This window comes from Vigna unguiculata, chromosome 8 (assembly GCF_037176805.1).
Source record: "Vigna unguiculata cultivar grain cowpea cultivar isolate G323 ecotype 2 chromosome 8, ASM3717680v1, whole genome shotgun sequence".
Classification (NCBI taxonomy): domain Eukaryota; kingdom Viridiplantae; phylum Streptophyta; class Magnoliopsida; order Fabales; family Fabaceae; genus Vigna; species Vigna unguiculata.
This window is the reverse complement of record NC_140799.1, coordinates 2,095,574-2,167,662: the sequence shown is the minus strand read 5'-3', so window position 1 is coordinate 2,167,662 and position 72,089 is coordinate 2,095,574. Positions and strand designations below refer to the sequence as shown.

At 28.6% G+C, this 72,089-nt stretch overlaps 4 protein-coding genes across 11 annotated transcripts; 2 read left to right on the top strand and 2 right to left on the bottom strand.

The window, feature by feature from the left end:
• The first annotated feature begins 46,597 nt into the window (after positions 1-46,597).
• LOC114193605 (calmodulin-like protein 5) lies at positions 46,598-47,280 on the top strand. Its single transcript, XM_028083475.2, has one exon. It carries the CDS (start codon positions 46,598-46,600, stop codon positions 46,952-46,954), a length of 357 nt encoding a protein of 118 aa, XP_027939276.1. The 3' UTR covers positions 46,955-47,280.
• Positions 47,281-52,745: 5,465 nt separating this feature from the next.
• Positions 52,746-53,365, top strand: LOC114194466 (uncharacterized). The gene has a single exon (XM_028084707.2). The coding sequence runs from the start codon at positions 52,817-52,819 to the stop codon at positions 53,150-53,152; it is 336 nt and encodes a 111-aa protein (XP_027940508.1). The 5' UTR covers positions 52,746-52,816; the 3' UTR covers positions 53,153-53,365.
• A 225-nt stretch (positions 53,366-53,590) lies between these two features.
• On the bottom strand, positions 53,591-58,593 carry LOC114194465 (phosphatidate phosphatase PAH2). 8 transcript variants are annotated; one of them, XR_014984236.1, is made up of 11 exons: positions 57,163-58,592; positions 56,695-56,991; positions 56,516-56,589; positions 55,962-56,046; positions 55,583-55,669; positions 55,403-55,475; positions 54,986-55,029; positions 54,763-54,891; positions 54,585-54,686; positions 54,299-54,435; positions 53,591-54,195 (listed from the first exon to the last, which is right to left on the bottom strand). XR_014984236.1 is itself a non-coding variant. In XM_028084706.2 (11 exons), the coding sequence occupies exons 1-11, from the start codon at positions 57,988-57,990 to the stop codon at positions 54,376-54,378; spliced, it is 1,653 nt and encodes a 550-aa protein (XP_027940507.1). In that variant the 5' UTR covers positions 57,991-58,593; the 3' UTR covers positions 53,591-54,375. The 8 variants fall into 8 exon arrangements, 2 of the variants coding, with proteins under 2 accessions (XP_027940507.1, XP_027940506.1); XR_003606391.2 differs by having other exon boundaries at positions 53,591-54,088; XR_014984237.1 differs by having other exon boundaries at positions 53,591-53,999.
• Positions 58,594-65,346: 6,753 nt separating this feature from the next.
• LOC114193524 (BRI1 kinase inhibitor 1-like) lies at positions 65,347-66,782 on the bottom strand. The gene has a single exon (XM_028083355.2). It carries the CDS (start codon positions 66,574-66,576, stop codon positions 65,680-65,682), a length of 897 nt encoding a protein of 298 aa, XP_027939156.2. The 5' UTR covers positions 66,577-66,782; the 3' UTR covers positions 65,347-65,679.
• Positions 66,783-72,089: the final 5,307 nt, after the last annotated feature.

The following is a 72,089-nucleotide window of genomic DNA, read 5'->3' as shown; positions in this document are numbered from 1 at the left end:
AGGTATTCCTAATATTTTATTTTTTTTATTTATATATTAGTTATTATTGATAAAATGAACTAATATCTTTTGGAACGTTTGTTTGGATCGAAACATTTTGTGTCTCATTCTTTTATTTATATATTAATTATTATTGATAAAAAAATTAATATCTTTTAGTGCATTTGTTTGGTCGGACGGAAATAAAAATAATAAATCAAGAATTTATCTAGTACATAAAAATAAATAAATAAAATTTCAGAAGTATAAGTTTCACCGGTATTTTCTTGAATAATTTTTTGATCATTTCTATTTACGTTTCTATCTTAATGTTCTTAAGAATTTTATTCAGACACTTTAGTTTCTACCAATAAAACAAAACCCTAAAAATGGATCATCTTGTTTGTGAATATCAACAAAATGTCCTTGTAAATAGAGGGTAGTGAGTATTTTAATACCCACTTATAACTGGATCGGGTGCGGATATCATACTATCCGTACATGTAAGTATCCGTTACTTGCAAAAAATTAAATTAAAATTATATTTATATTTTATTTAATTTAATTTAATTAAAATTAAAATTAACAGTATATTTTATTATATCAAATTTAATTATAATTATAATTTTATTTTATTTTTATTTTATTTTATTTTTATAATTTTATATTAAAAAATTTATAAAATATTTTTTAAATATTTGCGAGTTCGAATATCCACGGATTTTAAAAATATTCGCAAATATTTTTTAAACGGATATTTGACGGGTAAACGAACGGATAATAGACAGATTTTTTTTGACAGGTCAGGTTGCGAGTAAGCACTATTTGTACCCGACCCGACCTGTTGTAATCTTATAAATATATAATTTTGTTCTTAAACCCTAAACACAGTGATAACACCGCACCCACAATACCCTATAAAACATCCTCTTTCTTAATTGCATCTGATGAGACCATAGCCATTCATCTCCTCCTCTCACTCTTTTGAGAAAAATCAAAAGAACCAAAATGTCTAATATTGTTCGTTGTTCCAATTCGCCACTAAAGAAAACACCTATGTCGAGTAGAAACAACTCTCATGAAATGGATTTTCCGATCGATTTAAACAAAAACAAAGGAAACAAAGGTGGTTATTTCAAGAAGGATCAACTGAAGAAGCAAGCCCTAGGTGCCCTCTTTCCTGGGAAAAACATCAATGTTTTGGAAAAATTTCTTGCCAACAACTACGATTAAATCAACGGCGACAAATATCTCCATTCTCGCGGGTTTGGAAAATAGGTTATCTATTATCCAATAATTAATCATCCCTTATATATACTCATATATCCTTATATGTTGTCATATTATGTGTTATACATGATAAAGTTTGTGTTGGTGTTTTCAGATAACATCTATGTCTACATAGTCAAACTTGAAGATGGATTAATGATCGATTTGTAGATAATTTTGTTTTTCAAAGTATCTAAATTAGGGTTTCCATATGAAGAAATTAACACATAATTGGTTAATAACATGACTAATATAAAAAAAAAAAAGGAACAATTAATACGGGGCTTTGTGTATTAGAAAATTTGAGTTCTTTTCCATAAATTACGTACTTTGGGGAATCACTCTTAAAAACATGCATAAAAAAAATCCTTAACTTGTGTAAATAAAGTTTTAGATTATAATTTTATAAATGAAAGAAGTTTAAATTCACTCCTAATCCAACATAAAACCCAAATATATTGAAAAATAAACCACAATCCCACATTTTACTACACTATAATGTGATTGAATCAATCTCTTTTATGTTAAGTCCTTCCTACATCTAATGCTGCATCGTTGCATCCATTGAGGAACTTAAAACACTGTCTCCATAGAAATCATTCATGTCATTAGACAAGGAAATAGAATACACAACAACTATACATAAATAAGAGAGTTAAACAACAAGGAAGTATTGTTCTTCATGTTTGCATGGACTATGGGCAGCAAAACATTCATAATGGAATATATCGAATATACCAAATTGTTGTTCTGAATACACATGGAAATGAGATGAATATGTGGCTGATATGTTTATTGCATCGGAGGAGTGTAGAGTAGTGTGAATGAGGGACTGTTGCAGTCAAAGAGCTGCTCGGAACGCTGGAACCTTTAAAATTAGGATGCTGCTAATGGAATGAAACAAAAAGATTTTGGACTTGTGCTGGTCACGCAGGAATATGCCAGACGTATATTTAAGAAGACATACATACCGCTTTTACTCTTTGTTGGTGAATCACAATGGTGATTCATATGATTTTGATTTAGGTGGAATCTTTTGCTTTGGTGGAGTTAGGATGCTAAATTAGAACATCAATGTGTATAACAATGCTTTTTATATAAGGGTTAAAGTACCTCCTCGAATGCTCTTTTTAATTAAATTTATTTTTTGTTGATAAAAAAAAAAACATAAATCAGAGCCCATGACATCTTACCATTTTTTGACTTGCATATTACAACAACAATATCGAAATTTCTTGTGGGAACCTGCATAAAAATCATGGTAGCTTAACTTTGAATTCTGGGAATCTAGCATTGCTTTATTTTCTTTTATCTGTCCAAAGTGAACTTTTTCTTGGGGGAATAAAAATAAAATTCCATAGTAAGAAACATCAAATTGGATTTTTCCATACTTAACGGACCTCATTCAAACAATTGGTTGTCCAAATTCTAAAGCTAATGTGCATTTTGAGTGTATATATTACGATTCTTTATGCTGTTCACGCGTAGAACAATGAATTTTTTTTTTTCACGTGTTAAGTTGCTTATGAAGATCATTGTGCATTCATGCTACATTGAATCTGAAATTAGCAGAAACCTTGTAGTGGATGACATTATAGCAGAAACCTAGTACTATACCTTTCATTTTTAATAAATAAATAATATATATATTTTTTTTTTAAAAGAGGCATGAGTCCTGAGTGATCCTCCACATCACTCTAGTATTTAAAATGTCATTCGTTTTGTTCAAAATGTTTTCCAGAAGTTGTGACATATATAGATTATTTTCCAAATTCAAAATGAATTTGAATCCTATTTTCAGAAACTTTATTTTAAAATATTTTGACTTAAAAAATAGTAGTGATTAATTTAGAACTCAATTATTAGCCAGATCTTCCTTCTCATATCTACAAATGCTCTATCACCTTTAACTTAAAAAGACTGAAATGATTAAGTTATAATATAGATAAGATTTAAGTGTAAAAGAAATTGTGTGAAAAAATAGAGTTAAATATGTTTTTGGTTCTTCAACTTTTTAATAAAAATTGGAATTAGTCCTTTGGAAACCTTGAATCAATTTAGTTCCTCATTCTTAGAAATGCATAGATTAAGTCCTTAAAATTAATTTTGTTAAGTTTATTTTACGTTTGAAACGCGTTTATCAACTAACATTAAAGAAAAACTACGTCAAACGATGTAAACAAACTAAAATACAATAATGAAATGTATTTGAAAAGTCAAATAAACTTAATGAAATTTTATTAAAATGACTAAATTCACGCATTTACAAAGTTGAGAAACTAAATTGGTTCAAAGTTTGTTGAAAGTCCCACTACGACTAGAGATAAGGCCAATTCACAATATATAAGTGAGGTGCAAACCTCACCTTACAAACTTCTAACATGGTATCAGAGCTAGGTTAAAGCCTATCCTAGCGAACTTTCTTGAACATTCCACCCGATATCAGGCCGCTAACGGACCACCCACTAATTTCTTGTCCCACGCACGAGATGAATACCTCGGCGTGAGGGGGTGTGTTGGAAGTCTCACATCGACTAGAAATAAGACCAATTCACAATATATAAGTGAGGTGCAAACTTCACCTTATAAGCCGGTTTTATAGGGTTGAGTTAGGCATAAAGCCCACTTCTAACAAAATTTTCAAGAAAGATTAATTTCAATTTTCACTAAAAATTAAAGAATTAAAAACATATTTAACTCCAAAAAAAATGCATTTTAAGATGAGATTTGTGTCTGATTTAGTGTAGTGCAAAAATATGGCACTCTCCCTTTTGGTTTTGTTTAGTAGTGGCAATAGTTGGATAAGGGAATAAGGCAAGATTTTTATGCTATATAAATTCATATCTTTAGACTATGTAATTTTTTATGCTCTCTATTCTTGTTTTTTCAGGCAACCATATTAAAAAAGCATCTTATCCTTCAAATAGTGAAGATATTAGAATTTGAGATTTGGATTTTATTCAAAGAACTACTTTGTACAATAATTTTGTATACTAATTATATGTTATAGTTTGTTTGAATTTAATAAGGTTGAAATTTGTCAAAAAAAACTACCGATTTGAAAAAAAAATAATGATGTATACAAACATGATAAAAAAAAAAATCATGATTTAAAATTAGTTTTTGGCATATTATATATGATTCAGTTTGATGTAGATTACAAAAAACAAACATGATGTAAAATAATGTAGTGATCATTTTTAAAAGATTATCAAAAATGTATAAGATAATTAGAATTTATTTGCAGCTTCCCCACGCATATATATAGTTAATTATTTTTAAAATTGAAACAAATTCATTGATTTTTTTTTCTTTTAAGAGAGGTGATTTTTTTTTTTCTTATAAAAAAGTTATAACAACAAGACCAAAATGACATGCATTACCTTAGTCCATTTTTATTGATGTGTAAGTGTAACCGTATTTTATTTCAAAAGAATCTTGTTGATTTAGTGAATATATTAGATTCTATTAGGGATAAGTTTGGTCTTGGATAATGACTTGCACCAAGGGAGGTGCTTTCAATTTTCAAATTCGTGTTCTTGCTTTTTAGAATATTGCATCTCTATGTGTGCTTAGAATTTTATTTTATTTTATTTTTGTTTACTTTTTCTTGATGTATGATTGTATTTGAGTTCGGTCCCTTTGTATCCACTTTAATATAACTATTTTGCCAGTAAAAAAATACGTTTTACATTTTTTTCTACTTTTAATCTCAATATTTAGCTAAAGTATGTATTATATAAATATTGGATATATTTATTTGTTGGGTTTATATATATTTTTACATGGGATTATAGTCTTCGAGAGATTATGATTTTATATATATGACATTAGTTTCACACACATAAGACATGTGACATCATTTTTAACCAAAAATCTTAAGACAATGTCTATTATATCCAATATGAGACTTTAACTCACACTTTGACTATTCCTTACAATCTTTCTTCAAGAGTGAGTACCTTTTTTTTTTCAAATGATATATTTTCATAGTCATATGATAGATTGTGATTATATATATATATATATATATATATATATATATATATATATATATATATATATATATATATATATACACGCACACGACATTAGTCTTATACATATAAGGTATTTAATACCACTTTTAATCCAAAACCTTAAGGGGCAATGAGGTTATAGATATTTCATTTTATATAATGTTTAACTTTGTCTATTTGATCTAATCTGAAACTTTGACTCAGATAAAGACTATTACAAACTTATTTTTAACCACAATAAAATATATTAGTACAACAATAAAAAACTTTTATGCTATGTCTGTGTCTGTATTGATATTTTAGATGATATTGTAATTGTGGTATAAGTACATGAATTCAATACAAAAGTTAGATACCTATCACGTTTTAGTCTGTGTTGCATTTGATCCGCAAAGAGAAGGGTTAGGTCAGTTTGATCTACATAAAAAATATTTATTTTGTAATATATTAGTATGTAAAATTTTAATAATTTTATTTTTATTTAATTAAATTGGTAGCAATAATAAATTTTATAAACCTACTTTTTAAAATAATTAATATTCACAATTTTATAATTTTTAATTTTAAATATAAGTCTGCTGAAAATAAAAACACTTTTAAATTAAATTGACACATAATAAAAAAATATAAATGAAGGATCTACTTTTGAATTGATTAAACATGAACGAGTGAGTCACTTTTTGAATGTCCAGGAGGAAAAAACACAAATAAAAATTGTTTAGAAGAAATACACATAACTTATTGTACTAATGCTGCTGGGTTTTAGAAAAAGCGAATATTTTGACTCAATAACTGGTTGGTAATGAGTATATAAAAAAGTTAAGGTCGAATTATTAATATTACTTTTAATGAATCATATAGGTATTTATTTCTGAAAAAAATCAAAATCAAATTTTAGAAAAAAAAGTATTCTAAAATTGTAAGATATAACAATTTGTCTGTTGGTTGATAAGTTAACTCAATTCATAAGTTTAACTTGAGTGAATCGAACTCTTGAATAAAAATTTAATAGTATTAAAATTTGTAAAATTATTTTAATTTAATCTGATTCAAATCTATTCAAATTTATGATAGATCAGATTGACTTATGAGTTCTGATCCATTTTAGAAATTCTAGAAATATGATTTTCGTTCCTTTTCTTTTAACAAAACAACAAAACACATATTATATTAAGAAATATAATCAATATATCTGTTTATTTAAATTTTTTTTATTTTAACACGAATTTTTACTTGTTTTCATGATATATACTTTTAAAAATAAGGGTTTTGAAAAATATTTATATATTTTTCTTTATTTTTTAAATCAAACGTTTTTTTTTTCCTTTTCTATCAACACAAGTTTATTTAGTTCTATAAAACATAGTAAAAAAGATGTTCCCGTTCAAAGCAAATTATTAGTCCTGTGCTTTCACCTTTTGTCATTTTCCATCTTCAAAAAGCAAACAACATATTCTAAAATATCAATCATGGAAACAAGAATATCTTTTTGGTCACTCTTTTGTGTTCAACATATGCTCCTCTACGTCGGGTCAGAGATTCCATTTAATTTTTTGTGGTTATTTTTTTTATATATACATATTCATTGGGATAACAATTTTCAAACTTTGAATTCTTGAAAAAAAACAACAAAAAGTAACATCCAAATATAATTATATATCCCTATCTAACTACAAATTTATCATTATATAAATATTATATAAATATGTATTTTATCTAAATGGTCCAATCTATAAAATAAACTCTCTTTGCAAATTCGGGACATACAATCAACAACTTATGATGAAATCAATATTGTGATAACAATTTTCAAACTGTATGAAATGAATAAGATTATGATTCAAAATATTAATTCATATGCAAAAGATCTAATACAATCCACACAATAAAAATATGATATCAATAGTGTGTACACAATTGTCGTGAGGATCAACATGATTAAGCCCATATACTCGCCCTTTAATAATGACTCCTTAGTCTCTCCTCCTCAGGGTTTAGGGGAATGCATTATGAGGTACCAACAGAAGATACTCATATAAAGCTTAAGACAATCTATACTTTCAAACTCTTCTTGTTCAAAATATGAATATTTATTATAAAATAGTAACTATAATATACATTTATAATGAACTTGAAAGAAAAGAAACTAACATATGTTGTCTCGATCCATCATCAACAAAATCCCCAATACTCTTTTGTATATGTGTTTCTTAAATATGTTTACTCGTGATCTTTACATATAAAAAATTTAAGGTGAAATATGTTTTTACTCTCTTAATTTTCAATAACAATTAAAATTAGTTTCTCTTCAAAAATTTGACCTAATTTAGTCTCTAATTTTATAAATATATGAATTTAGTCCTTTTAACCAAATTTTATTAAATTTATTTGACGTTTCAAATGTGTTCATGATAGCATTTGAGTTGTTTACACCGTTTGACACATATTAGTTAAGAAAAACGTTTGAAATGTTAACTAAACTTAACAAATGTAGGTAAAATGACTAAATCTAGTTAAGGTACTGAATTAGGTCAAAATTTCAAATAAAAACTAATTCTAATTTTCACTAAAAATTAAGGCACCAAAAATATATTTAACACAACAATTATATATATATATATATATATATATATATATATATATATATATATATATATATATATATATATATATATATATCCAGTGAGTGAAATAAGGAAATGGGGTCCATAAATGCAACATCAAAATTGTCCAAGATTTCAATATTAAACTATGTACTTTTGTTGTATTAGTAATAATGATCAAGTATATAAATTTTGGTCTAAATATGTCACTACAATAATGCTACCAAACATCTTTTATGTCATCTACCTATGTGTCAGTAAATTTAGTGATGTAATTTAGTGATGTAGAATACTATTTTTTTAGGGTAATTTAAATATTATTTAATAAACTAAAAATTATTTATATATAAAATGGTCTCTTATAAATAAAACATTATAATTAGTTTATGAATTAGAGTTTAAATTGATCTCTAATATTAACGACAAAGATTTTAATTACTTCCTATTTTTTATTCTTACTTAGTCTTTAATTTTAAATTAGAGAAAATTTAGACACTAATTCATTGGTAGGATAGTTAAAACCTTAATTGTTAATATTGACTAATTTAAAATTTAATTCAGAAGATCAATTATAATTTTTTATTCATAAGAGAGACTATTTTAGATATCAACAATGTTTTTTGTTTATAAAATGATATTTAAATTAGTTAATATAATAACTAATTATTTTATATTTTTAAAATTAATTACTAATTAATAATTTTTTTGTGTTGATATTTTTATCTTAGTTATTCTTTACCTTCCCTTTCAAAAATAAAAGATAAGCATATATAATATATTATGTAAAAGGGAGATGAATCCCGTCAAGCACAGAATATTTAAGACCTTTGTCTCAAGAATCTGATTTGGACTGGGTGAGTGAGAACAATAATTATTGCATCTTTAGAATAAAAGAACTAATTACATTATGTACAATCATTACATACGATAATGTTAAAAAGTATAACTTTGGAATCATATCTAGCTACAAGTGTCACTATAGTAAATGATAAACCTTCAAGCAAAATTATCTGATAATTTCTTTTCCATCGATAATATTTCTTAACAAAAGTTAACGACTAACTCTTTTTAGTTATATATAGAAACTTAGTTCTTCTCTCCTAAGTTTCAATAAAGTGTTTTTTCATATAATAATAAAAGAGAACAATAACATAATCTTTTATTATCAATTATAGTATTCCTATGAAATATTCATGATAAAATAATAAGAACGTATATGATATAAATGCTTAATTTATATTTTTATGATGATAAATAACATAATCAAAATTATATAGAAACTACCAAATAATAATAAAGATTGATGAGAAGAAGCATGAGACTCTTGTGCTATATATAATCCTTTCATCTTGGGTTTTCCAACATAAACACAATCAAGCTTGAGAAAGAAGAAAAAGAAGATCAAAATGCCTGTGTTCATCCCTACTACGGATCCATACAAGGTTCTGCCTCCAAAGATAATAATGGCAGAAAATCAAATAAGAGAGATTTTGAGAAGAGCAGATCGTAATGGAGATGGTTATCTGAGCAAGGATGAACTGAAGAAAGCTTTCAAGGAATTTGGTTCCAAGTTACCAGGTTGGAGAGCAGGTCGTTTTCTGAAGAAAGTCGACAATGGAGGACAACTCAACATGGAAGAACTCGACATTGTTGTTGATTATGCTCTTTCTAGGTACAACTTTACCAAGTAAAATATAATAACACCATCATGGATCATGGATCATAGATCATCACGCCCATATATGCAAATTTTGGAATTTACTACATCCAAAGGCATTTCATGTGGCGCATATACATATATGTTTATGTGTGTGTATGTAGATATATGAATAATGGTAGAACTATAGTTAGATTAGTTCAACTTTCTGTAATGAACACTAGGATTCGGATGGGAGCATGTTTTTGCTTCTTGTTGGGGTTAATATAACTTAACCCTAATTAGGTTAGGTTAAGTGGAATCATTGTAGTGTCTGTTATTTACTAAGGGTGGGTTTAGAAGTTGGAGAAAGCTTAGTCTGAAATGATCTTATGAGATGTGAGTGTTTGTGTAAGTGTTTGTTTATGATAATTCTAGAAGTTATTTTTCCTTTTATTTCGATAACTTTAAAATAAGGGTTAAATATGTTTTTGATTCATCAACTTCGAGTAAAAATTGGAATTAGTCCCTCCTCAAAACTTTGGTCCAATTTAGTCTCCCAACTTTAAAACTGCGTGAATTAAGTCATCTCAAGCAAATTTTGTAAAGTTTATTTTAACGTTTTAAATGCATTTCATAATAGCATTTGATATGTTTACACCGTTTGACACATATTTTCTTCAATATTAGCTAAAAAACTATGATGAAACGCATTTGAAATGTCAAATAAACTTAACAAAATTTGTTAAAAGGACTAAATCCACACAATTTTGAAGTTGAGGGACTAAATTGGGTCAAAGTTTCGAAGAGGAACTAATTCCAATTTTTTTAAAAATTGAGGAATCAAAAACATATTTAACCCTTAAAATAATTACCTAAAATTTTTAAAACTTGGATTAAAAAGTTAAATATTAATTCCTCCTTCATTATAGGAACAACTTAAGATTAGAATTTGCATGATAAACTTTGTTTTTTTTTTCACTTTCTAAAATTTATTTGATTAAAATGGTCATATTTTAATTATTTCAAGTTTTTTTAAATATTTTTTTCTCGCTCTGTGGTCTTCCAATTCCATATATATATATATTAATGTAAATGAATTTTTTAAATATTTTAGTTATCCTAAGGACCGAATGTAAATGAATAATTAATGTTTTCTAATATGAAAAAAAAACATTAATCCAAACGGATTTCATTCTGGGTTGGAGCAAAGTTCAAAGTAGCTTCAAATAGTAAAATATTCAAAAGGAGATTGACATATCCATTGAAGAAAATAGAGAAAGAAATTAGAGTAAAAGTGTAGCAAAATGAAAAAAAAAATTACGATTTTATCTCAAGTGAACTTTGAAAAAATACGTATCAAAATATTACACTTACCCAAGTTAGCCTACGCTTACGGGCTAGCCCAATTTTGACCTGTTTGGGCCATTAGCCTGTACGGGCCAATCCAAAAAAGCCTAAATGTATGTAGGCTACAATTTCTTGAGTCCGACTTTACCTTAAGTTCATTTTTTCTGGTCGAACATATTTCAACGCCTATACCTTTAATTGATTTAAAATATAAAAAGAGTAATTTTTTAATTTATTTAATTAAAAACATTAATTAATTTATTAAAATTTTCCATAATATTTATATAATTGAATATTATCTTTTAAGTGGAGTGTGTTATAACTTTGAACCTGTTAAATTCTAAAATTTGATTTGTTTTAGCGTTTTGAGTTTCAAATATGTTTAACTACAACTTTTATTACTCTGCTTTAGTTCGTTGAATATTTAAAAGTTTTAGATTTTTTAATTTAATAATTGTGATTTAATTTTTTTGTTAACCGAATGATATACTTATTGTTTTATCCATGATCGTGTTAAACAACTTATTTTCATGAGTTAATGTTGGGTATTGGGCTCCCTTCCTATGTGGAGAAAAGGCCCAAAATTTGAGAAGCCCATGTCTCACTTAAACCTAGTGGAGAGGAGGCTATAAAATAAAGAGAGAGGCAGAACAATAGAGTCAGAATACACTGAAAGCCCTAACACATAGAGGGAGAGGTAGAGGGAAAATTCTGTTCACGTTTTTCATAGAGCTGTCGCAGTAAATTCGGCGCTGCGGATTCGTTCACCGTTGGATCGGGCTGAAATTTTTACAGCAGGTTCGGAACTCATTGCTCTTCATTCTGACCGGTCGGATCTTTGATACGAGGTCTGAGTTGGGAGATATTAATTTCGCACTGCAGCAGTGATTTGTAGAGGTTTTCCTCTCTTGTTCTTCTCTATTTGAAAGCTTTGTTGCTTTGTTATTTGGTTGGGTGTTGGCACTAATTTGTGCTATTGATTAAGACTCTTTTGTACTCTTGTTGATCATAGTGAAGCTATTTCTTTGGTCTGGACGACTCGTGGTTTTTACCCTTGATTTGAGGGGTTTTCCACGTTAAAAATCTTGGTGCCTTTATTTGTGCTTTTGGTGGTTTATTATTGCTGCTCTTTGATTATTGCTCCTCATAGATTCTTGCAAGTTAGGGGAAATTATATCCGCTGCATTCTCTGGTATATTGTTTGTTATTGTTTTCCCCATCAGAGTGGTATCAGAGCTCTTGGTTGGGCTATATTTACTTGCTTGAATGATGGAGGCAAATGCAAAGATGGTTGCTTTGAATGGTACAAATTATCATTTGTGGAAGGGCAAGATGAAAGATTTATTATTTGTCAAGAAATTGCATCTTCCGGTCTTTGCTACACAGAAGCCAGATTCTATGTCTGAAGAAGAATGGGACTTTGAGCACCAACAGGTATGTGGTTTTATTCGGCAATATGTTGAAGATAATGTTTATAATCATATTGCTAATGAGACACATGCCAGAGCTTTGTGGGAGAAGATTGAGTCTTTGTATGCTTCTAAGTCGGGCAATAATAAATTGTATTTGTTAAATTGCTTGATGAATTTGAGGTACATGGAGAATTCTTCTATTTCTGATCACTTAAATGAGTTTCAAGGGCTCCTAGATCAATTGTCAGGAATGGGCATAAAGTTTGATGACGAAGTTATGGGATTATGGTTGCTTAATACTCTACCAGAGTCTTGGGAGGTATTTCGGGTTTCAATTACAAACTCTGCCTCGAATGGTGTTGTTTCTTTTCAGATGGCAAAGAGCGGTGCTCTTAATGAAGAGATGAGAAGGAAGGCACATGGTTCTTCATCTCAGTCTGAGATGCTTGTTACAGAAGCTAGGGGGAGAAGTCAGAAAAAGGAACATAAAGGTGGTAGAGAGAAGAGTAGGAGCAAGTCCAAGTCAAGATACAAGAATTTAGAGTGCCATTTTTGTCATAAAACTGGACACATTCAGAAATACTGTTTTAAGTGGAAAAAGGAGAACAAAGACAAGAAGGGCAAACAGAGAGAGAATGATCATGATGATGATGATCGTGTCACTACTGCTACAGATGGTGATCTTGTTCTTCTTCGTGACTTTGAGTCCGTTAATCTTGTATCTGATGAGAGCATGTGGATTATTGATAGTGGTGCTACACTGCATGTTACATCTAGGAAGGAGTTCTTCACATCTTACACTTCTGGTGATTTTGGAGTGTTGAAGATGGGTAATGATGGTGAGTCTAAAGTGATTGGTGTTGGTGATGTTTGCCTGCAAACCAACATGGGAGTGCAGTTGTTGCTTAAAGGAGTCAAACATGCTCCGGATGTCCGTTTTAATTTAATCTCTGTGCAGTTGCTTGATGATTGTGGTTATGACAATCACTTTGGTTCTAGTAAATGGAAGCTCACCAAAGGTAACTTGGTTATGGCCAGAGGGGAGAAACAATCTAAATTGTATTGGACTAAAGCTTTGGTTGCTAAAGACAGTGTGAATGCTATGTATATGGAGGCATCTTTGTGGCACCGGAGGCTTGGTCATATAAGTGAGAAAGGGCTTAACTGCTTAGCTAAAAAGGATGTGCTTATGGGATTGAGAAATGCAGAATTGGAGAAATGTTCTCATTGCATGGCTGGTAAACAAACCAGAGTATCTTTTAAGAAGCATCCACCCTCAAGGAAGTCAGAATTACTTGAATTGGTGCATTCTGACGTTTGTGGCCCATTAAAGGTAAAGTCATTTAGTGGTGCAGTTTACTTTGTTACTTTTATTGATGATTGTTCCAGGAAGCTATGGGTCTATGCTCTTCAGCGGAAAGGTCAAGTACTTGAAAAGTTCAAGGAATTTCATGCTATGGTTGAGAGGCAATCAGGCAAGAAGCTGAAATGCATCCGTAGTGATAATGGTGGTGAGTACCGTGGACCTTTTGATGTTTATTGCAGGCAGCATGGTATTAGACACGAGAAGACTCCTCCTAAAACTCCTCAGTTGAATGGTCTAGCGGAGAGGATGAACAGGACCTTGGTTGAAAGGGTTACATGTATGCTTTCGGAAGCAAAGTTGCCTAAGCACTTTTGGGGAGAGGCATTGCTTGCAGCTGTGCATGTTATTAATCTCAGTCCCGCAGTTGCTTTGAATACTGAGGTGCCAGACAAAATTTGGTTTGGTAAGAATGTTAGCTATGATCATTTGCGTGTCTTTGGTTGCAGGGCATTTGTTCATGTTCCTAAGGATGAAAGATCCAAGTTAGATAAAAAGACAAGGCAATGTATCTTTATTGGCTATGGTGAGGATGAATTTGGCTACAGGTTTTATGATCCTGTTGAGAAGAAGCTTGTTAGAAGCCGTGATGTACAATTCATGGAAGATCAGACCATTGAAGACATTGATAAGGTGAAGAAGACCACACCCGAGAAAGACAGTAATCTCACTGATGGTAATCCGATGAGGTTGCCCACTCACAATTTGGAGAATGTTGAAACGGAAGCTCAAGACAATGAGCAACATGGTGATGTTGATGATCAACAGTTTGGAAGTGGAGTAGAGGTTCCAATTGATGATGCTCAAGAGGAACATGATGATGATGACGATCTTGGTGATATACCTGAATCACCTCAAGTCCAACTCAGGAGGTCTAATAGACAAAAACAACCTTCTACAAGGTATTCCTGTGATGAGTACATAACCTTGACTGACGGTGGAGAACCTGAGTGTTTTGAAGAGGCTTTGGATAGTGAAGAGAAGAAACAGTGGCTGGATGCAATGCAAGATGAGATGAAATCTTTGCATGATAATCACACTTACGACTTGGTGAAATTGCCTAAGGGCAAAAGGGCATTGGAAACTAGGTGGATTTTCAGGGTGAAACAAGATTCAAATTCTACACTTCCAAGGTACAAGGCCAGATTAGTGGTGAAAGGTTTCAGACAGAAAAAGGGTGTTGATTTCAATGAGATTTTCTCACCTGTGGTGAAAATGTCATCCATCAGAACTGTGCTAAGTTTAGCTGCTACTCTTGATTTGGAGGTTGAGCAGATGGATGTGAAGACAGCTTTCCTTCATGGTAATTTGGAGGAAGAGATATACATGAAGCAACCTGATGGTTTTCTTGTTAAAGGCAAGGAAGAATATGTGTGTAGACTAAGGAAGAGTCTATACGGTTTGAAGCAGGCTCCAAGGCAGTGGTATAAGAAGTTTGAGTCTTTTATGTGTGAGCAGGGTTACATGAAGACTACTTCTGATCATTGTGTCTTTGTTAAAAGTTTTTCTAATGATGACTTTATTATCCTGTTATTATATGTTGATGACATGCTTATTGTTGGAAAAGATATTTCCAAAATTGACAGGTTAAAGAAGACACTTGGCGAGTCTTTTGCCATGAAAGACTTGGGAGCTGCTAAAAGGATTCTTGGCATACATATCTCACGTGATAGGAGAGAAAAGAAGATTTATCTATCACAAGAGCAATACATTAGGAAGGTGTTGCAGAGATTCCAGATGGAAAATGCTAAAGCTGTGAGTACTCCTCTTGCTACTCATTTTAAACTGAGTGTTAAACAGAGTCCTTCAAATGAAGTTGAGAAGACCAATATGAGTAGAGTTCCTTATGCATCTGCGGTGGGCAGTTTGATGTATGCGATGGTGTGTACAAGACCAGATATTGCACATGCTGTTGGTACAGTTAGTCGATTTTTGTCAAACCCAGGTAGAGAGCATTGGAATGCTGTGAAATGGATTTTGAGGTATCTTCATGGTACAGTTGATATGAAGCTTTGTTTTGGAGGTGATAAACCTACTTTGATGGGTTACTCAGACTCAGATTTGGCTGGGGATATTGATTCCAGAAAGTCCACTTCGGGCTATTTGATAAAGTTTGCAGGGGGAGCTGTGGCTTGGCAATCAAGACTACAAAGGTGTGTAGCGTTGTCTACTACAGAAGCAGAGTTCATTGCTATTACTGAAGCATGCAAGGAGGTGTTATGGTTGAAGAAATTCTTGCAGGAGCTTGGTTTTAGGCAAGATAACTATTCATTGTTTGTTGATAGCCAAAGTGCTATCCATCTTGGTAAGAATCCAACTTTTCATTCTAGATCCAAACATATTGATGTGAGGTATCATTGGATACGTGATGCTTTGGATGCTAAGTTGTTGGAGTTGAAAAAGGTTCATACAGATGATAATGGTGCTGATATGATGACTAAAGCATTGCCAAGAGGAAAGTTTGAAGTTTGTTGTGAGATCGCCGGTTTGGCGGTTATCTCCACATAGTTGTGAGGGGGAGATTTGTTGGGTATTGGGCTCCCTTCCTATGTGGAGAAAAGGCCCAAAATTTGAGAAGCCCATGTCTCACTTAAACCTAGTGGAGAGGAGGCTATAAAATAAAGAGAGAGGCAGAACAATAGAGTCAGAATACACTGAAAGCCCTAACACATAGAGGGAGAGGTAGAGGGAAAATTCTGTTCACGTTTTTCATAGAGCTGTCGCAGTAAATTCGGCGCTGCGGATTCGTTCACCGTTGGATCGGGCTGAAATTTTTACAGCAGGTTCGGAACTCATTGCTCTTCATTCTGACCGGTCGGATCTTTGATACGAGGTCTGAGTTGGGAGATATTAATTTCGCACTGCAGCAGTGATTTGTAGAGGTTTTCCTCTCTTGTTCTTCTCTATTTGAAAGCTTTGTTGCTTTGTTATTTGGTTGGGTGTTGGCACTAATTTGTGCTATTGATTAAGACTCTTTTGTACTCTTGTTGATCATAGTGAAGCTATTTCTTTGGTCTGGACGACTCGTGGTTTTTACCCTTGATTTGAGGGGTTTTCCACGTTAAAAATCTTGGTGCCTTTATTTGTGCTTTTGGTGGTTTATTATTGCTGCTCTTTGATTATTGCTCCTCATAGATTCTTGCAAGTTAGGGGAAATTATATCCGCTGCATTCTCTGGTATATTGTTTGTTATTGTTTTCCCCATCAGTTAAGATATGCGAGATTTTGAAATTAATACAAACAATGTTATAATTAATATAAAAAGTTTGATAATAAGAGAGTTATATCACTACTTACCTAACTATAAGAATTTCTTAGTTTCTATAGGCAATAATCTGAAAGTCATATGGAAACATGATAATTTTATCATTCAATACGTATAAAAACAATCGGTTGTTATTTTAAATTAATGGTGATATAATTTTATAGTAATTACAAAAATTACAAGTAAACAAAAAATAGTTAATAATTTATTTAATTAAAGAATATTTGTTTAAATTGTTTAACGGTCTTCCTCATCCTCTATGTTTTCACCAAACTTATTTTCACTTTCTAACGCAATTAATTGGGTTACAGGTCCATCTTGTGAAAGAATCATATGCCACAATTGACAGAGACGTATTTGGACAACTTAACAAGAATAATAAGACAATTCTAGAAAAATGAATTTTTTATTTTTAATTTTAAAGTTAAATATATTTTGATCCCTTAATAAAACTGTTAATAGGAGGATTTAATAATCTCATAACTCACTGTCAAATTGAATAAAATGAATCATTCTTAGCTATAGTAAACTATATTTGGTATTTTAGAAAAAATGTTTTTAAAATATTTTCTTTTTTATGGATATTTAGAGAAAGGGTCTATTGAACATACACAATATCGATAAAACTTAAACTTAACCTACTTAAGGGTCGATACTATTTTCAACACAATAATTTAAAACAATGAATATATATACCAATCTTTGTTGCGTTACACAATTAATTATTAATTGTCCCAAATCGCAGAAATAATAAAGTGAAAAGTCTAAATATTGTTTGCTAAGACTTAATAATGTTATATTTTATATAATTTTATTATATAAAATTATTATTCTCTATTTTATTATTATTGTGGATTAACATTAATAAATAAATAATATTATTTATATAAAATATCAATTATATTGCACAATTGTTATTAATTTATGGATAATATATATTGGGTTTCTGATGAACGATCCGTGATGGGTTGGATTGTTCAATGAACGGTCTGTGATGGACTTAAGTATTCAGGAACTTGTTGAGAGGTCCCTGTGGTCTCTGCTGGTAAGGTTATAAAACTGATACCCATTAATCAGTTTTTTATGAGACGACGTCAGAATATATTTGTAAGATGCGCTCTAGAAAAACCTACCAGAAAGAGAGCAGTATAGTCTCACACGTAAATAATTTCTAATCTTTCATTGATTTGATTTGGAAGATCAGGTATCACTTTTATCTATATTGTTCCTAATTACTGATCATCAGGTACGCTTCCGCATACTGCTCTTGTTATTAGGAACTACTCTTAATATTACAATAATATACTATATCGATAATTTGATGCTTCTTATGATTTTTTGAATTCATAATCTAACAATTGGTATCAGAGCATGTTAGAATTATGATTACGTATGGTATCCAATTGCATCAACTTTAATCTTTTTTTTTTCCCCAATTTTGTGATGAACCCTAATTCGAAATTTAGGGGTTTCATCCCAATTAGTATTCCCGATTAAAAGGTTTCAAACCCTAATTTTGGAAAACCTTTTGCACACGACCTTGTTCATCTTCCTCGCGGGTCTTTTATATCATCGATCTCTTTCTCGCGATGTGTTCTCCTGGTTTTATCTCCAATCCAGAGCGTTTTGTGGCCAATCTAGTTTCGGACCTTCTCCTTGCATTCTCGCATTCCAGCAACGGCGCGTTTTTGAACCCCCTCCGTCAATGTTCGTAGTGCCAATCAAGGTTGGTTCGCGACGACTTTCCACACTCGTTTTGTGAATCTCGCTTCTTGCGTGTGGTGGTGTGCACGGTTCGTCCAGTGTTCGTTCCGGCGACGAAATCGTGACATCACCAGTGGTGGTTTAATCTCCTGTAGTGGTGGCGCACGGAGGATCTGCGACTCGCGACATTGATGCGCTAACTTCATCGTCCAAGGTTCACAGTGGTGCGGTGATTAACGATAGTGACATTTTAGTTCGTTGTCTGTGATGCTTCGCAATTTGCAGTGGCTGCTGAGAGGCGCTCTTGCAGATTTGGTTCGTCACCGATGACGGCAAGATGTTTTCCCTGATCTGTTATTGCGGTCTCGAAGATGAGGCGCGTTCTGCAGTAGGGGCGATTTTCGTTTGGTTTGCTGCGATGGTCTCCATCTTTATCACAATGGAGACCGGCGGTGGATCTGTTGGCATCCCTATGTTATTTCGGGGTGATGGTTCGTGATATGGTTTGAGAAGTTTTTTTTTTCGTTTCGCGATTTGTAATTTCCATAAGATTGGTTGTGGTGTTTCTGCAATGTGGTTGCTTGATGGTCTTTTCTATTCCAATGGTGGCCTGAATTGTTACCATGATGCATTGCTCTATGTTGTTAAATAGTCATTATAATGCTACTGTGATGTTGAGCTCTTGGGAACCATGATTGTAACAATCTGTTATTGTGGCTGTTTTGGGTGTTGTAATTACAGCATACGTCTTGTTGCATCCTCTTGGTATCTTCAACAAATCTTTGGTCTGTGAAACTTTTGTGTAATATTTAGTGGTTACTGGTGAAATTGAGGAGCACGAGGCTTGCCTCAATGATAAGTTTCTTGTTATACGACTTATGGTCATTGGTTAGTCATGGAAGTAACATTTCTCTGTCCACCAGAGTGTGTTTGTTTGACTTTATGAAATCCTACAATGGTGAGGTGCATTTCTTGACTTTTTAAATTAATAATCACAAACCTGAAGGTTTCACTTGATTGTGATTTAGCATCAGAGAGAAATAAATTAACATGATACCCTTATGTACTATTATTAGAATCTCTCTTGTTAAGCCATGTGTGAGTAGACTCATTTTGAACTATTTTCATTTCACCATATAAAAGGTTAGATCGAAATCGTGATCATAATGGAGAGGATTGGTTAAAACCATTTAAATGGTTTTATTTTCAATTGATGACAGATTCAATTTCAAATCAATATTAGCCATGACATATATGTGGGCTTTTCTTAAGTTTTCTGTTTACATTACTTTCACATTGTGTAAAAAGGTTGAAAAGGTTTGTGGGCATTCATATTCAATGACCTTGTTTTCAAGAATTATTTAATTAAATACTCAGTAAAAATTGGACAAGTCGTAATGATAGTGATATTTCATTTATCTAAGAGTTATGGTCAACACGAACCTATCTTGGGAAAAATGTTTTTTTGTTATGTGATTTGAAAGTTTAATACCTTGTCAAGTGATTGGAAAATTCATAAAGTTTTTTTTCTATGGAAAGTTTTTTCAACTTTTACGAGAAAGTTTTGTTCCAAGTTTCATTTGGTTTTGGACTATAAAATGTTTTCCTTTTACTTTCACTTGAATGTCATTTTGTACAGTGAAATCCGTGATGGATTTAGAGCAAGAAAATTATGTATTTATGATATATATAAGTTGCATGTGAAAATAATATAATTTTATATGATTGTGATCTCACCTATCGTGGGCACAATTATATAAGATTTTGTGTGAATGAAATAATTTAATTTTAATTATTTCATGAATACAACTTAATTTTATATATCATTCTCTCGACTTTTGGGTATGAAATTTTTGTACAAGTTCTCTACTATTTTGGTGACGTGATATTATACTTGAAATTAATTTTTTGACCCCTATTTGGAAATGTTATTATTTAACGGGTTGTTCATGCATAATATAATTTTATTATATTTTTTTAAGCATGGGTGATATAATTTTATATGATTGTGAACTTACCTATCGTGAGTACAATTATATGAAATTTTGTGTTAGTTAATTTTATATTACATTAATGTCAATCATGCTCATATGTTATTTTAATTCTTGAGGATATGATGTACTTTGAATTTTATCTTATGTCAATTATTTGTCTTGTACCCTATCGGTATTAGATTTCTTTATGACATGAGTTGCGCATTGTCTTTTATTTCTTAATTATATTTCTTATTTATTATGATTCGAGACCCTTAGGCGGGATCATAGTGGATGAGAAATTTGGTATTCTAGGCATGTTTGACTATGTATTCAGAAACATTAAATTTTATTGCACAATAGTTGTGCATATTAGATGTTTCTTTGTCATTTTGATATCGATTTTTTTGCCCATGCAATTGACTTCGGTCAAAACTTTGAACAAGACAAATTTTGAGGACCAGACAGAATCATTGAACTTGTGTTTGAGAGAAGAAAAGCCTCCCACTTTTACTCTTAATTACTATTAAGTTCATTACTATTAAGATAACTTCTCGTAAGAAATGGGAACACTAAAATAAAGTGTGTTTAATGTTGTTGAAAAACACTATAAGGAAGTCTATATGGTTCAACCTGATGGCTTTTGTTAAATAAGGTAAAGAGCATTTAGTTTGCAGGTTGAAGAAGTCTATTTATGACTTAGACAAACTTATAGACAATGACATTTGATATTTGGCCGGATGGTCACTTCTTTTTGGCTTCAAGGAAAATACCACAAATCATTGCATTTACTTGAAGGCTAGTGGGAGTCAATTCATCATTATTGTCTTATATGTTGATGATATTCTTCTTGCTTATAGTAGGGTTAAACTTTTGACTGAGACAAAATTTATGTTAAATAGCCACTTTGATACGATGGACCTATGCCTTTGTTGTTCTAGGCATTCATATTTTTATATAGGTCACGTGGCATTCTTGGATTGTTTCAAAGAGGATACATTGATAAAGTACTCAAAGTTTAACATGCATTCTTACTCCTTATGTCAATGTCCTCAAATAGATAATGATAGAGTTGACTTGGAAAAAGTTCCATAATTGCTTCCGCTATTGATAGTTTAATGTGTGCTGAAGTTTGTATTCGTCCCGATATTGCTTTTGCTGTTAATGATGTAGGGAGATACTTGAGCGACCCAGGTTTGGGTCATTGGAAAGCCGTTAAAAAGTCTTTAAATATTTGCAGGGAACCAAGGATCACATGTTGACCTATAAGAAGTCTGATCAACTTCAGGTCATTAGTTATTCTGATTCTGTTTTTCTGATTCTGGTTTTGATGGTTGCCCTGACAACCGAAAATCTATTTTCGGTTTTGGTTTAATGATGGAAGGAGAAGCTATTTCTTGGAAGAGGGTTAACCAAACTCTTATAGCTGCTCCTAAAGGCAGTATGTTGCTTGTTATGAAGCACTTGTCAAAATATGTGGCCTAAAATTTGTTTTTTGACTTTCAAATGGTTGAAAGTATTTCTAGGCTACTTGTAATATATTGTGGAAATACTACTGCCTTGGATTTCTCTCAAAACAACATACGTTCTAATGCTCAAAGCATCTTGATATAAAATTTATGTTTGTTAGAGAGAAAGTTTTAGATTTTCAGACTCGGATTGAACATATTGCTACATAAGATATGTTCGCACATCCACTAACTAAAGGCTTAGCTATTGGAGTTTTTTCAAAATCATGTAACTCATATAGCTGTGGTTAAGTCTTTTTGATGTATTGGGTTAGTGGGAGTCTGAGATGTACACCCTATATTATTATGGTTTTCATGAGATGTAAATTTATTAATGATGTTATGTTCATCGTATCTCTTTCGGCATATAAAATGCATGAACCATTTGGGATCACATATTTATTATGTTTGTTTTTATTTTATTTTATTTATTATCCATTATTTTTGAAATCTAAGCATATGATATGTATCCCGATCGGATATTATCTTTGTGATTCATGCTTATATTTCTTAATTGGTATTTGTGTTTATGTTGTAATTGATATAATTAATTTATTTATTAATGTTATCCAAGTGGGAGATTGTTATATTTTATATAATTTTATTATATAAAATTATTATTCTCTATTTTATTATTATTGTGGATTAACATTAATAAATAAATAATATTATTTATATAAAATATCAATTATATTGCACAATTGTTATTAATTTATGGATAATATATATTGGGTTTCTGATGAACGATCCGTGATGGGTTGGATTGTTCAATGAACGGTCTGTGATGGACTTAAGTATTCAGGAACTTGTTGAGAGGTCCCTGGTCTCTGCTGGTAAGGTTATAAAACTGATACCCATTAATCAGTTTTTTATGAGACGACGTCAGAATATATTTGTAAGATGCGCTCTAGAAAAACCTACCAGAAAGAGAGCAGTATAGTCTCACACGTAAATAATTTCTAATCTTTCATTGATTTGATTTGGAAGATCAGGTATCACTTTTATCTATATTGTTCCTAATTACTGATCATCAGGTACGCTTCCGCATACTGCTCTTGTTATTAGGAACTACTCTTAATATTACAATAATATACTATATCGATAATTTGATGCTTCTTATGATTTTTTGAATTCATAATCTAACAAATAAATCTTTCAATTCATAACTTAATTAAACAACAAATTTCACAAAAATAAAAATAAAACTCCTTTTTGCTTTTTATCAAACATATGATGTGTAACAATATATGATAAAAGTTTTACTAGGATTGAGTTTCATGATCCAATTCAAATATAAAACGCCAAATAATATTCTTATAATTTCTACTCTAACATTCACATCTTATCTAACAAACCTTAATGAGTTAGTTACAAGCTTAAACTTGAATATAAAAAAACCTAATATGTTAGCAATTTTTATCATAAGTTTACATTAATGATCAAGATTATGATGTTATGAATCACTAATGACGTACTCTATCTCTATATGCATAATTAATTAGTTGTCTATTCTAGTTAAGTTCTAAATAGCCTATCCAATACTAAGATAATCATCAATATGCAATCAATAATTATCATACAAATAGATCAAAAGTGATCGAAACACAATTATAGTAGACAGTAAAATTTATAAAGAATTAAGAATACATTACATCCCACCTCAATGAATAATTACTCTCTAACGTTCTGAATTTTAAAATAATTATTAATCTTCATTCTTCATTCTTATATGTTACTTAAATTTCTCATTTTAACCTGATATAAAACTTAACATACACTTAAAATTCTTAACACTTTTTTGTTTTTATTTATTTTTTTGCCTATGTTTTAATTTTGTTTGTTTGGCGAACTAATCTACTTTTATTCTTGCCAAATTGGAATATGACATCAACCATCCATACGACATAGATTCCTTTTCTTTACATGCTTTGCTGTGAGATATGCACGCCTACCTAAATTGGCTAAACAATTTCAATAATATATCAGTTTTGTTAATTATGTATTAACTACAGACTCACACATTTTTAACCGTTTTTAATAACAATAATTTCTACGTATCTTCTTAATTAATAGGTTTGATTTTATGGAAATTAAATAATAACATAACATAAAATAATGGTTATATGCTATTCATATAATACTAAATCGTTTATTTCCATGAATATTTTTTGGAATCTCACTCAAACAAATATACACCTTATACTTTGCAAAATGGTCATTTTAATAATCACATTTTTTAAACAGATATTGATTTATTGAAGTACCATAAAATTTGTCATGTACTAATTGTATGTTTGGTTGAAGGGGGCAGAGAGAGGAAATAAGAGTTCAAGAATTTATCTAGTACATAAAATAAATACATAAAATTTAAAAAGTACAAGTTTCACCAATATTGTTTTATTTTTTAATCATTTCTATTTACTTGATCATCATTTTATTTTTTTATTAACTTTATTCTCTCTTTTTACCGATAAAATACTAAAAATTCATCACCTTATATTATGAACCAACACCAACAAAACTTTTGTTCAACAACTCAATGAAAGAATTAAAAAAAGATTCTTAATAATTTAGAAGGGTAAGCTTCTTAGCTCACAATAGTCTCTATAAAATACACTCTATCTAACATTTGGTGAAACCATAGTCATTCTTCCCTCCTCACTCTTTTGAGAAAGATCAAAAGAAAACTTAGTGAAACCAAAATATGATAATTCACTCCAACTCATCATTAAAGATAATATGTGTGCCGAGAAGAAAGAACTTTCCCGAGAGTGTCACGATACACAAAGTAATGAATGCATTGAAAGAAGCAGACATGAACAAAGATGGTCATTTCAACAGAGAAGAACTCAAACATGCTCTCAAAGATTTAGGTTCCTTCTTCCCTGGCTGGAGAGCCCAATGTGCTTTTAAAAAAATTGATGCCAACAACGACGGTCAAATCAGCGGTGAGGAAATCGACTCTCTCCTCGAATATCTTCATTCTCATGGTTTTGGAAAATAAGTCATCCATTATCTTATATATGATACCAAACTATGTATTATATAACATAGTTTATGTTGGTGTTTTCAAATAAGATCTACATAAGGTTGGAGACAGACACATGATTTATGAGCAACTTTGTTTTTTCGGTACATAAATCAAAGTTTCCTTCCTTGTGAATTATGCTAATGAATGGATATCAAATTATTAATATAAAAAAACCAGCATCAAACTAGATGACTATAGAGACTTGAAATAGGCCACTTAAAAAAAACGTCATAAAAAAAATTGAATTGACTTAAAGGTCTTCCAAAATTATTTTTGCATCAAAATAAGTTAGGGTTTCTTAGTTCCAAAATTTTGGGTACAATTCATCGTACCTATTTTTAAAAAATAGAGCATATAATCAATAACAACATGCCCAACAAGAGATACTTGTACAACTTTTAAGCAAATATATATATATATATATATATATATATATATATATATATAAAGTCTATGTTAGTTAAAGCCAATTCTATAATTATAATCAGCGTTTTTTTAAGATTTCGATATACTTTAACTGACAAAAAAAAATGTTTGATAATTTATGAATTTATTTTCATATTTAACAAGCAAATTCCATATTGTGGCAAGAGTTCAGTGTAATTTTTTTTCCCGACAAAGAGCATATTACGAAGAGATTAAAATTTCATGTATACGTATGAAAGAGATTCTTCCTTATCCTCCATGCTTTTGGCAGAGTTACTTTGAATTGACACATGAACAAGTTGATGAAAGTAATTATAAGGCAACTTTAGAAGAATAAAAACATTATTAAATAACTTTGAAGATTCTACCTGTATAATAATATCATTTATTTTGTGGTGAGATATATTTATAGTTTTTTAAAGGGTTAAAAATATTTTTGGTCCCTCAAGTTTCAGTTAAATTTGAAATTAGTCCCTCATCAAAAATTTTGACCAATTTAGTCTTTCATCTTTCAAAATGCGTGAATTTAGCCATTTTAACTAAATTTTGTTAAGTTTATCTAACGTTTCAATCGCATTTCATGATAGTATTTAAATTATTTACACTATTTGACACATTTTTGCTTTAATGTTAACTTAAATATTATCATGAAATGCGCTTGAAACGTCAGATAAACTTAACAAAATTGGGTTAAAATGACAAAATTCACGCATTTTGAAAGATGAAGGACTAAATTAATATAAAGTTTTGATGAGGGACTAATTCCAAAATTCACTAAAACTTGAGGGACCAAAAACATATTTAACCCTTTTTTAAATCTAAGAATAACATATAAATATTATTAATGAATTATATTGTATGTTTTATTAAGTATAAAATAATATATCTCTTATATATTTTCTTCACTTATTTCGGTTAATATATTCTATTGTTGTACTCATATTAGCTTTTTTTAAAGTTTTTTAAGGCTTAAAAAAAATAATATTGTAAACATGGACGGGTTGGTACACATACTATATATATATATATATATATATATATATATATATATATATATATATATATATATTAAAGGGTTAAATATGTTTTTCTCCTTCAAGTTTAAATGAAATTTGAAATTAGTCATTTTTTAAAATTTTTGACCAATTTAGTTCTTCATCTTTAAAAATGCATAAATTTAGTTCTTTTAATCAAATTTTGTTAAGTTTATCTGACGTTTCAAGTGTATTTCATGATAGTATTTAAATTGTTTACACCGTTTGACACATTTTCACTTCAATATTAACTCAAATATTATCATAAAACGCGTTTAAAATGTCAAATAAACTTAACAAAATTTTGTAAGAAGAACTAAATCCACGCATTTCTAAAGATGAATGACTAAATTGATATAAAGTTTCGAAGACTAATTCCAAAATTTACTAAAACTTGAGAGACCAAAAACATATTTAACCCTATATTAAATATAAATTTATTATCGAACGTATACTATATTAAACTTAGATTTATAATTGAATCTGAATATCAACTTGACCAACTTAAAAATGATGAAATTCAAATATTCATTAAAATATATCTCTTGAGACATTAAGGAATAAATCGAATCAAAGAAGTGAAAAGTGAATCGACAAGAGGAGGTTTGAGGGGATAGAATGGTAAAAAACAATGTATCAAGAGACATAAGATAAAAAAGGAGAATAAAAAAGAAAGTGTTGACAAGGTACTAAAGAAACATGATCGAGCCAGAAAAATATTAAGAAAAGTGCAATTGAGTCAAAGAATAAAGTTAATCGAGTAAAGAGTTACTTATAATAACTGATACAATAATGGATACATCTCGCATGATATGGGTAGTTTAAGGCAATTACTATTTTATGTATATTTTCTTCTATTTTATTTGTAATGTAGCAGTTAGAAAAGGAAAAAAGGTACTTTAAATGTAATTTAAGCATCACAAATTTTGTTTTCATGTAAAAAAAATAGAACCTATAGAAACAAGACAAAAAACACTCACAAGAATGTGTTTGAGTTCGATGTTAGAATCTTTATCTAACACCACAATATCAACTCAATCTAATCACAAAAAGCATTCAAATAAAAAAATGTAATACATTTTTACACTTTACGAACTTATAATAAACTTATATTTTAGGACAATAAAAGAGGTTGGATTCTCTATGATACACTAGCTATCAGGTTCTTTTAAAGGAAAATATCTCATTAACAATCAAATTTGATAAAAATTATTAATCACTATAATGACCAATTTAGATATTAATTTACAAAATAAAAAATTATTAATTATTAAAATAGTTACTATTATTAATAAAAAATTATAATAATCTTTAAATTGATCATTGACTAAAAATTTATATATATATATATATATATATATATATATATATATATATAAACAAGTTAATAAATAACATATAAAAATGAATTTAATTAAAAATATAAATATTTTAATTATTCAATGTAAAAGAAAAATTAATAAAATTAAATAAAAAATATCTAAGATTTTAAGAAAGCAAAAATTTAAGTAAATTTTATCTCCTTCACAACCCCAAATCACATGAACGACAAGAGTTAAAATAGTTGGGGTAACGGTTTTGCTGGTGCTGCTAATGTAGGCCATATAGTAGAGATTCTTCCTTATCCTTTATGCTTTCACCAAACTTACTTTCACTATTTATGAAGGAATCATATGCCACAAACTTATTTGAAAAACGTGACATATATATATATATATATATATATATATATATATATATATATATATATATATATATATATATCAAATTATTTGGTATTTTATAAAAATCTTTTAATTTTAATTTTATTTTAATTTTGTTCTGTTTTGGAGAACCAAGATACTGGGATAACTGGTCTTGTCGTGTTCTTGCCAAATTGGAAAATATGATATCAACCATTAATACGACATAGATTCCTTTTCTTTACGACAACATATCTCACGCATGCTTGCTCATATACGCATGCATACCTAATTGGCTAAACAATTTCTCTAATATATCAGTTTTGTTAATTAGGTATTAACTCACACTCACACATTTTTAACCATTTTTAATAACAACAACTTCTACGTATCTTCTCAGTTAATAGGTTTGATTTTATGGAAATAAAATAATAACATAACATAGAATAACGGTTATCTACTATTATAATAATAAATTGTTTACTTCCATGAATATTTTTTGGAATCTCAGTCAAAAACAAATATACACCTTATTCTTTGCAAAATGTTCTTTTTAATAATCACATTTCTTTAAACAACTATTGATAATTTATTCGAGTACAATAAAATTTGTCATATATTAATGCTTGGTATGTCTGGCATTACTAAAAATTTTTATATTATATGAGATTTTTCTTGCAAATTTATTAAAAAAATTTTAAAGAAAAGACTTTTTGCTGTCATTTTTTCTAAGAATCTTAATTTGCAGGTAATCTCTTTATGGGTAATTATTTCTTACAAAATTATAAAATTTGCAAGTATTTCTTACAAAATTTGTTGTGAAAAGCGTTTTATATAAATATTTTGCAAAAAAATTGGTAGTAATTTATTGCAATTTTTTTTTCACAACAAAATTTATAAGTATTTCCTACGAAAAATTTTTCGAAATAAAATTAACAGGAAATATGAATTTTTTTAGTAGTGTGGTTAGACAGAGAAGTGGAAATAAGAGTTCAAGAAATTGTCTAGTAGGTAAAACTAGTCACATAAAATTTAAAAAGTAAAAGTTTCACTAATATTGTTTTGTTAACTTTTAATCATTTCTATATATGTTGATCATTTTTTAATGACTTTATTTATGTATTTTTTACCAACAAAACCCTATAAATTCATAATCTTACGTTAGATATGTAAAAGTCATGAGAAAGAAAAGTATTCACAACAGGTATGTTAGATATGTATAAGTCATGAGAAAAAAAAAATATTCACAAGAGGTGTTTGATGAAGAGCCACTTAATGAGAATTTTCATGCTTTTTATATGGAAAATAATTTTTTGACTACTAAATTTTGACAACTTTCTCTTACAACCTTAGGTGGCATCTTCTAAGTGGTTTTTTATTTTTTTATTTTCTCATTCTCAATATTTCAAAACTACTTAGAAGATGACACCTCATGTTATAAGAGAAAGTTGTCAAAATTTAGTAGTCAAAATATCATTTTTCTTTTTATATTGATCTATCAGAAATGTGTTCAATACATAGGGTACAATATCCCATGATATAAAGGGAGAAGTAAAACCTAATATATCATCATAATATCATAACAAGAGAGAATAAAATATATTATACCTCCATCAATAGAAGACTAGGATATGATATCTCTAACTTATGAAGACTCAACTTGAAAGTAGCAATTTTGGAAATGGGTCAGATGAAGAGAATCTTGAGAACTTGAGAAGGTCGACGAGAGATTGGAGAAAGTTGGTGAGAACTTGGAGAAAGTTACAAGAACATGGAGAAAGTCGATGGGAAGAACCTAGAGAAAGTTGACGAGAATAACCTGGAGAAATTCGACGAGAACCTGGAGAAAGTCGACGAGAACTTGGAGAAATCAGAAGAACATGAGAAGAACCTGGAGAAAGTCGATGAGAAGGTGTTTTTTCCCTCTGATATATGTATAAGCCATGAGAAAGAATAAATATTCATAAGGTATGTTAGATATGTATAAGCCATGAGAAAGGAAAAATATTCATAAGAGGTTTTTGATGAAGAACCACTCAATTATATTGATCTATTAGAAATTTGTTCAATATATATGGTACAATATCCCAAGATATAAGGGAAAATTAAAACCTAATACATCATCATAATACAAAATATTTGATATTAATAAGAGAGAATGAAATATATTATATCTTCATCAATAGAATTAAGGCCAGAAGATATAGATATATATATATATATATAATATCTCTAGCATCTTATTTGTGAACCAACATCGACAAAGCTTTTTAAAGATACCCTTACAAGTAACTTTGTTATTCAAGAGAGTGAAATAATTAGAAAGGGAGTGTGATTAATTTAGAATAAAGAGAAGATTCTTCACCTGACACACAATGGCCTTTATAAAACGCCCTCTATTTAGCATTAGTGAAACCATAACCCTTCATCCATTCTCATTCTTTTGAGAAAGATCAAAAGAACACTTAGTGAAACCAAAAATGCTTGTGATAATTAACTCACCACTCAAGCATGCTCTAAAAGACTTAGGCGCCTTCTTTCCTAGATGGAGAGCCAATCGTGCTTTTAAAAAAGTTGATGTCAACCACGACGGTCAAATAAGCGACGAGGAAATCGACTCTCTTCTCGAGTATCTCCATTCTCGTGGGTTCGGAAAATAAGTGATACATGAGACAAATCTCACTTTACAAGCTGATTTTATAAGGTTGAGTTAGGTTTAAAGTTCACTCCTTAACATTATCCAATAATCTACCATCTCTTATGTATACTTATATGTACTCTAAGATTATGTGTTTTACATCATATAATTGTTATTGGTGTTTTAAGATAAGATCCATGTCTACATAATTAAGGTTGAAGATGGATTCATAATTTATAGATAACTTTGTTTTTCAAGTATCTAAATTAGAATCTCCTTCCTCAACTTCTTGTGTACAAAAAATAATTTTGTTAATTAGTTATTTGAATGGATCTCAATTTCTTTAGTCGAGTGGAATATATATATATATATATATATATATATATATATATATATATATATATATATATATATATATATATATATATATATATATATAAAGCCTTGCAATATATGTGTCAAAGTTTCTTTCCTTCTCTATTTACACTTCCATTTTGTCTTGTTATGAAATGATATCACTATCCAAAGTTTTTATCTTTGTCATTTGTATTATCCAAGGTAGTATATATAAATTGAAATTTTATTGTTCGTTGAATTTATATGATTTATCACAAAATAGGTAGAAGGTACTCCGGCTTTATGTGTAAGCATGGCTGGTAATTATAATTTCAAATTATGTTCTTTTAGGAAGGGATCTACATTTCTAAAATATTGCATCCCCTCTATATATTTTTATGCTTTTTCATATGAAGACCCACTATACATTTCAAATATCTCATTCTTTTATTTATTTATTTGTTATTATTGAAAAAAGAAATCCACACTTTTATTTTGTAATTTTAAAACTATTACCTATTGAAACATTTTCGATTTTCAAAAGTCTTTCAAATAACTTTGAAGAAAACATAACAAGGTTTTTATAAACCTTAACACCATCATCTATGAAGTTATTAATTTTCTTTTATGAAGAACTTGGAGGCAATAAATATAGTTTTTTGTTGATAGTTTATGATTGTTTTTCGTATTTAACAAGAAAAGTTCCTTTGTGACAAGAGTTCAGTGTAATTATTTTTTATTTTCCGACAAAGAGCATATATCAAGAGATTAAAATTTTCATTTATACCGTATGATAGAGATTATTCGTTATCCTCCATGCTTTTGGCAAAGTTACTTTCAATATTTATTAACAAAATCATATATATTAATGCAATTAGTTGGGTGAGTGTCCCTTCCCATAAAAAAATAATCATATATGCCATATTTGTCACAAACATCTTATTTGGACAAGTCGATGAGAGTAATTATAAGGCAACTTTAGAAGAATAGAATCATTAGATAATTTTGAATATTTTACGTCTGTAATATATAATTTATTAATTTTTCCTTTCAATTTTAATTTTGGGTTAAATATGTTTTTAGTCCCTTAAGTTTCAGTAAAATTTGAAATTAGTCCCTCATCGGAATTTTTGACGAATTTAATCCTTCATTTTTAGAAATGTGTGGATTTAGTCCTTTTAATTAAATTTTGTTAACTTTATTTAAAGTTTCAAATATGTTTTATGATAATATTTGAGTTAGTATTTAAGCAAAAATAGGTCAAACGATATAAACATTTCAAATATTATCATGAAATGTCCTTAAAACGTCAGATAAACTTAACAAAATCTGATTAAAAAAACTAAATCTACACATTTATAGAGATAAATGACTAAATTAGTTAAAATTTTTGAAAATGGATCAATTTCAAATTTCACTAAAACTTAAGGGACAAAAACATATTTAACTCTTTAATTTTGTTATAGTTTGATTAAGGTGACTGAATAAAGGGAGATTTAAACCAATAACTCTTGAAGTTAACTTAAGCCTTATATAACTCACTCTCAAAGTGCAAAGTGAATAATTGTTAATGATAACAAATGAATTGGTATTTTATAACCACTGATATTTCTAAAATTTGTCGTATATATGTATGAAAGAAAATCATTTTATATTCGAGGATGGTAATACTACAAATTGTAACAATCTTTATTATTGTTGGTTAATTTAAAAAAAAAAAATTCAAAATCATGAGTGTACTTAGCTCATTAAATAATAAATGAAATTAAGAACATTTTTGTAATTTTTAATAAATTTCAGTTGATAATAAAGAATGTGTTTAAAGAGCATACATTAAAATTTTCTCCCAATATTTATTTCCCACCAACTTTCTTGTTAGTCACACTTGTCACTCTACACCACAAAATATAATTTTCTATCATCCGTGCTTTCCCCAAAGTTACTTTCACTATTTATGAACAAAACCAAATATTAACCCAATTAAATGGGTTACTGGCCCCATCTTATCAAAGAATCATATGCCACTTTTGAAAAAAACATATTTCGACAACGTGACGAGAATAATAAGACAATTCTAGAAAGTATCATGATAATTTAATAAAAACATTTGATAAAATTTAATAAAATTTACTTTTAACGTATATTAAACTTTTACTTTTTTCAAGTCACATCAATTTCTTTTTAATTTACTGAAGTATTATCACCGTAGCGGACTTATATAGGGACTAAGGCGCCATGCCCCCAATTTTTTATATTTATATATATATATATATATATATATATATATATATATATATATATATATATATATATATATATATATATATTAATATATAATTTTAAATATATTTTTTAAAAAATTAATATTTGTAATATATTTTATATATTTGATATTTTAATAAATTTGTATATATCTATATTTCTGAGTAATGAAAAGTTTTTTTTGTTGTCCACATTTATTTTATAATTTTATATTTTAAATATTTTTTAAATAAAAATAACTATTTTATTAATATTATCTTTTAAATGATTATTTGTGTAATTTAACTATTTTTTTATTTAATTTTTTTTAAATTTAATCATTATAAATAAAAATTAATTATAATAAATTTTAAAAATGATTTATATTTAATTTATAATTATAATAATGACAATAATTATATTTTTTTATTTTTTTATTATCATGAAAAAAGTGAATAGAATGTTTTTACTAGTTTATATAAAATCTTTGAGGTTATTTTTTTGTTTTTATTTTCGTTCAAAAATATTCATTATATAAAAAGTTGATCCTCCATTTTTTTTGTCTCAATTTAGTTTTGATTTTTGAAAACATGATGCAATTTTCTCATTTTCGTTAAATTTTTTGAATCAGATATTTTATCAAAATTGAAGTTGTAAATGAGAATGATTATTTAATTTGTTGGTGTAATTGACATAATCCTAATATCAATTTTTTACGAAAGATCTTTCTTCGACTTTAGAAAATTAAAAAAAATTCAAAGTACTTCAATTTTTAAAAAATCACGAATAAATTGAACGAAATAGACCAAAAGAGTAATTCAACCAAAATTTTGACACCTCTAAAATTTTGGCTGAAGATCCGCCACTGACTATCACGTGTGAATTCTAAAAAAATTGTCAATTAATCATTTAAACATCTTGCATATATAATAGTTTGATCAAGCTGATGGACTCGATAAATAAAACTGTCAACACTGTCAACAGGAAGATTTAATAACCTTAGCTCATTGCAAAAGTGCAAAGAATGAATCATTTTTAGCTATAACAAATTAATTATTTTACTATTAAAAATTCTTATATTATATGAATTTTTTTAATTTATTAAAAAAATTTGTAAGAAACTTTTTTTTCTGTTATTTTGTAAAATATTTTGTAAAAACAATTTGTAACAATTTTTTTACAAACTTTTTTTCACAATAAAATTTGTAAAAATTTTCTATAAAAGGAAATTCAAAACAACAGGAAATATGAATTTTTTTAATATTATTTTTTATTTAAAAAAAAAGTTTTAATTTATTTTCTTTTTTATTTTTCAAATTCACCCACGATCTCAGATTTCTGTTTCAATTTTGTTCTGTTTTGGAGAACAAAGATATTGGGATAACTGGTCTTGTCGTGTTCTTGTCAAATTGGAACATATGATATCAACCATTCATACGGCACAGATTATTTTTCTTTACACATGCTTTGCTGAGATATGCATACCCACCTCAATTCAATTGGCTAAACAATTTCAATCAGGTATCATTTTTTTTAATTAGGTATTAACTCAGACTCACATTTTAAACCAATTTTATAACAATAATTATACGTATCTTCTCAAAATTATTAAGTTTGATTTTATGGAAATAAAATAATAACATAATATAGAATAACGGTTATTTATTATTATAATAATAAATTGTTTATTCCATTAATAACTTTTGGAATCTCAGAAACAAATATACACCTTATACTTTTGAAAAACTCTCTCTTTAATAATCACATATTTTTAAATAGCCAGTGACCTTTTTATTGGAGTACCATAAAATTTGTCATGTATTAATTCTTGGTGTGTTTGGTTGGAGGGGAAATAAGTGGAATATTAGTTCAAGAATTTGCCTAAAACATATAAAACTAAGGTTTAAATACTTTTTTGTCCTCATTTTCGTAGTGTTTGTAGATGGTCCTCATATTGACAGAATGTTTAAAATAGTTCTCATCTTTACCCAAAGTTTAAAATGGTCCTTATTTTCGCAATTCGTGTTTTATTTGGTCTTTTCTGTAACTTTGTTTAAATCATTAACGGAGCATTGTACAGGTGACACAGTTTGTATTAGGGTGTGTTACGTGTATTGTACATGTGTGCAGTGGCGGATCTTGACCAATAATTTTGGGAAGCCAATATATTATATTCAAAATTCAAAATTTATATATTTAATTAGTGTCACTAATACAATAAAAATAAAAATGAATAAATAATTTATTATAATTGTACATACAAAAGAAATTACACATATGCAAAGGATTGTCCTTCGTTCTTTCAGATTTTTGAACTCATCAATAATTGAATTAAAACTAAAATTGTCAACTATTTATTTTTCAATGTAAATATAAAAACATTCCAAATAATTAATATAAAATATGTTCCTCTAATTGAACAATATGATCATTTGTATCATGATTCATGATACGTTAAGATAAAATATTGAATTTGAATTATTTTCATCGCCACAAATAACTTTCTTTTTATCACTTTTAACAAATAAATTCATTCTTTTATTCTTCATCAATATATCTATTTCTTTTTTAAGTTTAAGATTAAAAAATAATTTATCATAATTTAATTAAAAAATCAATGACAACCAAGTTCCAAATAAAAGATAGTTATAAAAAACACATAGAACAATCATTTTTTTCTCTCATAATCATAAAAAATGAATATAAGACTCATATGGTAAAAAATAATGTTAACTATTAAACAAATATTTCATTATCAAGTGATATCAAAAATTTACTTTTTTTTTTCTTCACGAATGAAAAAAAAAACAAATGAGAAATGAAAGCAAAAATAACAAATTTGTATTTAACTGTTTTTTTTTTCAAAATAAAAACAAAAGATGTGAGAGTGTGAGATCATAATAAGTTGTGAAAAACTTAAAAATACAATGAAAAAAATAAAAAAAATGTTAATAAATATTTTTATTCTTTATTACATTTCATTTTATATTTTATTATTTATTAATATTAAATGTTATACTTAAAATAAATAAAAAATACTAAATTAAACTTCTATTACACTATATATTACATATAATTTAAAAATTAAAAAAAAATTAAAAATAATTTATATATATAATATAAACAAAATTAAAAAATTAAGGGGGGCCATGGCCCACCCCTGCTCCAATAAAGCTCCGCTATTGCATGTGTGGTAATTAGATATTTGGAGATAAAGAAGTGAGTTAGAGTTTTGGTAAGAAATGTTTGGGCAGTTGGTGAGTTTTTGCAATCTTGTTCCTTCATTCCCAATTGGTGTTGCTACCAATCTTCTTCTTCTTGCAATCCCATTATATATGTATGTTACGGTCTCAATCTTCTTCCTTTACCTCTGGTTGTAATCGTTGGAGGCAACCGTGTTGTATCACTTCGTGCACTGTTGGTGTTTCAACGAGAAATGGATTAACTCCGAATTGTAGCTGCGGAGGGATGGCAGCTTTGAGGATGACAAGAACTCCAAAGAACATTGGTAGAAAATTTTGGGTACAATCTGTTTTTATTTTTGTGTTAATAATAAATTGGTTTTAATTTTTGGTTTATTGATTTACAGAGTGGTGGTTCCAATAATGTGGGCTACAACTTTTTCAAATGGTGGTGTTGATGAAAAGGATGTCATCATCATGACACAAATGAGGCAGATTAATGATTTGGAGAAGTCATTGAAGGTTGCTGATAAGAGAGGCTGCAATTAGTAATAGGGTTCACTTGTGTTGTTATTGTATTATTCGTATTGTTATTGTGTGTAATTTTTTAAAGTCCAATCTGTTTTGTACTATTGTTAAATGAAGAAATGAATTAGTTTGATTACGATATTTATCTAAGCTTGGGAAAAATTAAATTGATCTAAGTCTGGAAGAAGTTAAATTCATAATATTAATTCATCCTCATCAAAATGCACTACATCAATGTTTGGCAAAAGTGAAATTGGACGAAGTTTAAGGAAAGTCAAAATGCAGTACATCAATAATGAATTCTACATCAGAAATTCCAAAAAATAACCAAGACGTTTGTAGCTGCTATCATGGCCTCCTCCTAATCTGTAATTTCATCGTAAACTGCTGAGATGGTTCTTCTGGTGTTGGTAGTGGTGCTGCTTGACTCTCCACTTCATTCATTGGTGGTTGAGTTGTTTGAGTTTCAGCAGTTGGTGCATTCTCAACAGTTTCAATAGTTAGTGGATTCTCAACAGTTTGGGCATCTGGTGTAGTGTCAACAGGTGTTGTAGTCTGCTCATCCACAGACTTATCTGGGAAATTGTTTCTGTTATGTTCAATCTGACGGCATATGCTACATTTTTTTTCTATGACCTCCTTTGTTGATTTGTGTGTTATCCTTTCTCAACTCCCACCCTTCCAACCTTCTTTTTTTCTTGGGTCTTCCTAGTAAGATCCTCTTATGTAGTGGATGGACGTCAGGGTAGGGAGTTCTTTCCCATAAGACTTCACCATTGACTGGAAAGATGATGAATTGATATATTTCTTCGTAGACCCACGAGCAAACACAACCCAGAAAACCCTAAACCCACTTACCTCGTTGATGATGATTAATTGAAAAATTGAAATAAAGAGCGCAACTGCAATCCAATAATGAAATGACAAGTATTAGTTGCTTCCTAAGCAAATCCGAACTCAAGAAAGACGAAGATGAAGAAATTTCCCTAATTACAAAATTTCCCCTAAATTGAAAAATTAACGTTAATTAGCCATATGTACAGTACATGTAACACACCCTGATACAAGTCGTGCCACTTGTACAATGCTCCGTTAATGATTTAAACGGTGTTACAAAAAAGGACCAAATACAACACGAATTGCGAAAATGAGGACCATTATAAACATTCGGTAAAGATGAGGACCATTTTAAACATTCTGTCAAAATGAGGACCATACGCAACAAACACTATGAAAATGAGAACCAAAAAGGTATTTAAGCCTAAAACTAAATAAGTAAAATTTAAAAATATGAGTTTCACCAATATTATTTTTCTATGCAAAATTATCTTTTCAATAATCATATCTTTTTAAACAGCTGGTGATAATTTATTGGAGTACCATAATTTTTTTCATAAACGTGTTTGGTTGGAAGAGACATAGAGAGTGGAAACAAGAATTTAAGAATTGGTTTAGTACATAAAAATAAATGAATAAAATTAAAAGAATAAGTTTCACCACTTTCTTTTTTCAATCATTTTTATTTACATTAATCATTAACTTGGCGGAACTTTGACAAAAAATTCAGGAGTGTCAAATTAGATTTTTTCAAATTTATTATATTTAACTATAAGAACTTTAGAAAGTTATTTTTTATTGTCTTTAATTATTGGATTCACATGAAATTTTTAAAGTTTAATTGACGTACATGCATTTTTTTTTTCATCTTTATCACAAGTCTTCCTTCTGAAAAAGAAAGAATCAATTTTTCTACTCTTTATTATAATTTTTCTAATATAAATTAATTACTACTCATCTATTTAGAAAAAGATAAACTTATCACCTCCAAGTGATACACATAGTGATACACAATAAACAAATTTATCACATACAAGAAGAAAACATATTGCTTTAAAAAAAGTAGAAAATGAATTTATTCAAAAAAAAAAATTGATTAGTCCAAAATGTTTCTTAACTTCTCAAATCTATCCTAATAATTTTATTTTGAAAATTATGTGAGATTGAGAGTGAAAATTAAAATGAAAAGGTAAAGGAAAGAAAGAAGTAGAAGTACATAAGAAAGAAAAAAAAAAGAAGGTATACATGAAGTTTTAAGCAAAAAATTAAAAGTTAATATATATATATATATATATATATATATATAATTTTAAAATAAATATAAAAAATTGAATAAAAAAAATGGGGGAGTCGTGGCTCCCCTATGTCATATTTAAAGTTCGCCATTGATATCACTCTACTTTTATTATTCCTTGTTTTAAAAAAAAAAAAAACTAAAAATTTACCACTTAATTTGTGAACCAATATCGAGAAAGTTCTTCAAAGATTTATAAATAACTTTATTCTTGAGAGAGTTAGAAAGAGGGGGCAATTAATGTTGGAAGGACAAGATTCTTCAAGTGGCCCACATGGCTTCTATAAAACATCCTCTATCTATCATTTGGCGAGACTATAGCCATTCATCTCCACTCATTCTTTAGTGAAAGATCAAAAGAGCATTTATTGAAACCAAAAAGCCAATGAAAATTGTCCATCGTTCCAACTTACCACTAAAGATAATACATGTGTCCGATAGAAAGGACTTTCCTGCGAATGTTATGATGAAAAGAATAATGAATGCATTGAATGAAGCAGACAGAAATAAAGATGGTTGTTTCAACAAAGATGAGCTTAAACATGCCCTCAAAGACTTGGGTGCCTTCTTTCCTAGCTGGAGAGTGAAGCGTGTTTTTCACAAAGTCGATGTCAACAATGACGATCAAATTAGCGGCGAGGAAATTGAACCTCTACTCGAGTATCTTTGTTATCGTGGGTTTGGAAAATAAATGATTCATTATCCAATAATCAATAACCCCTTATATACTTGTATATCCTTATATGCGTTGTGAGTTATGTGATCATTGTGTATAATATAGTTTATGTTGGTGTTTTCAAATAACATATCCATGTCTACATAAGGTTGAAGATGGATTCATGATTTTTAGAAAACTTTGTTTTTCAAGTATCTAAAAAAGTTTCCTTCCTCAACTTCTTGTGCATGAAAAATAATTTTGTTAATTAGTTCTTTGAATGGATCTCGGTTTATTGAGTTAGGTGAACTATGTATGGTGTATTAATCCATAGTATCATGAAAATAGCTTGGATTAAATAGAAAAATATTTGTAAATCAAATGAACAAGATAGTTTAGAAATTAAGGATATCATGCTATTCAATAGAAGTGTGCTTGTGGGCTTATGGAAGATAGAATCTAGATATGGGACAAGAAGGAATTTGAATAATGGAAATAACCCCAAACAAGTGTCTCAATGGTGGAGAGATTTAAAACAAGCTTGTGTGGAGAATGAGGATGAAAACTGGTTTGATGAATAGAAATTATGATCAGATAAAAGAATTATGTTTTGGAAAGGTATGTGTGTATAAGAATTACCACTTAGGGAAATTAGGAAATCGTGCTTCGTGTGCACGACTTACCCTTATCCCTAATTTTCTTAAAAATGAACTTAAATAGGTAATATGAAAAAAAATTAACCTCTTTAAATTAACCAAGTTATTTTTAATATTTATTAAAAAAAATCAAATATTAATGCAATTAATTGGCTGAGTCTCCCATCTATACTACATAGATTCCTTTTCTTTACATGCTTTGCTGAGATATGCATGCATACCTTAATTGGCTAAACAATTTCAATTACATATCATTTTTTGTTAATTAGGTATTAACTCAGACTCCCATTTTTAACTATTTTTATAAAAATAAGTATACGTATCTTCTCACTTGTTATGTTAAGTTTGATTTTATGGAAATAAAATAATAACATAACATAGAATAACGGTTATTTATTATTATAATAATAAATTGTTTATTTACATAGTAACTTTTCGAATCTCAGCCAAACTCAAATATGCACCTTATACTTTGAAAAATGATCTTTTCAATAATACATATTTTTAAACAGCCAGTAATCTTTCTTGGAGTACCCTAAAATTTGTCTTGTATTAATTCTTGGTGTGTTTGGTTGGAAAGGGAAAGAAATGGAATAAGAGTTCAAGAATTTGCCTAATACATAAAATTAAATAAATAAATAAAATTTAAAAATATGAGTTTCACCAATATTTTTTTATATACTTTTTAAAATATTTTTTAATAATCATATATTTTTAAACAGACTAACAATAATTTATTGGTGTACATTGCTCCTAATAGTATCACCTTGATTAAAAATCGGGATTTAAGGCGGTTTAAGTACTTCTTCCTCCTTCCATCATTCGAGAAGTCTTTTAAAAGATTGTGACGAAACACATGCACCAAAGCGAACAGATAGAGTAGAAACAAGAGTTTAAGAATTTGTCTAATACATAATAATAAATAAATAAAATTTTAAAAAATATAAGTTTCAACATGTATTTTTTTTTTGGAATCATTTCTATTTACATTGATCATTATTTTATTTTTATCTTTCTCTGTTTTCTTACTAAAAAAAACTAAAAATTCACCACTTTATACCAATATCATCGAGAAAGTTCTTCAAAGATGCTTTTATAAGTGAAACTTTGTTCTTGAAAGAATTACAAAGGTGGTAATTAATGTTGGAAGGACAAGATTCTTCACATGATCAACAATGACTTCTATAAAACACCTTTTATAAAGCATTTGGAGAAAGCATACATCTCCACTCCCTCTTTTGAGAAAGATAAAAAAGATTACTTAATGAAACCAAGCCCATGAAAATTTTTCATCGTTCCAACTTACCATGAAAGATACATGTGTCAAACAGAAAGGACTTTCATGAGAGTGTGATGATGAAAAAGATAATGAATTTATTGAAAGAAACAGACACAAACAGAGATGGTCGTTACAACAAGGATGAACTCAAGCAAGATCTCAAAGACTTAGGTGCTTTCTTCCCTCGTGCTTTTGACCAAGTTGATGTCAACAATGATGGTCAAATCAACGACGAGGAAATTGACTCTCTACTCGAGTATCTTTGTTCTTGCGGGTTTGGAAAATAAGTGATCCATTATCTAGTAATCAATAACTCCTTATATATTTATATATCCTTATATGTATTGTATTCTGAATTATGTGTTACACATTAGAATAGTTTGTGTTGGTTTTTCAAATAACATCCATGTCTACATAATTAAGGTTGAAAATGGATTCATGATCAACTTATAGATAATTTTGTTTTGTTTTTCAAGTATCTAGATAAACTTCTTTCCTCAACTTCTTAGTTATATATGAAAGATAATTTTGTTAACAAGTTGTTCAGTTGCAAGGAGGGTGGGGGCAGGTGAGAGCAGCCAGGGAAGTTGAGGGAGGGGGAAGAATGACCATGGAGAGTGGAAGGGGAGAGAAGAGAGTGAAGAGAAGTGAAGGGAGAAAAAAAATCAGAAGAGTTCCAAGATAGAATATAACTCAGATTTTAACCAATCCAAATAGAATAACGTCAATTTAGCGGAAGAGATCATTATGAAGTCGCCTAATTCATTATGAGAACATAGTATTGGTTTAAGTAGTTCAAAAATTATAAAATTTAAGTATTTGTTAAAATGTAACAATATAAATAACCCTAAGTCAATCAAATTTTAAATAATTTAAGTATAAGTGTACAAAATCACACAAGTAAGTTTAGGTATCATTTTTCCAAGGGACTTATGCAATACTAGCCAATGATACAATTGATAACTAATTTAGAAAAACAAATAATTTCATAATTTGTTATGTTTAGGAAATTAAAATTGTTAATAAACAATTTAAACACTTTTGAAAGTCTAACAAGCACTTAAAATATAGAAAAGTTTAGAAATAGTATGGAACCACCTCCCAACGCAATTCACTCTCCCATTTGACAACCCAACAAAACATGGCCCCGGTTTAGAGTGACGCCCAAAATGAGTCACCAAAACTTTTTGGCCTTGACATAAAAGTTTCTTGTTCAAATTTAAGACAAAAAAAAATTATGGGATTAGTGTATAATTAAATTAGAGTAACTCAAAATCTAACTATTTACAAAACAAGATAAACATGAAGAATAAGTAAGTTAAAACTAAACAAAAGTTGATTTTATTAATAAAGTAAATAAAATAAACAAAGTTGATTTTATTAATTTGTTTATTTTCTAAGCAACGTGAAGGAATCAAAGACTAACTTTCAAGTGGATCCACTCATTGTAGTAATTGGTCCCAATCATATTCTTGGTCAATTAAATACTCAGATATTGAATGTGTTTGCCTTGGCAAACGAAACCTATGATATCATTCATTCACTCGAAAGATATTCCTTACTTTTCAACAAGATATTTGTATCCAAAGAAAGATATCTCAAACATATTTTGTTGAGATATACATTGATGATATATAATTTTTAATAACAAGAACTTTTATCTACTCAACATTTTATATTGTGTTTAGACCAGAAATTTTAATTATTTCAACAAATTTAAATATATGATATTTAAATTATTTAGAATTAATTTTTTTTCATTTTATAAATTTGTTTATGGAGTAATTAAAATATCTTAAATTTTATTTTATTTTTAAAAAAAGTAATTAAATTTTTTCTTTTAAAATAAAATTTCATTTTGAAAATATATATTTTAGAAACAAAATTTACAAAACATATTAGCTAAATTTAAATATTAAAATAATATAATTTTTTTTTCTATGTGTATCGAGAGTAGAGTTGTCAATTTGGCTTAATCTACAATTCTTGACCCTGGTCCACGTAGGTCGGAGCCAAAAACATCTACAAGACCAAAATGCCCACATAAAAAACTCATAGGACCAAAAGAGTAACAAAAGCCAAAATAGTCAGCCCTGTCTTAAAGTCTAGCTGAGTTGGCCTCGATGGAAGATCGACTCAAGACAGCTCGATCCAAAAGTTGAGACAAGTCGATTGAGAATAATCAGGTCAAACCAGATCAAGTCAAAGGTTGAGTCGAGTCAATCTAGATCGAAGGTCAAGCCTACTCAGTATGATCGAAGAATCGAGTCGAGATGAATATCTTGTAGATTGCTTTGCTTAAAGACCTCCTTTTATGATGTATATCCATCCATGCAAATTTAACCGAGCATATTTTTAAACTATCCTTTTTAAATTATTGTCAAATATTTGTAATTGTGGCTTGATTATAAATATAACTTGCATAAAAATCTTCAATAATGTTAAGAAGTAGACTTTAAATTTAATTCAACTTCACAAAACTAGTTTATATCAGTAGTACATAGGACAAAATATACAATAGAACAATTGAGATAACTTTTCTCTTTATAAAATTTATCTTTGTTGGCAACCTATTAATCAATATATTTATGCTAAATGATAACTTTTATATTCTAGAATATTACTCTATCATATTTATGCTAAATGATAACTATTATATTCTAGAATAATTTATAGAGTGTTATGCTTATGACCTCCTTTTTTATTATGTATCAGTTCATGCAAGTTTAATTGAGATTTTAATTCTAATTCTAATTCAACCTTAATGACCTTATAAGATATTTACACTTATTTATATATTATAAACTTATTTTTATCTGGTGTGACATCTCTAACAATTGTCTCTCTCATTTTAATAAACTTCTCCTCCACCACAAACATCACTCCAAATTCCCCGGTCAACATTCGATTTCTCTCATTGAACTGAATAAAAATCCACCAAGGACACCCGTTCAAAAATCAATGATTAATATTCTTACCAAGGTAGACCATATGATAGATATTTTTCCTTATCCTCCATGCTTTCTAAAACTTACTTTCACTCTTTACGAACAAAATAAAATATATTAACGCAATTAATTGAGTTAATCATCCCATATTATCAAAGAATCATATGCCACATTTGACCAAACATATTTGGACAAGGTGATGAGAATAATAAGGCAACTATGGAAGAATAAAAGTATTACATAATTGGATAATTGAAGATCATGCATGAATAATATAATTAGTCCACTCCCTTTTAGTTTTGAGTTTAATGTTTGATTAAGGGTGTGTTTGTTTCAATGTCAGAGAATTGATGAATCAATTCTCCAACACAGAAGTAAAAAATTAGTTGTTTTTAATTTAACGTGAATTTTTGACTCTTTAATTGATTTTGAAAACTAAACACGTACTGATTTTGTGTCAGAAAATCAATTCTAATCAATTCTACATCAATTTGACGCAGAACCAAACACACACTAAGGTGATCAACGCAAAATAAATAAGACTGCGACCAAAGAGATTTAATAACCCCGTATCTCACTGCCAAAGTGTATAAAATGAATCATTCTTAGCTATGACAAATTATTTGGTATTATAGAAAAAATGTTTTTAATATATTTGTTTATTTTGCAAATTCACCGGTTATCAATGCTTCAATTTTCTTTTGTTTTGGTAATCAAATGAATGAAGAAAAAAAATCAACTGAATTCAATCATTCAGGTGAACTGGTGGAGTCGTATTGTTGACAAATTGGAACATATGATATCAACCATCCATGCGACATAGATTCCTTTGCTGATGAGATATGCATGCATACCTCAATTGGCTAAACAATTTCAAAAACACATCATTTTTGTTAATTAGGTATTAGCTCGGACTCACATTTTTAACCATTTTTAATAACAATAATTTCTACGTATCTTTTCAATAATTAAGTTTAACATAACATAGAATAACGGGTATATCATTATTAAAAATTATCATATTACATGGAAATTTTCTTGCAAATTTATTAAAAGAAATTGCAAGAAAAGACTTTTTCCTATTATTTTTTCTAAAGATATAAATTGGTAGGTAATTTCTTCGTGGGTAATTATTTTCTACAAAATTATAAAAATCGTAAGTATTTCCTACAAAATTTGTTATAAAAAGTGTTTTATACAAAATATTTTACAAAAATATTGACAGCAATTTCCTGCAATTTTTTTTCATAACAAAATTTATAAGTATTTCCTACAAAATATATTTCAAAACAAAATTGACAGGAAATATAAATTTTTTTAGTAGTGTATATTATTATAATACTAAATTGTTTATTTCCATTGATATTTTTTGGAATCTCAGTCAAACAAATATACACCTTATACTCTCCAACATGATCTTTTTATATTTTTAAACAGCCAGTGACCTTTATTGGAGTACCACAAAATTTCTCATAAATGTGTTGGGTTGGAGGGGGAAAGAGGTGGAATAAGAGTTCAAGAATTTACGTAATACATAAAATTAAATGAAATTAATAAATAAAATTTAAAAAGTTTGAGTTTCACCAATATTTTTTTCATTTACGTTCTATCTTCTTCTTCTTTTTATTATAATTTTACAAGACACTTTAATCTTAATAAATTTCGTTAGTTTTATTTTTTTTTACCAATTTTATTTCTCTCTTTCTTATCGACAAAACCCACAACGGCCTGTATAAAAACACTCTCTATATGTCATTTGGTGAGAGCATAAGCATTCAAAAGCTCAAAAAAACACTTAGTGAAATCAAAATGCCTGTGAGAATCCCTCGTATAATACCCAAGCCGGATCAAAAGTCCTACCCTGAGAGTGAAAATGCCATAATGAAGAAAATAATGGATTCGTTAAAAGAAGCAGACGCAAACAATGACGGTCGTTTCAACAAGGATGAACTCAAGCATGCCCTCAAAGACTTAGGTGCCTACTTCCCTGTTTGGAGAACAGACCGTGCTTTTGATAGAGTCGATGTCAACAAAGACGGTCATATCAGCGGCGATGAAATCGATTCTCTCCTCGAATATCTTCGCTCTCGCGGCTATGGAAAATAAGTCATCTATTTCATCCAATAACCAACCACCCCATATATATATATTCTTAATTGTATGCGTGGTGATATTAATGTGTGTTCTGCAAAATATAGTTTGTGAAATAACATCCATGTCTTCACAACTAAGGTTGAAGATGGATTCATGATTTATAGCTATAACTTTGTTTTTCAAGTTTCTAAATCAGAGTTTCTTCCTCAAATAATCATGTTACTGAGTTGTTTGGATGGATCACAGTTTCTTGGTATAAAGAAACCAATACTGAGTGAGCCAGATACACTATATATGCATGAAGTCTTGTAATATATGTGTGTGGAAGTTTTTTTTTTTTTTCCTTCTCTCTTATCTACACTTGTGATTTTAAAATTGTTTACTCGTTAAACAGTTTCGTTTCTTTAGATAACTTTGAAGAAAACAATGTTCTTGCTTGTTGGATGAGAACTTAATGAAATTATTGATTTTCTTTTGTTATGAGAACTTGAAGACAATGAACATAGTTTTGTTAAGATTATAACTTGCGTATTTTGTTAAGATTTGACCACCATGGATAATTTGTGATTTTTTTTCTTAATATTTAATGAGCAAATTCCTTATTTTGGCAAGAGTTCAGTGTGATTATTTGTATTTTCCGACAAAGAGCATATATGAAGAGATTAAAATTCTTGTAAACCGTATATGATAGAGATTCTTCCTTATCTTCCTTGCTTTTGGCAAAGTTACTTTCAATATTTATTAACAAAATCAAATATTAATGCAATTAATTGCGTGACTTGTCCCATTAAAGAACCACAAATCTCAGAAACCTACGTTAGGACAAGGTGACGGAATAATTACATCTGAGATCTACAATAAAATAGAGATAAAACAAATTTATATTATATAAATGAATATAAATCTCAGTTTATAAATTGTCTTATAGGATAAATTAGATTTAAAAATAATTTTATTAGAAAAATAAAGATATTAAATAATGAAATAGCTTTATTTTACATGAATAATATATAATTTATGAACTCCTTTTAAATTTGTTTTTGTTTCTGATTTTTTTACGGTTATATTATATTTTATATTCATTTTTTGTTATTATCAATAATAATATAATACATTTTGAATATATTATTTTTTCCTTCTAAAATTATTGTCGAGATATGTCATTGTGTAATACTAATATTGTTGTTCAATGTGTATATATATAAGATTTCTCATGCTGTGAATATATATTTTTTATCAATAAAAAGGATTATATAAATGCAACACTTCGGTTACCAGAGAAGATATATGTATAAAGGAGAAAGAAGAGAATGATTGAAGTGGTGCCCAGTGGGTAACATTTGAAAATTTCCAAATTTGGTCTTCTGTGTATACTTCCTGTTTAATTATTTAGAAAAAAATAATGGAAATTATAGTATAATTAGATGAAATAATCAATATTAAATTACTTACAAAAAAAATAAAATAAGGATTGAGTTAAAAAATTAATTTTATTGATATAAAATAACTAATAATAATTATAAAAATTATTATCATCAACTCTACTCTTACTCTTAGTATATATATATATATATATATATATATATATATATATATATATATATATATATATATATATATATATATATATATATATATATATATATATATATATATATGTGTGTGTGTGTGTGTGTGTCAATATATTTTAATCTTGATTTTCTTATTGAAATTAAATTTAATTTTTTGTTAACATATAACCTTTTTATTTATCCTAAATTATTATTAAATAGCCTTTCTTTTGTTACGAGTTTTCTTTACTATACAAAAACTACTCGAAATATACTACCTGTTCACCTAACGAAATTTCTACAAAAAAATTAAATATGAATATTTCACTACATTAATATATAAAAAATATTATATTAACAATAATACATATTAATTAAACTAATATATAATAAGAATGATAATTAATCAATAATATAACTTTAGAATAACTTTTATTCTTTTTTTTTGTTTTGGCTAACCAAATAAAATGAATCAAATGCTAACTTCTAAGTGAATTCTCTCGATCGTGGTAATGGGTCCCAATCATATTCTTGGTCAAATAAAGACTCATACACGATTGTGTTTGGTAAAAGTTCGTCGAGAACATTATAAATAGATGATGTATAGGCAAAGTGATTTAGACTCTTCTGATTTATTAGATTGTCTGAAATCCAACATTTACTTGAAAGTTGGAATATTTTTCCAGATACTATCAACCCGTCCACTGGAGGGGGAGTGTACCAATAAGGGACTCACCCTTAAGGGAGAGATTGTTAGGAATCCAAATGTGAGTCTAAGTCCCACGTTGGCTAGAAATGAGAAAGTATTACACAACAACCTTTTTTCATGACAAATATAATTAGTGTCATATGTGTCTATACTTTCCATGTGTCAATTGGTTAGAAATGAGAAAGTAGAACACAACAACCTTTTTTTCATGGCAAATATGATTGGTGTCATATGTGTCTATACTTTCCATGTGTCAATATATTTTTTATGAATCATATTTTTCACATGGGTGAAATAACATTGTTTATAAGCACCAAATAACCCACACTTTTTGTTGAATTATAAGAGAAAAGGTGCATCTAATTGAAGGAATCAAATCCAATGGCATACCAAACTTGAGAATATTGTTTGTTCAAACTGTGCACCAACCTAACAACACAACATGATTATTTATATGCTTCCTAAAGTCCTTTAATCTAATATTTAATATTTAATTTGAATTTAGAATTAATTAATGCAAAACGGATACGTTAATTACGGAAAAATGAGACACTAGCTAGGATATTTTTTATTCCTTTGAGATACTTATGTGCAAAGGAAGGAAGGTATAAATGATAATAATAAAATATGAAAAAATATTCTTTTAATTATTCCTTCCTAAATCAAATTACAACTTGTTTGTCTCTCATTTCACCACAACCTTCATATACCTATTTATTTATTCAAAATATCGAATCACTATTTTTATATTAATATTCGCTTTAAAATAAATATGCAAAATTCAGTTTTTGAAAATCTAAAAAAAAGGCATCACGTGCTAATATATTCATGTATAAATAAATGTTGCAAGAGATAGTTACTTTAAATAAATAAAAAGTGGTTTAGCAGGTGTTAAATGGGATTAATAAGAACAAACAATAATATTATTTAAATGTTTGGGTGGAGGGATATTATTCTTTTTTTCCGACAACTGAAGTTAAAATAAATTCATGGTAGAAGAACTTAATCAAGATAATTTTAAAAGTTAAATATTCTAATGTTAATGCTTATTCTGTGTTAAGCCATGATTCATTAACTTTGTATTGGAATAAGCTTTCTGTTTTCAATTAATTTATATAATTGTTCTTTCATGCAACAGTGGTGAGGATTTTAACCATACTCGTTTTCGTTTTTCAAGTAAAAAAATGAATATATATTCTTTGAAATATGTATTAAATATAAAGAAAAAATATAATACTAATCTGATTTCGAAAAGAACATATATATTTTCTTAAATATCAAGAAGCTATAATTATATGAATTTTAAGATAAATTACTAAACAAATTACAAATATTTTAATAATTTAATATGAGAACAAAGACAAAAAAAATCTATATACTCATTTTGTTTCATACCCGAACCTGATCTATAAAGTACATATTTCATATCAAAATGAGTTAAATGCAGTTAAATGCAGTTAAAGGTTTATTTTTCTTTCTAAGTGGTATGATGTTAATGATAGCATGATTCTTTTGGAGTTTTGCGATAATTAAAGAAAAATTATTTCTTAACAAAGGTTTGTCAATAAACTTTTAATTATACATACGTAACGGGATTGATAGTATCTTAATGGATGAAATAAATGTTTGATGTGATTCAAAAAGAAAAAAAATTATCAAAATATCATAATTCATGATTAAAAAAGGGGTTAAATATATTTTTGGTCTTTCAACTTTTAGTGGAAATTGAAATTAGTTCCCTTTTGAAAATTTTGAACCAATTTAATCCTTCAACTCTGTAAATGCGTGAATTTAGTCATTTTAACCAAATTTTATTAAGTTTATTTGACATTTTAAACACATCTCATTCTAGTATTTTAGTTTGTTTACACCGTTTGACATATTTTCTCTTTAATATAAATTTAGAAACGTGTTTGAAACGTTAGATAAACTTAAAACAAATTGGTTTAAAAGACTAGATCCACCTATTTCTAAAGATGAATGACTAAGTTAGTTCAAGGTTTTCAAGAGGTACTAACTTTAATTTTTACTAAAAGACAAAAACATATTTAACCCCTACAATATTATTGTTGTGAGTGAAAAATTGAGCAAATGGAAAAGAAGAATTTAGTTTGGTGCTTGGTGACGAAATATGCGTTACTTCATGGCTTTACAAGCATCGACGTGTTAGAATATAGTAGTTAGCATTTGTGCTATGGCATATAATTAATTTCCTTAATCTAAGTTGATTATGTAATTTAACCCTTTTATAAAATTTGAATATATGTAATTATGAATCGTAAAACTGAGCAAAAAATCATTTCCACTATTCAAAATATTTGTTTCAACGTCAGAAAGTCTCTATATTACTCAAACTTATGGTTTCCAAATCACATAGGAATAATTTTATTTAGAACAATACCACTCATTTTCCTTCATCACTTTATTCACTTTATATGTGTTTGGTTCGGTGTTAGAATAATATACGATTGATTTTTCAACACAAAATGCGAATAATTTGACTTTTAAAATCAATTTGAAACAAAAAAAAATCACTTCTAAAAAAAACAATAATTAGTTACTTTACAAATCGATTCGACCAAAATTGATTTCAACCAAAATTAATTTTTCAAAGCACCTCCAAATATGCATTATGAATTTATGATTGTCTAGAATTCTCCTTGTGATTTCATTTTGAATAGATAGATACAATAGAAGACTTACATCCACTTTTGATCGTAATTACGTTAAAAAAAATCTCTTATTTCTATAAAATTATAAATTTATTCAACTTTTCAGTTTTTCGAATTAAACAATTTTATTCAACATTAGTATATTCTCTACGTGAATGTGTTTCCTATGATTACCTATATTGAAATTTATTTTACATTATAATCAATATTCTGTAAATAAGTAACAGTATTATTATTAACTACTTAAAAAAAATTCCGACAAAAAGCATATGAAGAGATTAAAATGTAAATATGATAGAGATTCTTCCTTATCCTCTATACCTACTTGCAATGTTTATGAACAAAATCAAATACTAATGTAATTAATTGGGTGAGCCTCCCATCCCATCAAAGAATATATGCCACATCTAGCACTAACTTGGACAAGGTGGTGAGATTAATTTGAGGAACTTTAGAAGAATAAAAATATTAGATAACTTGATTCTCTTAAAAAAATTACAAAATCATGAATGTATTATTTAAAAGGAAAAATATTATTCGAGAGAAAATGGATATTAATGAAAGACACTGTTAAATGGTAGTAAAAATAAGTGTGATGCCAAAATATCCGTGACTTATTTAAAATCATTAAATAAAAATTGAAATATATAAAATTTTAATTTTTTTAATAATTTTAAATTAAAAAAAAATGTATTACTAATATTTTTCTTTATTCTATGGGGAATTTGAACACATTTAAAAGCAAAAGAAACATATTTATTATGCTATATTTTGCTGGATTTAATTTCTTACTTATCTACAACTTTCAAAACGAAAAATTTAAACTAAAGTATATAAATTGTTTCACCAGTGACCTCTATATAACTCCCTGCATGTTTGTGGCATTTGGTGACACCATAGCTATTCATTCATCTCTTCCCACTGTTTTCAGAAGAACAAAACAATGTCTTATGTCTATGAAAGCAGAAGGCCAGTGAGAATAATCCCTACTCTACCAGGGAAGACAATAGTGGTGTCTGGTATACAAAACAAGACAATTTCTGATAGTTTCACACTGCAGAAAATAATGGAAGCACTGCATAATGCAGACAGAGACAAAAATGGAAGTTACGACAAAGATGAACTCAAGCAAGCCCTAAGAGACTTAGGTGCCTACTTCCCTGGTTGGAGAGCCTTTCGTGCTTTCGGAAAAGCTGATGCCAACAACGACGGTCAAATTAGCGGCGAAGAAATCGACACTCTTGTTGAGTATCTTCATTCTTGTGGCTTTGGAAAATAGTCATCCATCACTATTTCATCAAATAATCTAATAATCTAAGTGTGTTCTGTAATCATATATTACGTAATATAGTTTGTGTTTGTGTTTATATACCCTCATGGCTACACATATATAAGGTTGAAGATGGTTAATAAATCATGATATATAACATGATTCATATCAGATATATAACTTTGTTTTCAAGTATCCAATAAATAAGATTTCCTTCCTCAACTTTGTTTGTGTGCTTGAAAAATACTTCTGTTACTCCTTTACATAGGATCAGTTCCTTATTTTTTCATTTAGTTCTATTTTGCTCAAATTTAAAAAGTTCTATTTTTCTGCTGTGCTATTAGCATTGTTTTTTCCATAAATGGGTCAATTTTTATGTTTAGTTGATTCTTACATACTTACTCATCAACAAACAAATTATTGCTTGATTTTGAGAACAAAAAGATATTATCATCAATGGTTAATAGCATACAAGTTAGTTCCTTTTTTGAACTTTTACATGAGCATGTGTTCATTTGTTCACAAGTTGAGAAAATGAATCTGAAGATAGAACCTATTAATATTACATACATACAAGGTGAAGCCACTCATTGACTATGAGAAGACAACAACGTTAAACTGATGTGATTCTCATCATACGATTATTATTGCCATGTCCATGACAATTGAATCAAATAAATAATCACTACAACAAACTGTACAACGAAGAAAACAATGTTATGTGTCTGATGTTACACCTTTGAGGCGAAGTTGTAATTCTGAAGCAGGAAATTGTATTCTGTGCTGTCATAAATCCTCTGTCCATCGAATTCCACACAATGATGCTGATTTCGTCAGGCTTAGCTAATACACATCACTTATACAAGCAACATTAAGATCAAAATGAAACATATTGCATGCAAACTTTGATACTTGAATCATCTTTTTAAGGCCTAAGTTCTGAATCTGTGGCATTTCATATTGAACAATAGTCACACAGCAATCCAAACAGAGATACCAAGCAAATTATTGCAGATAAGCTTAAAGAAATCTCCCTAAACAGCTTAAGAAATCTGTTTAATGAAAGAAAGAACACAAGATTATAGGAAAGATTGCAAGTGCATCATCACTCAAATGAAAAATTCTACTCAAGTCCAAAGATGCTTAAATTTTTACCTATAAAATTCTTGGAGCAGCACAGTCTGCAGTCCTGCAACTATCTACACCAGAACTAGATAAATGCCAAAAGATCCTTAATTTATAGCAGAAGAGGTCTCGGGTAATTTCCAGTAATTCCATGAATTAAAATCTTCCTGCAGCCAATATTCAGAAAGAACAAGGCCAATAAATAATGTACATCAAGAACAAATCTTTATATCATCAGACTTGCTACTAAATTCTGGGAAGACCCAAAATGAGTTTGTGGGGAAATAAAATAAAGAAAAAGCCTTCGGAGTTGAACCTGTTCAGATGAGTTTGTAGGGGGGAACATTCCATTCACAAGAGAATGAAGAGAGGTGTATGAATGTGTGTCAAAACAACGACTATTTACAACAATCTCACCCTGAAAATGAAATTTTGCAAACTATGAGTAACTCGGGAAGTTTTAGCATTTATACATTTTCAAATATAATACTTACCCTTGGATTAATGATGAAAATTTTTCCTTTTGGGATTCCGACCTTAAGGTAGCTTACTTCATCAGTATCTCTATTTCCAAAACCAGCATAGAATGGATTGCAATCAGGAGGAAAAAGTGCCTTAATGTCCTGCATGCATTAAATTTTCACGTATCTTAAATAACATGAATATACTGAACAAAAGAACATTTTTTTACCAATTTTAGTGCAGTGGGAACCTAACCTCTAAACATGCAATTTTGAACTCGTGAGGAGCCCTCCGGATAACTGGAAAAGGAGAATAAATGCATCATAATCCCCAATATTATAAAGGCATCATGATCAAGGTTTCAGTTCCAGTCTCAAAGCCTTGACAACATATTGAAAAAATCTAATGCATCACCTAAGATAACTCCTACAAAAACTAGTGTGTTTTAAACCTAGTATTGGACCACAAGATGTTTGAATTGACAATTTTAAAAACTTTTGTTAGTTAGTTCCTAAATAAGACGACATTAAACAATCAAGTAAAAAGGGATTAAAATGGATAATAGGGAATTTTCAAAATCTAAGGGACTAAAAAGAGAAAAGGTCATACTTATACAAGTGAGCAGAGGAACAGCAAGAAGAAACAGAAAAGAAAGATGAGCATACTAGTTACCTTCTCGATATAGAGAAGGAAAAAGTCCATCAGGGGAAATAACAACAGGACCATCTGGTAAAACTTTCCCATCCTGCATCATAACAAAAGGAATTTGATGATGTAAACTGTTTTCTTTATTTCATGATCTTGTTTTGTCCATACTTGACATTCAAGATTGATTTGAAAATTGTGTATCACCTGCTTAAGGTTGCAAAGAAATTGTCTGGTGTGATAGGCCTGAGATATTGCGCGAGCACTGAGAAAAAGTAGCTGGTAGCCATTTTCCTGTAGAGCGTGTATTAGACTAGAGAAGATTCATAATTGTTACAGACAGGGTAATGGACATTTTCAATCCTAGAACTCCCTAGACAATGAATTGACCATTAGAATGAATGAACAATTATGTAAAATACAAGTCATGAATCTTGTGGCCTTAACAGATAATCACTTATTTGTTTTGGGAAAACCTGCCAAAGAACAGTGCTGATATAAACAGTTACATTGATGTATAAGAGCAATGAATTTTCATGTTGCAGTAATCTCAAAACACCTTAACACACAGGCAAGACAGACAAACCTTGATATCTGAGAATAAATGAGCAACGCCTGTTTGCGACCAGTCGATTCCTACTAATGGCATGAATTGACCTAGAACATCTGACCTGTTGGTGTAAAACAAAAGAAAGAATTTAACATTGTTTTGTGCTTTGTTCAAGGATATCAGGACAGAATTGTTTCGTGCTTTGTTCAAAAGAAACAGGATTCATGGAGCATCTTGTTCAGCACCAAAAAATAGAAGTTTACTTTGCTAACTCATAAGAAGAAAGAGTTTGGTGTTGTGTGTTTTCTCATTGATTTAAGAAAATAAGTCAGGGAGCTCTCCCAAAATAGATTATAGTTCTGACTTATTGTTGTTGGTATAGGCAAGATACAGTTAATTAAAGTTGAGTGATCGATTCAATCATTGTTGATATTTCAGTAAAATTGCTGAAGTGCATTTTTTGGTTATATCAAATTAGCAGTGAAAAGGCAAGAAACTATTATAAGAATGAATAGTAACTATAATTCTGTTAGAGTACAATATGTATTTATTTGAAAAACTGTTTCCTTTGCACTAAGATATATCCTCACCTTGTAATTGTTCCATCTACATCTGATATCACTATACGAGTATTCCATTTCCACAAATATATTTGAGCATCAACCTGAAAGTCAAAAGAGTATTTTAAAATAGAAAAGAAATAACAATAAAAGAAACAAAGTGAAAGGCAAAGTAAGCTTCATGTATTGAAATAAAATTGATTACTAACCTGCTGGTTCCCCATAGCTGTGGAGAAACTGAAGGTTATTGTGTTCCTCCCTTCCCTCAGATTCAAGGATTCAAGTTGTTCAGACGTTGGAGTATTCTGTCTAACATTCTTAATCGAACAATCTCTTCGACCAATATTGACAGTATGAGATTTTCGAAACATTGGTTTGTCTCCAACATTGCCGGCAGCACACATACCAGAATGGGAACATTCTCTTTGCTGAGACTGTAACACAGAGGCCTCCATTTGTGTTCTCCCAATGTCAAAATCCTTAGTCACTTCCTCACTTTCTTTAACCTAAACAAGAACTAAAGCACATCAGTGGAGAAGTTTGCAGCAATGGATACTTCTGACAAGACAACAACTACTATGATAATAGACATATGATAGTACTAACAGGTTCAAAAATTCAAATTCTAAGAATAAAAGCTCCAACAAGTTCACCAAGAAGAATTTAGCATGATTTACCTCAGGTAGAACTAGAGTTGCAGGTTGCAAAACCTCCTCAGTAGTGAAACGAACTTCTCCACATCCTGCACTTGCAAGGCGCATCTCATTAGACACAGGCTTTGATCTGGTAGCATCTTGCTCACTGCAAGAATAAGATTCCTCCTTCATGTTACGTGGTGGTAAAGGTAAACCATTGTTCAAGGCCTCACCCTTAGTTTTCTTCCTGTCTTTTCGTGGAAGTTGATGATCAAAACTGAGATTTGTTGACCACTTCAGCTCCAACAAGTTGGCTGCAATCTCAGCACGCTCCACGGAATCCACTCCATTCACATCACCATCTTCACCCTCTCCTCCTCTCAAAGACCGTGACACAAGACCAAGAATTCGAGAGCGGCGAGACCTGGTTCTACCAACAACCTTAGCCTCTGCTTTTGAATTGCCCATAGAATCATAGTTCCAACTTATGGACTTGAAATGCCTATTATTACCACCACCCTGTGGCATGACACCATCACTATCACTCGTACTTTCACTTTCACCCTCAACTATCGATTCCCCTTCTTGTTCTTCTTGTGTGTCTCCATGGTTGAAAACAACTTCCCCTTTGAGGTTTAAATACAAATAGAAATCAGGCTCTACACCGTTGACACTGATATGAACCTTCACCTTCTCCTTCGAAACCATGTGCAATTTCCCAAACCTAACATACCAAGGAGAGGATTTGAAGCTCCCATCTTTCTGCCGAACCACAACAATGTCCACCGCCCCACCAAAAGGAAGAAACGGCCCTGAAACAGTGTACACGCCGCGGCTGATGTAGCTGCCAAGCCTCCCCACTGCTTGCATGCTAATTTTTTTTATATGAAACCACAACTATCCTTCAAAAAAACTAATCTTGCTGAAACCCAATAACAACACCAATCTTGTTTTTTCTGACTGCGAAAATTTACGATGGCAAAACTCATACAAACGTTGATCCGATTATAACACAATCATTTGGTGATTCTTTCGCCAACCCGTGTAATATGTATTGTGTTGTTTTCTAAATTTGGACAAAAATTGCAGCAACGGAATTTCGTGATACGATGAATTTGCAGAAGGGGGAAAATTCTTAATTAGAGATCTGCTGAACCTCGTACGTTAAACAATACAGATGATGCTGTGTTGTGTGGGACACCGACTTACAAAACTTAAAGAAGGTACCGCCAAATGCAAAAATGGAAGAATATTCGGTTGGAAAGTGGAGAATGTGCTTAGATTTTGAGAATATTCTTGAGATCTAATAATCCTAATCCAATTGCATTAAATCAATAAAAAGTAAAAAAATAGCCGTAATTGATTGAAAGTTTGAATTGAAAGTTGTTGAAAGCACTGCGTTGGAGGTTCTGAAAATGCCGGTGATAGCTACGGAACGCAACGAAAGTTGAGAATTTGCAGGGAAATATAGAAATAGCGTGTGTTGGGTGCTACCACCATTACTAAATCAACCATAGATTAATCATAATCACTTTATTATTCAAAACAAACCGTATATATGAGATTAATTAGAGCTGTAAAAATATACTTCATCCATCTATAACGTCTGAAAACCCACAAAATTTTTATCATCGACAAGAGAAAGAATTGTAACACAAATTGGATCGAATGATTTTTCTTTTATTTAATGCTTAAATACCTTTTTTTTCTCATTTTCGTAATGGTAATGTTTGTTGTGGATGGTCCTCATCTTGACAGAATGTTTTAAATGGTCCTCATTTTTTACCGAATGTTTAATAGGGTTCTCATTTTCACAATTCGTGTTTGTGACATCGTTTAAATCATTAAGGGAGCATTATACAAGTGGCACATAACACATCCTAATACAAATCGTGCCATTGTACAATGCTCTGTTAATGATTTAAACGGTGTCACAGAAAAAAAAAACCAAGTAAAACATGAATTACAAAAATAAAGATAATTATGAAAAATGAGGACTAAAAAGGTATTTAAACCTTTATTTTATTAGTTTAGTATGTATGGCTCGTATAGATCAGCATTTTATTCATAAGAATGAAATTAAATGGTTGTTTAGTATAATAAATATTTTTAATATAATTAAAAAATTATAATTATAATTTAGTACAATAGTTATAATTATAATGATTAATTATATTATTTATTAACGAAATTTAAATAAAAGCAATAAAATTATAACTTTTATATTAAAATTGTAATTATTTTATTATAATAAAAACTAAATATGTCAATACTTATTATTTTAAGTTAAGTATATATTCTACGACTAATAATTAATTTTTAAAATATATATTATAGTATATATTTATTTGTATATTATAGAGTGATTTAAATTTTAAAAATATATTTTATTTTAATTTTTTAAGTTATCTTCTCAACCGAATGTGATTCAATCAGAGCAATCCAGTTAATAATTCTGTATAAGATAACATTTATCTTACAAAAATTTAAAAAAAAAGTATAATATTTCTTTTCATAAATGCATCTTTAAATTAACTCTAAAATATAATATTATATGAAATTTTAATAAGAATATATATATATATATATATATATATATATATATATATATATTACTATATTACTATATTACTATATTATTATGACTAATATCTTATATTAAAACTACATAGCATGTTTCTCGGTATTATTTCTTTTATGATATCTCTAAGTTTAATATAGAACCTTATCATATTAACAATTTAATAAAATAATAAATATAATAATTTTGAATAAACAGTTTAATAATCCAGTAGCTACATGTATAATAGTTTTAGAAGTTCAATGAATAAATGCGCAACATCTTTTTTATAACTCGAAGTAATACATTGTAACAATTTTTATAACTCAAACAAACATGTGTAAGACTCTTAAATATGTCATGTTATATTTACAACAATAATTTGTAAATAGATACCCTTCTATAATTATATAATTATTAATTAACTTTTATTAAAAATATGTACTACCCAATTATATATGTTATTTAGTTATATATATAATGAGAAATTGTATGGGTTTTATTTCATGGTCTTTTTATATTCCTTTTCTTAGATTAAAAATCTTATTCACTTTTAATAACTTCATTGAAATTTAGATGTTGCAATGTATATATGTCCACACTCTTCACTCAAATAGAATAAATCAATCAAAATATAAATAAAGGCACTTAAAAGACAGCAATATATTAAGAAAAGAAATTCACATTTATTTTGGGATTTACTTCTCATGTTATAAAAGAAGTTGGGTGTTTTTTTATTGGAATACATTCCAAACTCTTTTTCTTTTCCATTCCTTTTACTTTATTGCTTAAGAGAAAAATTAAGAGAATGTTAGTTTTTTCTTTTAAAGTTCTTATTATATTTGTTTTTTCCACTTCCGAGAGGATGTCATTATTTTCTCTGTGGACTAGAGAGAATGGTATATAATTTTGTTTCTTTAATAAAATTAAATTATTTGTCTATTATCTCTTTTGTTCCTTTTATTTTAGTTGTAAATACTTGTGATAGTGAATATAGTGTGGTAGTATGGAAGCAAGTCTCTGAAAGTTTTGGTTAGGAAAGACTTGGTATTTAAGTGTGTCCATTAGTGATTCACCTCTCTTTCTTGAGAATTATCTGGTGGTGCAGTGGTTCATGGTATGTCTTCATTGTTCCAATAGACATTATTATTCATAATGAGAAGTGCATAAGTCACTTTTAAAGTCATGGCAACAAAATATGAGCTGGAAAAGTTCAATGGAAATAATTTCTTATTGCGGAAACTGAAGATGAAGACAATTTTGAGAAAATACAACTATCTAGCAGCGATTGAAGAAAAACCTGTCCATGGACATCACAAATCAAAAGTGAAAGGAAATGAATGATAATGCTATTGCAAATTTGCACTTAGTATTGACAAATGCAATTTTATTCAGCATTGTGGAGAAGACTATAGCAAAGGAGGTTTGAGATATTATCATCAAATTGTATGAGGTTAAATCACTTCAACGACTTCTTCAAAATAAAATCGTGCACACAAAAGTACGACTTAACCCCTTTTATAAAATTCCAAGTAAGCTACTTATCTCCCATTTCACTCAACAAAAAACATCTACATTTAAAAGTAATAAGAAAATAGTAAAACTAAAAAACAAATAAAAGTGGTCACCAACAAAATCATCCATAAAAATGATAATTTACATTCAACTATTTTATCAAATGATTTTATTTTATTTTATTTGATATTTTATAAGAACAATATTTTTTCAAACCCCTTACTAGAGTAAACATATGAATAATTCTAACCTTATTTCTAAACAAATGATGAGTTTATTTAAGTTAGAACTAGTTATAAAACATGAAAATAAAAATAAGATTATTTGTTAGAAAATCCCGACCTAGCCTGAAGACGGCCTGACCCGGATGACGGTCAAGGCAGGTCGGATTGACGTCCTAGACGTGTCGACTTCAAGTCGATGACGAAAAGTTTAATAATATATTTTTCATATTTAAGAAAAAAGTTGATGGGTGGATCTTGGTCTAGAGAGTAGTTTTTGTGAGATTTTTAATCTTGTAAACTTCTTTAATTGGAGCTTTTTTGTTCTGCAAGTTTTATTGACTCTATTCCACCGGGGTCATGGTCTAACCCTATGAGTCAGGCTAAATTGACAGCTCTATTAACAACTATAAGTTAATGTAAAAACTTGTAGTGAAAGAAGTTGGCTAGCATTTACAATATTTGGATCATTAAGAGAATTAAAGTCCTTATAAGAATATTAGAGAAAGGGACGATGCAAAGGTTTTTATATAGTCCAGCCAAATTTTTTTGCCACTATAATCGTTAGGCCTTAGTTTTCTTTTTGCGTTTTATGAATGATAAAAGAAATACATATCTAACACCTCTATTAACAAAACCAGTTACACATCTTCACACTCTTTTTGCATCGTAAAACAAACATAATTTATGTTCGATGAAGTTATGAAATCTACTTAAGAATAATGTTACGTAGGAGTATTGACAAGCCATCTCTAACACAACGTAACCATTTGAGAAATTCACACAATAGCTGAAAAATGAGAAATAAATTTTTAATAACAAACGATGAATTAATAACACAATTTGAGAAAATCTATTGTAATTAACTCATATTAATAATAAAAAGTCAATTAATAGGAAAATTTTGTAACTTTTACCAAGTTTAACTAGTTCAGGAATAGTTTAACGATCCAAATTATGCGTTCATGGTCTATGACCTAATGTTTAACTGCAAAAACAAGTCGTTTTCATGAAGAAAAAGAAAAAAATCATTGTTATTGGTAGAATAGTAGCCATTGACATTAGTTAAAGAAGCTGACCAAACGAAAGAAACTAAGGAAGGGATTAACAGTTACGATGCATTGAAAATATCTGAAATATTTGCTTAATTGTTTTTTTCTTTTCAAACTTTTGAGTGATTAAAATATTTTTTAATTGGTAAGACTAAAACCGGAGTTTTCACTCCAAAATTTAAATACTACAAGTATAGTTAATTATTTCTAATTTTACTTAAATATTAATGCAATAACTTTATTTCAACTAATTATTATATTTTTAAATTAAAGGATATATATATATAGAGAGAGAGAGAAACGTGTAAATAAATAATTCATAAATTAGTGGAAAAAGTATTGATTTATTGTTTTGGTGATGGACTATTGAAGGGTTTGGTTAATGTCTTGGTGATCTTTCTCTTGACCAATGGGCTTTAATTTCAATTGGGCTTTTATTGAAAGGAGTTTGTGACTAACCCTTCTCACATCTATTCTATATATAGACTTCATCATTATGTTTATTCTTCATCATTAGTATGATGTTTGTGACTTTCACCACCATTTCTCTATCATCAAAGTTACACATTTCAAATCTCAACATTCACAATAAATATATATATATATATATATATATATATATATATATATATATATATATATATAATGATTCTCTATTAACTTACCTTAATTGTTCTTCATCCATTCCCATCTCTCTTCAATCATGTCTTTCCTTTAATTTCAGTAATAATTATTTTGATTAAAATATATCTCCACTTTCTTGTACCTTTTCATTGCCATTACGTGGGGTCGATTTTATTTTATTTTTAACTTTATTGATTGTTGGATCAACTCAACCAAAGTTGATATTTGATTCAATGTTGGTGGAGAAAATCACACACAAATAAGACAAAAAATATAATTCCCAACAAAGTGCATCTTTAAAAACAATAATGAACTTTTTTTTAGATAATTGTTATCAAATGATAATATATCACCAAAAAAATTAAGTCCCCGAAAGATTTCTTTTTCTTTCTACCCTCTCTTATATATTCTCATATATTTAGGTCTAGGACCTTCTCTTTTTTGCCCAAAAAAAATCATGTATTTTATATCCTCCATTTATAACTATAATTGTTTTAAGTTCATACATATTAAGAAAATGATAATTGGTATGTTGGTACATTAAAACACCCATATTTAATGAGTTTGGAAGATGTTAACAGTGTAGTAAAACATAATAAATGTTATTTTAAAACGAAGCGAACGTAATCAAAGTTGCAAGTAATTTATAAACTTGGATATTTGTAGTTGTGTTAAAAAAATTATTTTATTAATTAAAATTCTTTGTCATTTTTGTTTAAATATCCTAATTTGATTTTTAATTTTGTTATTTGGAAATAGACATGTTATTTCTAATCTCTTTTTAGTTGGCAAGTCAACTTGATGGGTGAAGACAACAATATAACAAATGTATTTTGGACACACAAGAACTTATACGAAAATATTCGAATTGATGAAATGCTTAAAATTTAATATACCATAAAAGAATTATATTAATTTCGAATTACTTTTGCTAATTGTTATATTATTTTTTAATTCTTTTTTTTTAAATTCACAACTGTTTCGTATTAATTTATTGTGCATGAGAACCTAGAATAAGTAATGACATATATCTTTATATAAAAAAAAATTACTATAATTGACATTCCCCCACTAAAATAATATTTCAACTTTGTCTTGAATCACAATTCTTTGAATTGTACGAGTTAAAAGCTCCTCAGATTCAACGAGTTAGGTTTAACTTTGACTCTTTGCATCCCCAAGTAGGAAACTCACTTTGAAGTTCTTAACAAAGAATCCAAACACCATAGAACACCCCTTTCTCTTTTCACATGTTTCCTTTTTCCTTCTTTGTTTATATTATTGTTGAAAATCTCAAACTAAAAATAAAACAAATTCACACTATATTACTAAATCAATAAGTTAAATTAAGTTTAAAGTTGAATTTTTTTTAATATAATTTATTGTAATTATTTTGTGTTTGAAAGTATAAGGAGAGAATGATGATTTTCCCTATGTTGTTTATAGGAAATAATTTGGTTGGTGAATAGACTTAGGTTTCGTCACTGTTAGGTATATCAGGAAGCAATTCGTTCACACCCTTTAAACATATGTATGTAGTTTGTGATTTGTCACCAACAGTTGTGACCTTACTCTTCACAAAAAATTTGATACAACTTTTTCTTGACATGATTGTGACAGGGTAGAATTAATTATTTGGCAAGGAAATTGAATGAATCAGATATATGATATATCTGGTCCAAACACGTCTCAATTGGATATGATTTTGAAAGAAAACAAAATACCAACGCAAAGGAAAAGAATGGGTCATCATCGTTATGGAAGGACAATCCAGAGAAAAACATTGGCCCTTAAATAAGATCAAATCTCACATTTCTCACCCTTTTATTATAATGTCAATGTGTTTTCAGACGAGAAAGTTTCACCGACAACAAACATTAATGAGATCTGAACTCAACTATATAAGATATTAATATTACTTTACAGAGGAGATGGTTTCATTAGGGAAAACAAACATTAATGAGACATGAACTCAACTAAATAAGACATTGACACCATTCTCAACCCAAAACTTTAAGACAATAGATATATGGGTCTTTATTCTTATATAATACTTTACTTTTTCATTTCTAACCAATATTCGACCTAGATTCACACTTGAATTTCTAAGAGTAAAAATAGCCACGTAGAGAATCAGTACCATTTTCTTTAACAGTTTCGTGTGGACACTTCTCTCTTATCAACCCTTCTATTATGCATACTTATCAATTATTCTATCATTCATCTCTAAATGGAAACAGAACATGACAATACCTGAACCTTCCAAGAATCCATACATATATAATACAACTTCATCTGCATTCTACAACTTATAATCAAATAATTTGAGATACTGGTTTTTTCCCCATCGCATTATTATGGTACACTTTTTTATGTACACGCTCATTTAAACTTCACATACAAAATCAATGCTAGGAAATAACACTCTAGGGAAAGAAAAGTAAGAAAAATAAGAAAAATTCTCTGGTATCAATAACCGAGGTAATTTGAGTGTACTAGTCTTTCACTTTCACCGTGTTAATTATGAGTCGTGGTGGTTCATTGAGAGAAGTGTCTGTGTCTGAGATGTGTTTAACAGCAAAAAGATTCAGCATTTGAGTTTCTCTTCTTTTGAAATTGAATTTTTGCAGTGAGCAATTGCGGCTTGAATGGCTGCTTGCAACTCTTCCATGGTACTGTCTCTAGCAGAAGAAGGGAGAGGTGTGGTTGTTGCAATCAAGAGACCACTGTTTGTTGGAGAAGTTCTCATTGATGCTGGTGCTGAATATTGTTCTCTCCAGCTCTGCTTATAATTTCTTGGAGTTACATTTCCTGAATAAGAATAACTCTGTCCACAACTGGGTCTAATCTTCTTCTCTCTTTCTCCTTTGAAAAGCATCTTCGGTTGAACCATTCTCAAGTACTTTTTGATTGCATGGATCACATCAAACCTCACCTTCTTCTTCTGCTTCACTTTATCTTCCTTGCTATCTCGGCACCCTTTGTGGCCCTTGGCTAATCCAAACAATGAAAATGTAAACTTGGACTTACCTTGTACCTTGTTTTTTCCCATGTTGTTGTTGTTGCTGGTGCTGTCTAAGGTGGTGCTGTTGCTGCTGCTGCTGCTGCTATCCTTAATGATGGGGTGGTTTTGGTGTTCTAATAAGTCTGTGATGGGGAGGGTGAAGCTTTCCATGGAATTGGTTGAAGAGCGAGGTGAAGAAGGGAGGTGTGAAAGGAGGTGCAGAGGGAGCAAGTGACCATGGAAGAAAATGTCATCAGCAGGAGATAAATCAAGTGCAATGGAAGATGGTTGAGCTTTGGAGTTATTATCTTGGGGGAATGTGTGGTGGAGGGAGATTGTGAAGGAGAATTCTTGAGAAGGGGAAGAGGGAGTTGAAGATTGTGGTGATGATGAAGCTTCTTCTTCTTCTTCTTCTCTATTTTCTTGTTGCCATGATAACTGTGCTGGTGCTGCTTCAATTTGGTGCTGATGAGTCTCCATAAGAGTGAGGTTGGCTTGAAGGCTAACAAGATTTGATGCAATATCTGAAAATCTTGGTGTTTAGTCTTTTCTTTTTGGTAGGAAGAGAATTGAAAAAGCTTTGTGATCTTGTGTTGTGTGAGTGTCAAATAAACCTTTAGGAAGGTATAAAGGAATCAAAGAGAAGCAAAAGAAAGAGAAGGACTCTTTGTCAAACCGCATTTGGTCTTTTGACGATGTATTGTCTGAAATTACTCATAATTTTGTTTTTATCTTTAAAAGTTTAGAAAATAAAAAAAGAAGTATTTAAACTGTATTTGATCTCGACTTTTAAATGAGATATATCTTTATAGATTTACCGGAACATATTCATGACCGGTGTCATTCTTTTGCTTTATGCTACAAAAGTTGGTGTTACTTACAAGAGTTCTGTGTAATGCTATAGAATTGAACATCTTTTATTTCTGGTTTGATGCAAGTGTAAGTTACACTTTAAATAAAGTTATGAAAGTGGAGTGCTTAATAAAAAAAATTATAATTTTTTTATTTTAAAAAAATTAAATTGAATGTGTTATTAATATTTTATATAAAATATACTCGATGTAGTATCTTTTTAATGAATTCCCATAGATGTGAAAAAGAAAAAGAAAATGAATGAGTGGTGAGTGGTGAGTGGTGTGTATAGAAAGGGTTGGATCCTTCTGAGGAGCAATTGGGGAAATAAGGTGAGAAAGAGCCAAATTTAGGCACCAGAACGTGATGGGATTGGCCACGCTGCATTTCACATCACACGTTATAGATCAAAACTGGCCTTTATTTTGTATATGTTATACACAAATTTGATTTTTTATTTACAATTATAGTTTATTTTAATTTTTATAGTTTCTTTTACTTAGTTGGATTTAAAGATTTCAAATAAAATCATTTTATTTTATTTTATTTATTAAATTAGTTTTAATCATTTAAAATATCATGTCTCAATCTAAAAGGTGTCATATATCAAATTCTTTAAAAATATTATGTGTTAAAATTTAAAACATGTTATATATTAAATTAGAAGAGATCTAAAATAAAAAAAATTCTAATTCTAATACCTGATATATTTCAAACAATGTTAAATTAACGAAAAGAATTAAATTAACTTTATTTTATTGAAACTCGAATGAGTATAGAAATCAAAATGAGTCATAAATCTAAATATAAAACAAATTCGTATTTTTGCAATTTACCAAATAAACATATATAATATTAGTTTGTTTTGTTTGTTATATACTTTTAAGTATTTACATGTAGTGCTTTATTGAGAAAAAAACGCAGCTCCTTTTTATTTTATTTATTGTTTCACATGTTTTTTTCTCTTTTTTCTTGGAACGGTTATATATATATATATATATATATATATATATATATATATATATATATCTCTTTATTCTCATAAAAATAACCTCTTCATATTTTAAAATCTTTCTATTACAATGAGAATGAATAGGTTTATGATATTTTTATGGGAATGAAAATTACTGTTTATAATAACTATTTATTTACATTAGACTTTTCTTTTTCTTTTAATTTAAAGTTAAATAGTAACCAACCAAACACGTTTATAAGAATATAGTTCTTGGATATAATAGTCTAAATAATAACATTCCCATAAATACAAAAAAATATGTGAAACAAAAGTTCTAGACTAATTTCGGTCTAGATTTCACACTTATTTTTAAAATTGTTTTTTTATTTAATAACTAATTTAGTTCTTGTTTTTATACTTCAAAACCATAAAATATTATTGAGTGAGTAGATTAACAGATATAAAATTATTTCAGTTAGTATCATTCAAAAAAATTATATATTCTTGAATTATTCGGAACATTTTAGAAAGTATAATCCTACATGTGCACCAGAGTTACTATATTTGGGGATAAAGAAACTTATAGTTCATCCATTAATTTTTATTTTAACTATCATGCTTAATTTTTATTATATTAACAATATTCATAAAAGAGAGATTTCTGAAGTTCTATTACGTTTAACTTGGCTGTTTGAATTCAAACCAAATAATTAAGATCATTAATTTAGAGTAATAATTTCTTATTCAATAATCTATCAATAGCTTGCAGACCTATGAAATGAAAATAAATGTTAATAGTTATTTTGTTTATGTAAATGTGTGCAAGATGAATAAGTCATAGGTTTGATTATTCAAACACGTTTTTTCTTTTACTAATATTAGCACAAACATAATCAAACTACCTTTATTGACTAAAATTGGTTTCAACAGTACAAAACTATATTATAAACAAAATATGACAACTTACGTTTAACATTATGATTTTACTGATGAAATGAAATGAAACAAAACAAATAAAATTGAGTTAAATATGTTTTTTTTTCCTTTCAATTTTAGTGAAATTTAAATTTAGTTTCTTTTTAAAAATTTTGACTAATTTAGTCATTCATTTTTAAAAATGTGGAAGTTTAATCTTTTTAACTAAATTTTGTTAAGTTTATCTGACGTTTCGAGCGCATTTTATAATAATATTTGAATTATTTACACTATTTGACACATTTTCGTTTCAATGTCAACTCAAATATTATCGTAAAATACGTTTAAAATGTCAAATAAACTTAACAAAATTTGGTAAAAATAACTAAATACACATATTTCTAAAAATAAATAACTAAATTAATATAAAGTTTCAAAAAATAACTAATTTCAAAATTCACTAAAAATTAAAGAAAAAAAAAACATATTTAACCCAATAAAATTTGTATACTACATTTTAAACACTATAATAAATTTTGATATCAATTTTATCCACAGTGCATTTAATTTCATTTTATGGCCTTACATCATCACACAGATTTATTCGTTCTATATTAAAGTTCACTCACACGTTAATATTATTAAACATGAAAATTTAATTTAATTTTGAGATACTTTTATAAATGAGTCGATTCTGATCTCTTTCAAAATATAACTTATACAGTAATATCATTTACTTCAATGATAATTTTTTTTTTTAAATATTTTTTCCCTAAATTTAATTAACTTTTGCAAATAATAATAATAACAAGATACAAATAAAACTATAAAAAATATGTATTTCAACTTACTCTTATATATCCTAATAACATTTAATAAAAATGTTATATCAATTTTAATTAACAATGTATTTTTTGTAGTTGTAAGAAAGTTAAATAAGAACAATTAATATGCTCCTATTAGATTTGTTAGCATGGATACAAATTTAAGTTTTTAAAGCATTTGGAGATAACTGTTTATGTGAGTGAGTCTCCTGAAAGAGAAAGTTCGATGTGCGTTTATACGAAGAGTTTGAAAATTGCACCGACTAGATCAAAAGGAATCTTTGAATATAGCAAATTTATTTTTGGACCCTTGTGAAGAGACAAGGATAAGAACAAAAGTAATTTAGATATAATTAAGTGATATTTATAATAAACAGAAAAATTAGAAGTTACTAACGATCTAAATAAGTTTACTAAAATGAATAAATTTAAAAATTAAATATATAATTGTTAAATTTATTTACTTTTGTTTCTACCACAGTTCCAATAATTTTACATTGCTTAGAAGGTGAAATCTAAAGTAATTTAAATATTTCTTCTACCCTTCGCTTCGAGATACCTTTTAAAGACAAAACTTTGACGAAGTCGAACCCCCAACAATATCTCAGATATATAATAATAGATTAAATATATTTTTGGTCTCTCAAGTTTCAGTGAAATCTCTAATTAGTCCATCTTTGAAATTTTAGACCAATTTAGTCTTTCATCTTTAAAAATACATGAATTTAGTCATTTAAACTAAATTTTGTTGAGTTTATGTGACGTTTCAAACACGATTTACGATAATATTTGAGCTAATATTAAAGAGAAAATGTGTCAAAAGATGTAAATATTTCAAATACTAACATGAAATGTGTTGTGTTTGATATGTCAGATAAACTTAACAAAATGTAGTCAAAAGGACTAAATCTACGTATTTGTAAGAATGAATGACTAATTGGTCTAAAATTTTATAAAAAGACTAATTCCAAATTTTATTAAAATTTAAGAGAAAAAAAACATTATTAATCCTATAATAATTGACAATAATTATATCATTTAACTTACATGAATCAGAACAATAACATCCACTGTGCACCGATGATAAAATTGGAATGGTTAGGAATATTATTAATTTATTTTGGATAAAAAAAAAACTTAAAATTTAAATTTAATATAAATAAATATTTATTAGTTGTGTGTGTGTTTGGTCCTTGTGATTGAGTTCCCCACGTGCACTCAAAGGTGTTTGGTGTTAACAGAGCAAAGAGTCAAAAAAACAAACACAACTCTCCAAATTCTAATCTTTCATTTTATGTCAACTAGTGAATGGCCCTATTCCTTTGCAATTCAAGATTCTATTCCTATCATTTTCTTTCATTTTCATCACTAACAATTCTTTTATAACACTTTTAATAATCTCTTACTTACATATTTTTCAGTGTAGTTACATGTGATGAACCAAATAATATCCAAATAGTGGATTACTATTGATGATGATCTTGGAAATATAAAAAGCACACACACACGTTGACCCAATAATTAACGTAGTACAATCATATAAAGAGTGAAAGTAATTTGTTGCAAACCAGAATGAGATCATCATCACCACATTGAGTTTCATATTTTTCTTATCCTCAATGGGAGCTAATACTAACCATACGTATTCAACTTTGAAATTATGTTGAATACTAACCATACGTATTAGTTAGATTACAAAAGGTGATAATAGTCTAAATTATTTATTTATTTAGACAATTAATTGAATTAATATAAATTAAATTGATGCTAATTTTAGAACGGTGTAACACATATTTTATTTGTAGAGTTAAATATGATTTTGGTATTTAAATTTAAACATGAAAATGAAAATTGTTAATGTTGCCATCTTTGATAATTTTAGTTCTAAATTTTAAAATAAATTGATATAATTTTTTTAATTTAGTTATGTTAATTTTTTTTTTGTTTTAAATAGTATTTTAGGACAATATTTAAAATGTTTACGCAATTTATCATGTTTAAACTCAAATGTTAATTTGAAATTCCGTTTAACATGTAAAAAAAAAATTAACATCAATGATTAAAAAGATTATATTCATTCATTTTTAAAGTTTAAAAATTAAAATGTATTAAAATTTAAAATATGGATAAATTCCAATTTTATACCGAAGACACTATAAAAATATATTTAACCTTGATTTATTATATGATAATGTTTCTTTTCCATTGGAAATATCTTACTCTACACACATTTTAATTAATATTTTATTTGATTGTTGATGTTTTTAAGATAGAAAAATTCTTTTTATTGTTATGGCTTATAGTTTTATTTAAAATTTAAGTCTTATATTTTATAACATGTTAGCATATTTTAATATAAAAAAAAGTGTTATAAGGTATAAATTACGATCTAGAATATGACTCATACAATGAAAATCTTCTTAAGCATTAAATTATTTCTTTTCTCT

Excerpts from the sequence above, each read along its gene's own strand:
- LOC114194465 (XM_028084705.2), bottom strand. The coding sequence starts at position 57,990 with ATGCAAGCAGTGGGGAGGCTTGGCAGCTACATCAGCCGCGGCGTGTAC. Across the intron at positions 56,047-56,515 it reads GTAGATGGAACAATTACAAG|GTCAGATGTTCTAGGTCAAT; the intron begins GTGAGGATATAT and ends TTACACCAACAG. Across the intron at positions 55,476-55,582 it reads TTCTTTGCAACCTTAAGCAG|GATGGGAAAGTTTTACCAGA; the intron begins GTGATACACAAT and ends GTTATGATGCAG.
- LOC114193605 (XM_028083475.2), top strand. The coding sequence starts at position 46,598 with ATGTCATTTGGTGAGAGCATAAGCATTCAAAAGCTCAAAAAAACACTT.
- LOC114194466 (XM_028084707.2), top strand. The coding sequence starts at position 52,817 with ATGTCTTATGTCTATGAAAGCAGAAGGCCAGTGAGAATAATCCCTACT.
- LOC114193524 (XM_028083355.2), bottom strand. The coding sequence starts at position 66,576 with ATGGAGACTCATCAGCACCAAATTGAAGCAGCACCAGCACAGTTATCA.